Here is a 72,089-nt window from a genome sequence, read left to right as displayed (position 1 = left end):
ACACTATGAACGTCACAAGTGAACAAATCCATAAACGGATTTATGATCTATTCTTCTTGGGTCCATTCTGATGTACTGTCAGTCTAGTCAATCACATTTATGTCTCTATCTTCTGGGAGTCATCCATTCTGATGCCTAAGAAAAGACATCTCCCTAATTGGACTTGATAGACGACATATGAGTCTTTCAGCCGGTTTTCCCATTCTGATTAGACTAAGGACATGTTTAGATCGTCTACTAATATAAGTTTTCTTTCTATATTATGATCCGACCACGTAATATAACTTAGTATTAGTTTAAATGTTGAGTCAATATTTGCTTCTATTTTGCATTGCATGCTAAAACCACATGAGGACTTTATAAAAAGTATATTAAGGTAATCTATAAATTATTTTATTAACTAATATGTTTGAAAAAATTACAAGTTTACAAACGAATATACACACTTAGGGCTTCAGATCCAATACCACTTGTCCTAGTGAAGTAGATGAGTCATCTTCCAAATTTCTATGCTCGCTACGTGTTTCTCAAAACTCCTAGCTTATGACTACACCTACGATTTTGTCTACTACTGCCTCTCTTATGATATGATACTTTCTATCAATATATTTTGTTCTCTTGTGGATTCTGGTTTCCTTGGTATTAGTTATTGCCACATTGTCATCACAGTACAGCTTGATAGCTTTTTCAATACATGGAATTACTTCAAGATCCATAAGAAACTTTTGAAACCATGTTGTTTCTTTTGTAGTGCAAAAGCAACCACATATTCGACCTCCATAGTGGAGTCAACAGTACAACTCTACTTTACACTTCACCACCAATGGACCTGTCGCCTAAGACAAAAACATAGCCCAATGTCGATTTCCTCAAATCCCGACACATTTGGAAATAAAAATCAGTATATCCAATAAGAGTAATATCTCCTCCGTAATACACAAGCATATAATCCCTCATTATTTGTAAATACTTGAGTATATGGTTAATTGCTTGTCAATGCCTTGGTCCTAGATTTGACTGATATCGACTCACCAGCCCCACTAAGAAACAAATATTTGGACATGTGCATAACATAGCATAGATGAGACTTCCTACCGCAGAAGCATAAGGAACCTTTCTTATGTTTTTTCCTTCTTCTAATGTCTTAAGACAATCCTCCAAAGAAAGCAGAAATCCTTATACAGAAGGTTGATTTCCCTTTTTCAAATTAGTCATTGTATTGTTGGAAAAAATGCAATTCAAAAAAGGTTTTCTTGCACAATGAATTTTTTTTGAAAATCAAGCCGAATTGTGATTTTTTATAGTAATAAAAAATTCAATATTCTTGTATCAAGAACTGTTTCGAGTTTGGGCTTGAATAAATTCGAATTAAATACAAAATCAGAAATTATTTACTTTACGTTTAGTGGGAAAACAAAAATCCCTCATTAATAGAAATCTATAGAATTTTTATTCTAGAAATTAAAATTTATACTTAAAAATAATTTCTTACTATTTTCGAGCAAAATAACAATATCTTAAAGTTGTGTGTTTAAACCTATTAGTGCCATCTATTTATAGAAAGAAGAAGTGAAACCCTTGTTGAATTAGCAGAATTCTATTTTAATAGAAAAACAAAATCCAAATCCAACTAGGAGAGAGGGGGCGACAATCCCAGTTAAATATACTAGGGTTTCTTGTCCCATGTATTAACATGAAGGGTTTTTGGGCTTTGGGCGTCTCCCGTATCGGGTCTAATTATAAGTGTTTCCTAAACTTTTAATCGAACACTTTATAATTCAATCCAACCCAATACTTGTTTTTCTATTTTTCAAAATAAATATCATAAATGAATTTAAATAAATAAATTTTCAAATTAAATAATTTTTTCAACCTGATTCTAATTCTGTTAAAATAATGATAACTTTACCATAAAAGAATCTATATAAGAAAATATATTTAATATTTATACATTTAACAGATTTATTATGAAAAATTAATTTAATTCTATTTTCAAACTTAAATTAATTAATTAAATAATAATTCGAAAAGTCATAAATTAATTTTTCAATTTATTTCCATTCAATGAGAAAACTACATTCATTTCAAATGTTTCCTATTTCTCTAATTTAACCATTTCTATCCATTTTTGTTCATTAGATTCAACATGCAATCATTTTTGGTTTCAACAATCTAGCTTAGGGATCGATTGGACATAAGTGATTAATGCCTCAATGATTTATAATTAAGTTTCAGCTTGTCGCCTATTAATTATAAACTCATTTAGTTATGAAGTCATTCCACTATAGTATCGTGACTAAGCTCTACTTAATGACATAACATTACGAAAACAACTTGATCAATGCTCGTCTGATAACCTTATCATAAGTGCGTTAACCTCATAGAATATCCTTAATATTTTTGGGATAAATCCGCTCTCCTAATATAATCCTATTTTATTTCATGGTAACCACTACATCTTCCTTTATTAAAGTCAATTACTATCAAATAGTAATCAATTGATTCATCACAAAGACAAACGATCCATAGCCACATTTACTTTTCATCTATAATGAAATGCCAATAAGAGGATATCATTTACCAATGTCTTATGTTATGAATTCCACTATTATGAATGATGCTACATATTGTAGAAGTCGTATACCTAATACACCAACTTTTAGTACCTTATCTATTTGAACTCAGGCTTTTACTTACATCAATGTGTACGAGTCATGCACACATAGTCCATCATCTACTCAGGATTAAGGTATGCTACACTTTAAATGTCACAAGTGAATAAATCCATAAATAGATATAGGATCTATTCCTTTTTAGTCCAATCTGATGTACTATCAGTCCAATTAATTACATCTATGTTTTTTATTTTCTGGGAGTCATCCACTCTGATACCCAAGACAAGGCATCTCCCCAATTGAAGTTGATAGGCGACATATTAGTCTTTTAATCGGTTTGCTCATTTTCGATTAGACTAAGGACATGTTTAGGTTTGTCTACTAATTTAAGTTATCTTTCCGTATTACAATCTGACCACGTAATACTGCTTAGTATTAGTTTAAATGTTAGATAACTAGTGAGCCAATAATTTTTTCTATTTTGCTTTGCATACAAAAACCACATGAGGACATCATACAAAGTATATTAATATAGTTCATGAATTATTTTATTAACCAATTTTTTCAAAAAAATTACAAGTCTACAAACGAATATACTACATTTAGGACACTAGATCCAACATGCATAACGTTTCAATATCTTGTCCATGTATGAAGCTTGCGATAATGCTATTGCTTTGTTCTTTCAATCCCTTAGGATTTGAATTCTTCGATCAAAATTAGCTTTTCCCAAGCTCTTTATGTTAAACTGTTAGGTTAACCACAGTTTAACCAATGACAATGTCCAACATTATTCCTATTAAGTAGAATGTTATCGACATATAGAATGAGAAAGCCTACCTTTCAATCCCTAATATTTTTATAACAAAAGGTTCATCTACATTTTTCTCAAATCCAAAATTCTTGATCGCTTAATCAAATCTTTGATTTTATGATCGAGATGCTTACTTAAGTCTATATATGGAACTAAGCAGTTTGCAAACTTTATGTTCATTTCTTTTAGCTATATATTAGGTGGGTTGCATCATATAGATGCTTTCTTCAAGATAGCCATTCAAAAATTGTCACACTGGTTTTCCTTAAGCTCAAAATTTAGGAATAATTAGGGGTTAAATTGAAAGAAGCCATAAGTTGGTGGTTTCTACTGAAAAATCAGGAAAATTTTAGTGGCTGATTTGGACATAGTTGGGTTCCAGTTCTAGTCTGGTTGGATTAAGACCAACTGGTTCCTTTGTGGGAGACAAAATGATTACCAATGTACAGTTTTGATAGGGTTGATAATCGTGCGTGAAGGGCTATAAATAGTAGGGAAATGAATTCCTGATGTGAATTCTTTTCAACCCTATTTTGTTCTCTTTGGCATCTTCTTCTATTTCTCTAAAGAAGAAAAAGATAAGAGAGCTTTGCATGGAGTAATATTCTTGTAGATTGAGTCAAGAGGATAGATAAACAAAGGGACTGGTAAGGTTCTAAATCTTTCGGTGTTCGTAAATTTGAGAAAATAAAGTTAAGAATTTTCAGAACCTTGAAGGGGTGCTGCATGCTTCTAGAAATAGAGTTTTTCAACTGGAGTGTTGAGTTCAACTTATGAATTTATTTTAATGCTTAGCTTCCAAGAGAATAGAAGCTCTAGTTTTCGAAAAAGCTAAGTTGAGGAGGCAAATAAGCATTAGATGATTTTCTATACTCCATTCCTGGGATGTTGTGTGGCCGTTATGAATTTGTGTTGAGTTCAGAGAGAGTTCTATAATTATGTATTATCTCTGTTTATTGAGAATGTTATGTATAAGATTGTGTAGTTATATGAGTATCCGTAAATGTATTCTGATATGCATAAAATGGTTATGATTCTATGCCTAAAAAGTAGTATACTCCATGATAATATTTTTACAAAATGCATGTATTGCATGTTTATAACGGTGGAGTATAGAGGGAAAGAAGTTAGGATTTGGCATTATGAAGGGTTGGGCGGATGGTTTGAGAAATGGAGTTTCCTTTTATCACAATCCAAAATTTTTGGGTGCAAACCGTGATGTGCAAAGCTTTAGGCCTCGCGGAGAGGGCACTATGATGTTCAAGCATTAAGGTTAGAAGTGAGATAGCATGGATGGGTTGTAATAGGGTATAACGTGTAAGACCATAGCTTGGCCATGGCAATATAAAGAGTCTGCTAGGCCATTAAACATAAGGTATGATGTATAAGACTATAGTTCGACTATGACAACATAGAGAGTCTGCTAGGATATTAAACATATGGTATGATGTGTAAGACCATAGCCCAACTATGACAGCATATAGAATCCACCTTGAAAATAAAAATGGAGTAGTCCGCCAAGACGGTAAACATGAGATAGTCCACTGGGGTAGAAAAAATAGGGTAGTCTACCAGGACGGTAATCATAGAAAATCACACAAACGAGGAAAAAAGGTTAGAGGAAAAATGCAAGTGTTGATAAGTGATAGCTAGCCAACGGGTTTGAGGAATCCGTTGAAAAAGTCAAAAGTAATAGTGATAGGACAAGTCTGCCAAAACGGGTAAACATAGAAGCTGGTAGGGCATATGGTGGTAACCTAACAAGAGTTAAATATGAGAATGATGTGACAGTAATGCCTTGTATATAGGCAAACGAAAGAGGATTATCCAAGGATCGCAAATAATGATGTAATATCCTGAATTAGGGCTTAATCGAAATAGTGGTTTCGTGACCAAAAATCCGAGATAGAAATAATTATTTTACAATGCTTTTGATGTTTATGATATGATTGCATGATTGTGTGAAAATTTCGTGATGAAATTCTATGCCTAAAGTGCTTAAATTGAAAGTATGGACTAAATCGAATAAGTTGCAAAACTTGCATTCTAGAAGTTTTTAGTATGAAATTGTTTTGGAATATTAATGAGGAGGTATTAAATAGCAATTTGACCAATTTTAAGTTCATGGACAAAATTAGGACATGGAAGGAATTTTTGGAAAGTTTAGTAGTAAGGGTATTTTGGTCATTTAGTTATTAAAATGAATTAAAAACAAAATTAAAAGCCAATTTTTGTCCATCTTCTTCATTAGGCCGAAATTTCAAGGGTTCTCCATAGCTAGGGTTTGTTTCAAGCTTCCAAGCTCCATAGTAAGTGATTCCAAGCCCCGTTTTTAATGTTCTTTACGTTTTTGGAATCTCGGAAGCTCGATTAAGCTTATGCTAGCAATAATTCAACCTAGGGTTTATATTTGGAAAAATACCCATAGGTGAAATTTGTGTATTTTGATGTTTTATGATAGAATATGGGGTTTTAAATTATGTTAGACAACTTGTGCTACTCGGTTTTTAGTGAAAATGAGTAAAAAGGCTTAATCGGCAAAAATACCTAATAGTCACAAGTATATGTTAGAGAGAGAATTTGATGTTTCCATAGAAGGGAAAAGTGATCAGCATGTTATAAAACATAAGAATAAGGAATAAAGTTTAATTCTCGAGCCTAGGGGCAAAAGTGTAATTATGCAAAAGTTTAGGGGCAAAAGTGTATTTTTTTAAAGTTCGTATTAAATGCTGTTTTGATAAATGTATGTATTAAATAAGATTAATTTGGTATTATAGATCAAGAAAAACGAGATTCAAATCGTGATCGAGGAAAAGAAAAGATTGTGGACTAAATTGCAAAATCTTTATATTTTGGTCCAAGGTAAGTTCATGTGTAAATAATGTAGCATAATTGTTATTTTTAAGTTATTGATGTTAATTATATGATATGCTGATTTTTTTTATCATGAAATATTATGCTTTGTGGTTAATGTTGAGTAATATGCAAATTATGTTTACTACTTGATAAATATGAATTGCTACCGAGTATCGGTTCCGATATTCCATGGAAGATGGCAATGTGAGATCGAGGAAAAATCCCGTTTGAACCTTAGGAATAGATTAGGATACAAGTGACATGTCACTAGGATGGTTGAGCATCTGAACTCGTTGAGTTGAGTCCGAGTTCACCTATGGATGCGAATGTCCGAACTCGTTGAGTTGAGTCCGAGTTCGTGAGATGTAACTAGGCATCCGAACTCGTTGAGTTGAGTCCGAGTTCACTTATGGATGCGAACGCCCGAGCTCGTTGAGTTGAGCCCGAGTTCACTTAGGGGCGGGTTACATGATTTCTTGATTACATATGAGGCACTTATGTGCAAATTATCCGTGTATCCGAGTTGTATTCTGATGTGTTCAACGGGTGAAATTTCTAGTTTAATGGAAGAGCACTTAAGATATAAGTGACGTTTTGGGTAAGTGTTGTGAAATGGACACTTTGGACAGGTATGTTCTTAACCCTCGGGTTGAAAATAGATACAACAACGATAAGGTGGTAAGATGATGAATGATGTTTAAAGATGTGATATATGTTTTGGTGGTACCATGCTAAAGTTGTTTGGTATATTTGTATTGTTATGTTACTTGTTATTTACATATGAACTTACTAAGCATTTATGCTTACTCCTTCCTTTTCATTCACTGCAGTTTTGAACAAGCCAGCTCGGGAATCGGGACGGGTCGAAGGTTCGATCACACTATCCAAAGGACTTTCATCTGGGTAAATGGCTTGTAAAACTTAAGTATGGCATGTATAGCAATATACTTATTTTGTGTAAATAATTTTATGATATGGCCATGTTTGGTTGAGAAAATGTTTGATATTGATAAGTTATGGTGATGGCTAATTTAGATCATGTTTGATATTATGGAAGTTTAATAGGTTATCTAGTTCATAAAAATTCATGGAAAGATGAAACTTGCCTTAAAACAGAATATTGCTGCAGCAATGACATGAATTTGAAAAATCACTAAAACTATTATAAATGGAACTAAATGATGAGTAAGTTATGAAATTGAAGCTTAATGAGTCTATTTTCATGTGGATTGAACAAAACAGGCATATAAATTATATTTTATGAGATATTTAAACTTTTGTGAAACAGGGCCAGAGTGATTTCTGGATCCCCTATTCTGACTTTAAAAATTCATAATAAATTTTACAAAAATAATTATAAGTTTTTATTTATATGTACAGGTTCTTTATTGAGTCTAGTTTTAAGATAAACAAACCTCATAGTCATTTAATTTCTGTATAGAGAAATATCTGATTCGTAATACACAGAGGTCAGAGCAGTCGAACTCTGAAACAGGGGAGACTTTAACTAATAAACTGTACTAATTGGCTCAACCAAAAATTCTAGAAAAAAATTAGTAAATAGATATATGAGTCTAGATTTAGGGAAAATTTACGGATCTAGATTTCAAGTTTCATAACTCGAGATATGATTTTTCTTGTAACTGTGACGCGGGTAGTTAGAAAGCTGTGAATGTAGAAATAAATGATTTGAAGTTCTTAATTTGATAAATATTGTTCGGTAACCCCTCAAGCTCGACTCCGGTGATGGTCTCGGGTGTGGGGGCGTTACAAATGATCTACCATTAAGAACCGTTGAAAAGTGCTTAAAGAAACTTTATATGTACAGGGAGGTCTTGGAAGAGTAACGAGAAATTCACTCCCAGTATAAGGCTTCGTTAAAATCGTAGTTTATACGAGAGGGCTCAATCGTATGTACTCCAGATAGTCTAATCTGTAAAGAGGGGTTAGTTGGAACTTATTGATAGAAAGATGTACTAATATAGATTATCCAAGTGACAGTTATGCCTATCAAGACTATTCCTCTTTGAGGAAAATCTACTGCAAGTATACTCGCCATAGAGTTAGTTCTATAGGGAACCATCATATAAGAGAGATCGTAAACTCAAATGGTCGCTTGGATAATAGTTTGCTAGATACTTTAGGCCAAAACAATCCATTGTAGACAAACATGTTACACCTTAAAAGCAAGGTATCGCAAATAGGGCGGATTATAATGGAGTAATCCAAACAACATTTCAACCCGAGTGTAGGGTAGGAGTAGAAAAGATGAAATAAGGTTAAGTCTACCAGTATGGCATGAGTTTTTTTACTAGTGGCCTTAGGAGTGGAATGTCAGTAAATATGCCAGAACTATTATGAGATAAGAGAATCAGCTAAATGATATCATGTAATGAGAGTTATATTAAGGATAAAGAGTACAATCAGACTTGCATTCGAGGATGACGATATGGGCAACAACTCTCCAAGTTTCAAAATTATGGGTTTACGAGTCAAGATAAAGGTAAGTGGTTGTTCATGACTAGAAATATGTGGAAAGAAGGGAAGAAGGTAAAATGTGCAAGGTAAAATTAAGAATCCTGAAGTATAACGAAAAATCTTGAAATTTCCAAACCATTCGACTAGTCATAAGCTCAACTAGGTAATGCTCGTTTAGCGATTTATCCACTAATAAAGAAATACAAAAGTCGTATCGGAGTTCGCTACTCTAGATAAAGTACGAATTACTAAGTAAAACTTGGAGTTTTAGCGTGTTTGTTTTTATTTTTAGTTAATACCTCAGTAAGATTGTGGCTTAGTTATATATATTAGCAAAGAAACTCACTAAGTTCTTTTGAACTTACATGATTTTTGGCCTATATTTACAAAACTTGTTCGGTGAATAAAGAACTTGAGGAGGGGCCAAGCCAAACTTTGTAAAATCAATCAACATCGTTAGTAAGATGTCATGCACATAAATAGGTACCTTCAGAGGCTTCACCTTGGGGTTAGATATGTTATAATTATGTAGTTTTCTTAGAATTTGATTTTTCAAGGTAATCAAAATCCGTTTGGTTTAAGGTTCCTATTGTAAGAAATATTAGTAATAAAGTAATAAAATTTTTTGGCAATTTTTTTATTAATGTTTGATGTTAAACCAAATCGGTTCAATTGTAATACTCCACACTCAGACTCAGCGATCAGGTCGGGTAAGGGCATTGCAAGAATATCATCAATTTTCCAATTCTTGTAATCGAGAGCTGCTACAATGGATAACAATATACAGATTGACTTTAGCATGGAAACTGGAGCGAATGTGTCTTCGTAATTGATACCTTATTTCTGAGTATAAGCTTTTGCTATAAGTTTAGACTTGTAAGTTTCCACTTTTTCATCCGTATTTTTTTCTTCTTGTAAGGCCACTTACACCCTATGCGTTTTATCCATTCTGGTAAGTCTACAAGTTCCCATACTACGTGGGAATCCATAGAATCTATCTCAGCTTCCATAGTTATTTCTTAGCGCTTGGAATTAACACTTTGCATTGCTTCATCATATGTGAGTGGGTCATCATCTTCCTATTTAAAACACTTTCGCCAATTGGAATCATGCCTGTGAGAGACCCTCTCACTTGACAAAATACCCAATGCAATTGACCATTTGTAGGTATACTATTAGTAGTTGGTTATGGAACTATTTCTATAGGGCTTTGTGTATTTCCCAAAAGTTCATTAAGTACTTCTTTATTCGAGGTTTAAAGTCATTCATGCCATTTTTCTCAAGAAAAGTAGCATGAGTTGAAACTAACACAATTTACTCTTTCGGGTTATAAAACAAACCACCTTTTTTTCCTTTTGGATATCCCACAAACATGCACAATTCTATTCATGAATCCAACTTCCTTGCATCTTTATTCAATATGTAGGTCGGACATCCCCAAATCCTTAAATATTTATATTTGGCTTCCTACCATGCCATAATTCATATGGAGTTTTAAATGCTGCCTTTGTTGGTACATTATTCAGAATATAGCAAGTCGTTTGCAATACATATCCCCAAAATGATATTAACAGTTTCGAATAATTTAACATCGAATGAACCATGTCTAACAACATCAGTTTCTTCTCTTTACCACGTTATTTTGTTGTAAAGTGTCTAGTGAGTTAAATAGCATAGAATCCTATTCTTCATTAGATACCCTAAGAAGTCATCTGATAAGTATTCCCCGCCTCGAGCAAATCGAAGTGACTTTATGGGTAAACCTAGTTGCTTCTCCACTTTCGCACGAAACTCTTTGAATTTATCAAAGGCTACGCTCTTGTGGTGCATTAGGTACACATACTCATATCTAGAATAATCATCAATAAGTATTACATAATACCTATAACCATCTATTGCACTAACGTTCATGGGGCCACATATGTTACTGTGCACAATTTGTAAGGGTTTCATGGTCCTTTTCCCGTTTGCATTAAAAGATCACTTAGTTATCTTACCTTTCAAGCAAGATCCATATAGTGGAAGATTAAATACTTTAAGAGAACTTAAAGTGTCATCTTTCACAAGCCTAGTGATTCTTTCTTGGTTAATATGACCAAGTCTCAAATGCCAAAGGTACAACTCATTAGAATGAGAAATTTTAAGTCTTTTATTCGAAATTTCAATTTCAAACAGTGTGTACATATTTGGTTTGATAAAATAGAGATTATTTGACATCAACTATTAAAGATAAGTTTACAATTTCTAAATATTACAATACTATCATTAAAAGTTAAGGTCAAACCATTTTTATATAAACAAGCAATAGAAATCAAGTTTCTTTTAAAACTTGTTACATAGAAAACGTCTTTCAAAATAGTCTTCCTAAAATTATCAAAATAAATATGTACATCTCTCATTCCTTCAGTTACCACAATTGTCCTATTTCTGATCCGTAAAGATAGACAGATAGACTTTTATCTTTAAGATCTTTCATTTCCTTGAACCCTTGTAGAAAAACACACATATGATTAGCGACTCTAGAATCAATGACCTAGTGCTCTATTGAATCTTCCACTAAGCAAGCTTCTATCATAAAGAGTTCAATACCCTTACCTTTAGTGGCAAAGTAATCCTTCCACTCTTTGCAGTTTGCCTTGAAGTGTCATTTCTTGTTATTGAAGAAACAATTAGACTTAGATAAGTCTTTAAACTTCTTAGTTATCTTCTTTTCCACTCAAGGTGGCCCAAATAACTTAGTCTTGTTTCTCTTAGGGTATTTTCCCTTCCCTTTAGAGGAAGAAGCAATAACTAAGTTAGCTTCTGCTTTTTGGACCGATTGACTGCCAATCAACATTAACTCATAGGATTGTAATTCCTTCATGAGCTGTATTAGTGTCAGATTCTTGTTCCCAAGGTTTCACGTGACAAAGTATAAGCCTGCAACTTTAGACAAGCTTTTTAACACCATCTCTATTTCTGTGTTCTGGTCTAGATTGACCTCATATCCATAGTGTCGGTGACAAAGTATGCCATAAGAGTGATCATATGGTTTTTGACCGGAGTGTTGGGCTTTTCTGGGCTCTCATCAAATCAGTAATAATCGACTGTCCAGCCAAGACATCTTGGTGATCTACCATAATTTGATATGGAAAATTAGGCTTTCCTGATATACTTAAGGAGCTTATTCTCAAGAAAAGTAGCATCTTTTTCATAGTTTTTTTTTATAATTTTTAGATTTCAAGTTAATAAGTGTAAATGCCTCGTTTTTACTCATTTTGAGACCCAATTTGGCTAATAGTGCCATTGGGGGCCCAAACATGTGGTTGAGTGATATAAGGATGCGTTGGAGGTTAAAAACGACACCAAAGGAAAGGGTATCACAATATCCAAACATTGGAATCATGATACCTCCAACAGACTTGAAAATTAGAAATCACCTTTCAGTGGTATCACAATATCCACAAAGAAAAAAAAGCCACAAAGATAAAGAAAAAAAATACTATTGTTTCTTCTATTTGTTGTAGTGTAAGCCAATGTTTTCCCAACTTATTTTTAAATTAATTGTATGCCCTCCTTTGTGTTTGATGGAGATTTGACAATTAGATTAATTGGGCTTGATTTAGATAAAGTCATTTAAGGTTTTTATTTATTTATTTTTTGTTCAAGTTTTTCAAGTTTGGCTCTTCTTGCGTTTAAGTTGAAGCTTAAAATACTACACAAAAATAAAACAGATTGCAAAATAATATCATCGATCTTCTTTAAGCGGAGGAGTATATAATATCGATACCCAATAAAACCCAATCATAATTTTAAGTTTCATTTACTCAAGCCCATTAGTAAATAACAAAACATGAGGGTTAAAAGATCAATCAAATCTCTCGTTTAGGTGAAAACATATAAAAGGTTTAAATTTTCTTATAATTGTTTTGTAAGAAGTATCGGGTTTGTTTTTTCATTGATTTAGATACACTAGTATGGTTTTAATTAAATCTAATTTCTAATATATGAATAATTTTATGATTTGTATGAATATACAATAATAATAAGAGAAAATTTGTCATAGAGAAAATTGTTATTTGTAGTTAGTGGGGTTTAAGGTATATTTTGTACTGATCTACCTATTTTTGTATGATTATTACAAAAAATTAGCACAAAAATGTCGACTTTTTTAATTAGGCCTTTGGGCATTTTTTATTTTAGGAAATAGGTCATTTTTAGGAGAGAGAAGGGGAAAGCGCATCCAACTGGGCGTGCTTTCCCTTTATCTCTCTTAAAAGCCCTAGCTATTTTTAATTTTTTTAGGGTTAGGGTTTACGGTTTGGTATGTATTCTAGGATTTAGGGTTTTTGACTAAAATCGTAGAAGTTTATAGGTAGATCTAGGGGGTTAGGGATGTGATAATGCGCCTCAGAACACATACATTTCATATGTCATGGAGGGATAGGATCATAACCTTAGAAACCCATCGTGGGGAAATATGGTTTCAAGGTAATAATGCTTGATACGATCAGGGGTCGAAGTCTAAGTGAAGGTTCCATTCAGCGGTCGTGATCTAGTCACGAGTTCGAGTATAACCAAAAGGTCAGGTGACGGTCGTTAAGCGATTTGGAGTTCAAACTTTTTGGATACCCGTAAATGATGCCTTATATATACCATACATAAGATTGATTCCATATTCATACAAAAAAAACTCTTGGGACTTCTAGTGTAATCAACGTAAATTTTTTCTTTATTCCAAGCAACTGATATCTTTGACCTTTTATTCTTATCAGAAGGTTGACATCGAGGTGGACACAAGAGGGTTCTCAGGTGGAGAGTGGATGTTCTGGCACAGTAAAGGTCAAACTCGGGTCGGCGCGACAACAATTATAGTTATTAATGGCTTGTTTTATAAATAAAAATGTCATTGCCTTGAAAGGAGCATCACTTTTACTACACCACAATAGTCGCTCCCCGCCTGAAAGTCCTCTTGCGTCCATGACGGTGATAGCCTATGAATAAGAAGAAAGGTTAAAGGTACTGGTTTCTTGGAAATAGAGAAAAAAATTACACCGATTATAGCGGGAAGTGCTAGAGTTTTTCCGTATGAATATGCCCTCAAACTTCTGTATGGTATTTATAAGGCATCATTTTTTAGTATCTAAAAAGTGATGCTCATGTTCGTGTAACGACCGTCAACTGGTTCCCCCATTATACCCTGATCCATTATCGCATAACGGCAGTGAGACCTCCTTGTAGACTTCCCACCTATGATTGTAGAAAGCAAAATCAACTCGAACTTGACTTCCCTAAGATAGGCTTTGGAGGTAATGATCTTCAATTTGCATGATATATGAAACATGTGTGGCTCGAAGCGATATCGTATCTCCCCCAACTTAAGAATACCTCAAACATTAAAGAAATATTTTTAGTGACGAAAATTGTTAACGCCTAAAAATGATTTAATGAGTAGAGGTGGAGAGTGTGTGGTAGAAGATGTTTGAGGGCTAATGAAGCTTGGTGTGTGTGACCCTTTTTATAGGCATAGTGAAGAGTCTATTTGAAAAAAAGAAAAATTTCTTTTGTTGAAAACGCATTACAGAAGTGAAGAATATTTTTGAAATGTGGTTAAAGCAGCTGAAAATTTCAAAGTGTCAGACTTTTAATTTTGGGCAGAAGAAATTTTGTTAAAGAAATTTTGAAAGCGTTAGACTCAAAAATACACGTTGCTGGGTGCGCTTTCTCTAACTAAATTTTCTTTCTTATCGAGGGTATAAGTAGCTTTTCAGGATAATTGTAACACCCTTAACCTGTATCCTTCACCGGAATAGGGTTATAGAGTATTACTGAAATTTATAGAATAAATACAGATAAATCAGAACAAAATACTATTCATTTCCAATTTCAACCATATTGACCTTTAAATGAGCCCCCGAGGCCTAATATGAACATTAGGAATTGAATCAGGACTAAACCAGAGTCCCTGAGAAATTTTTGTGATATTATAAAAAAAATTTATGAACAATACCCACACGTCCATGTGGTATAGGGACATGCCTGTGTGAACAGATCGTGTGGCTACACACGTCCATGTCCCGAACCCGTGTAACTCTCTGACTTATAATGCATGAAGAAATTGAAGTCACACGCCTGTGTGCTAGGCCGTGTGGTTAATTTAATTTTTATAGTTTAAGTGCAGTTTTCACACGGCCAAATCATATGGCTGTGTCTAAGACTGTGTCACTCACACAGCTGAGACACACGCTCGTGTCTCTGCCCGTATGCTCAATCCTGAGCATTCTATTTTACAAATTTAAGATGCAGGAGACACACAGCCAAATCACATGCCCATATGTGTGACACACGGCTTAGACACATGCCCATGTGTCTATTTGTGTGGACGAAAATATGCCATTTTAAGGCTACTTTTCTCACCCTTTACTCAATCAACCTGCATATGATACTTTCACATGTCAAAATACTCCAATCAATCAGCCAACACAAATCTTAATACAAGTTTTAGACCTATGTGTTTTCACATAATTCACTTGAATAAACTTACCATATAATTTCATTTATTGACTACTTTTAGATTCTATTCAACATATATATATACTAATATATATGTGTAAGAGCCATTAAAAACCACATTACAAATTCACTTTCTTTTTATTCAATTCTATACATGCCATATAAACCAAAAGTTGTATCATAAAATTCTACCGGTAAAATCTAGATAGTGTGCTCCGACGTGTTGATCCGATCCACCCAACTCACGTCAATCTACACAAAACATTAACACACAGAAGTAAGCTTATGAAAGCTTAGTAAGCTCATAGGCTCAAAACATAAAACTTACCAAATTACAATAACAATTCAAATAACAATTTTCACTAAAGTTCCCTGTCACACACAATCTCAAATGATGAATCACTACAGCAAAACAGGCTTTTAGCGGCGTTTTTTTGGGCCTATAACGGCGCTTATAAGCGCCGTTAAAACTATTTGCGGCGCTTTTACAAACGCCGAAAAAAACACTGTTAAAGACAACGCCGCTAGCATTTTGTGACGTTTATGAAAAAAACGCCGCTAAAAGTCATGATCTTTAACAGTGCTTTCTCCACAAACGTCGCTAAAAATCATAACCTTTTAAAAAATTATTTTATTTTAATTAAATAATACTTATTTCTATTTTAAATATTATATTATGTTTAATTTTTAAATTTTGAAATTTAAACTATATACTTTTAAGGATAAATAAAAAATATTAATTAAATTAAATTTTCCATTAAAATTTAAACTTCAAAACTAAATATAAAAATTAATGAATTTAAATTTAATACATAAACATTGATTCAATATGTAATTTAATACATAAAAAATAACACACACAAACACATAAAGTATTACAATTTCTAAAACAAAATTCATCCTCGTGAGAAAAGAATGTCAATTCATCATCACCTCTCATTAATCAAAGGAAAAAGATCAAAAAAAAGAAGAAACAATATACAACAGAGGGCTGGTTCAAGCTTATGTGAAGCCAAAGTATTGCAATGCCTACATATAACTTAGAGAAGTCCTTTAATGCTTTCAATTCAACCGCCAGAGAATCCAAAACACCGGAACAGAAAGCCAAAGTATGCACCTGTAAGCCAAAGTCAGGCCAATAAGAAAATCACTTATACGACCCTCAAAGCCACATATGTCAAAGCACATTATCTGATCTCTTTGAATTATGATATGAAAAGATAAATTTTTAATAATGCCACCATAATGCAAGAATTAGAATTTGTTTCGACAAAAGTCATTGATCATGTTATTAATCATGTGCCTTTACATGTACAGGCGTTGCATCTAAAACCTACATAGTTTAAATAAAAAATATCACCAAATCCATGGCCTATCCTCAAACAATCTATTATTTAGATATGTAAACAAGTCAAACAGAAAGCAGCTCATGGCAAAGCATTTTCCTGAGTTCAATTTTATCTTTATTTCTTCCCTGAGTTCAATTTTAAACCTCAAAATATCTAAATATATTGATGCTCAGAATGCTTAATATTGCGAACAACTAACACAATAGTCTAATACTGTTTTATCTACTATGAAAAAAATACTAAATTGTAAGTTACATAGAGAACAATTTCAATTATTTTCCCTTCAGAAAGCACCAAAAGAGTTGAACAACCTGCCTAAATTTCATCTGTTAAGGTGGAAAACCTCAGTTACACAAAAGCCTCTCTCAGCCTTTTTGAAATAAATAACCAGCAACTACTATGAATCTTATAGCAAAAATATATATAAGAACAAGTATCTTACCTCTGCAATAAAAGGCTATAATTTGCTCAATTGCTTGTTCAACCATTTTGCCTAAAAGGACAACATAGTGTAAGACAGTAAGCAACTACACTGCATAAAATCTTAACACCAAAATGGAAACACCTTTTCTATACCTAACACATGCAAATGTATCTAGTCTTTGAGATGCATATTTTATGCCTTGTCGCATAATGCTCTGACCTAAACAAGATAACACAAAAACAGAGTTACAACCAATTATAACCCAGATGAAACAGGGAAGAAAAACGAGGACTTCCATTGATCAACCTGAGAACAAAACAATACAAGTAAAACGTAGAAAAGTCTTGCAGCGAACACACAAAAGTTCTCGTGCAAATACACCAAGTTCTTTCGAAATCAACTACATCAAATAAATCAAAAGAATATATAAATGTTTTAAATGGAAGAGAGAAAAAAGCTGATTTTTTTTCATTAATTATAACTAAAAGTTCACAATGCGATCGAAACTAATGCTATTGGAATAATATCTTAAAACAAATTCAATTCAAAATCGTTTTGGTATTCATTTCATAGCCAAATATAGCCTAATCTATTAAAATAATTATACAATTAAATTAAGTGCTCAAAATTTCCATACTTTCTTGAGAAACAAACAGATCGTGAAAAAAAAAAGTACCTGCTGCTCCGAAAATGGCGTACATTGCATCAGCTGCGAGATCTGTTCATCGAGATCGAGGCCTGACTCTGTTGGTGCACCCATTTTTGATAATTAAGTAGCAAGAATAGAAATGATAAAGAAAGGGAGAGACCATTAAGGCTGGTGGTACAAATTTAGCACAAAGGCCGAAAAGGTCAAATAGGAATCCAGAATATCTTTTATCCCTCGAAACCAAATAATGAAATTACATGACAAATGCCTTACTGGTATTTTAACTATAATTAGTACAATTTTTATATTAATGGATTAAAAGTTTAAAGTTGTGATTAAATAGATTGCCAGGTTTAATATGTTCATTTTCTCTACAGCAAAAGTTTCAAATTAGTAATTATAATTTTGAGTGTTTAAAAATTTGTATAATCTATCAGATTTCTTAATTCAAAATTATCAATCAGATTCAATATATTGAATTAATAAATTATTTGTGTGATGACTGTAGCCTTTTTTAAGATAATTTATTCTATTTTCACATATTTTAAAAGTCATGAGTATTACCTTATAGTATTTTATTTGGCCACTATTTTTATTTTTTTAATTAAATAGAGAAGTGTTTATTAATTACACATATGCATATTTTACAATAAAAAGATAATATGTCAGACTCTCCACTTGTTATCATTTTAATATTTACTAATTGTTTAACTAAATACATTATGATAATCAATGGGTAAAAAATGATTTTATTAAATTATTATAATTTCATGAAAAAATTAATACTAAAAAATGTAATATAATAAAATTTTCTATTCAAGTGATGGAAATTAACTAATTAGATCTGCTATTAACTAATTAGATCAAGTGATGGGTGATAAAGTGATTCGAATATATTTTTGTATTGATGAGATATATTACCTAATTAGATCTTCTATTCAAGTGATGGAAACTAACCTCGCGATCAAAACGACCTTGCCTGAGAAGTGCAGGATCTAACAAATCTCTACGATTTGTAGCAGTCGAAAATATAACACCTTTGCCAGTATCAAACCCATCAAGCTCTATTAGTAGCTGATTCAAAGTAGTTTCCCGCTCGAGTGGCTGCATTATACAGGTGGTCTGTTGTTTCCTTGAAAATCCCCTGACGTCTGATCAGATAGAAAGAAAGAGAGAAAATCATTTACATATGATCTTAAAGACAGCTATGTTTTTCTCCTCCCCACTAAATTCATCTATAGTTATCTTCCTACTCATAATTGCAATGATAATTGGCCTGTAAAAGGTACCGAATGTAGCTCATTCTCAGTGTCTTATAAAATACCATAAAAGATAACCAAGGCAACTATATTTCCATTTCCAATCACTTGATTTAAATCAGATGCAAAATATTAATGCTTAGATGCAAACTATATCTGCTAAAGCATTCACCTTCAGATGTCAACAAATGGTGTGGTTTCAACAAATTCTTGCATTAGAAAAAGAAGGGATAGGAGTAGCAATAAGATTATCATACCTAGTTGCTAAAGCATCAATTTCATCAATGAATATAACTGATGGTTTATTTAAATGCAAAAGATAAAAATTTCTCAACAAATTACACAAAGTACATAGCACAACCAAGTATCTGTAAATAAAATAAAAGGAATCTGTACTTATAACATAAAAAAAATAACACAGAAAATACAACAAGCTGATTATAGGTGGCCCAACCATCTGCAACATTTTATCTGTTCCTTAATTATTATCATATGCCCAACAATTAACAGCTACATGCTGCCTTAGCAATCAAATATAAGAAACTTATAGCATTATCACCTTGGCTCTCTTAAACAGATCCCTGATACGAGCAGAACCAACACCGACTAAAACTTCCACAAATTCTTTGTATTAAGTTACTAATTCTTTGTATAATAAAATTAGAGGTGATCTAAAAGGCATAGAAAAACAAATGTAAAATTTCTTTGTATTAAGTTACTTAGTGCCATATTCCAATAAATACATCCATCCATGACAAAGAAACAGGAAACTGACCTGTAAAGGAAGCATTGCTCAGTCCTGCATTAATTAAAGATAGAACCATAAAATTAGCTTAATTCTGCTGGGCAAAATTGCCAAAGATCACATGTAATTCCTGTTTTAAGTAAAGTCGAAGCCTTAAGGGCTGGTACAAGTTACTAATATCACATGTAATTCCAGTTCATGGCTGTTATAATGGTATTGTACAAGTCAAAAAATAACTTTGCTCATGTAATGATGAAAATGCCCCATACAAGAGCTCATATGACTATTACAATACAGATATACAGAGAAAGAGCAAGTTCTACCTTTTAAGTAAAGAAAATGAAAATGTCAAATCATACTTGTAATTAAACTAATTTTCTACCTTTTATAATCTATTAGTAATCCTTTTTTAATGCGAAGATAGGAAAAAAAATTCACTACCACATTTCTTCTGTTGGATCCCTTTTTCTTTATACAAACCAACAAAAATAACTCAAATCAGATAGAGGGAAAAAGAAATATTCAGAAGACATGTAACCTTGGGCAATCAAATGAACTACCGAGGAAACGACACAACTCATACACGACGGTTAACAATTCTACAATTGATTGTAGAAACAACCAAATATAAATCCTAAATCCAGAGGTGAAAGAATGAGTATTGAAACAAGAGTGACGTAAAAAAAATTAAGTAGAATCAACCTGGACCTCTTGGCAATAAATTAGTGGTCTCATTTACATAATCCAAGTGCGGATATTTATGACCCCATGCATTGCATTGCTCACCAAATGTCACACACACACAAAAAAAAGGGTTATGACTAACACATACACTGACCTCCTTATACCCTTTTGTTGATCAATGGGAAAAACTATAAGGCAAATTGAGATACAATGCATTTCAACAGCGAATGCGACTTTCTAAGGCCCCATTTCGTTGGTCAAATCCAAATCCACCAACTCTTGGTTTTTTTGTCTTTTTCTTTCGTTTTTCAGTATAGAAATTCATTCACGTGTTTTATTTTATGGTATTCCCTATATAACTGCACTGCGTTTCATTTGCATGCGCCCCCTCTAATCTATACATATATCCTCTTCATGTGTGAGCGGAAAACTACGAAAACCAGTAATGTCACCTTTCCAAAGCTGGCTGTTTGACTACTAATGGGGGTTGAGGGGAACTGATGGTAACCCCTTGGCGTGCTGACTCTCCATTTCAAGCAGCATCAATGACTTCTGTCTTTGATACCTGTTCCTCTTCGCAGCAAGTGTTGCAAACAACACCAACAAACAATTTTATCACACGCAATCACAGCATCAGTCAGTTTGCTGTTGAAACAAAAGCAGATTAAACCAAACAAACAAGCAACTGAAGTGTAGCCATGTTACATCAAACTCGTACAAGGAATCAAACTTACGCTCTCTATTGCTAATTAGAGAAACCAAACAAAATCAATATAGTTAAAAAAATCCAGCATTCTAAAGCAACCGCCTAATTTTGAACCCAATTAATTCACAACATATCGTTCTTCGGTTTTAATTCTTTTAAATGAATAAAACAAGCAACGAAAACAACACTAAGAAGCTAATTGTAAAGATCTGCTTAAACTAATTATCCACTGAATTAATATCACTTCAAACAATCACTAAAAGTTAAATCTCGTGTTCTGTTTCTCCAGCGAAAGAAAGAGCAAAACAAAACAGTAGCAACCTCAACTGAAATTAGTATATTTAACCGCAGTCAACTGAATTCAATGGAACTTCAAGAATTTCTCAGATTCATTAAGCTTTTCCAAGCTCTTTTCCGCTTCTTCCATTTCCTTAGAAACAAACAAACAAAACCCTAGAAAGAGAGATAGAAAAATGGAAGAAATGTGGATCTGAACTTACCTCTGAAACAATGTTAGGCATTATTTTTTTCGTTTAGACGTAAAAAACAAGTTGAAATTTCTTCCTTTGTGAGACTGATGACTTCGTCTGAGGAATAAAGCAAAAAATAAGCTTCTTGAAACTACCAAAACTGGTAGCAAATAGGAAGGCTTTGGAGTTACGAGATCGAGGCTATTGTATTGCAGTCCTTCCATGAAATGCCAATAGACACAACCCCACCTTCAACGCCGCCGTCTGGTTCACTGCCATCTCTTCTATCTCATAGTCTAACTGGAAATCAAATCAAGACTGCTGCTGGAGAGTTTCTTGATTGAAAAGAGAAATAGAGGGGTGAGATTGGGATTGTTTTGAGGATATTAGGGGAAAAAATTCGGGGTTTCATAGGGGGAAATTTGGGAATAAAACCGCGCCTTCCTGAGATGATTTTTTGTGGCGTTTTTTATAAAAATGCATGTTAATCTTTTACGGCGTTTTTTTTATAAAAATGCCCCAACAAATCATTTTATTTTAAATAAAATCATACCGTTTTTTCTACTAAAAGTTTTTAATTTTATCTATTAAAAATTATTAGTTAAATAATTTTATAAAATATTTATTATTACTATTTTTTATAAATTGGTTTTTATAAATAAAAAATCAAGTACTCTGAAAATAAATATTGTGTATTTTAATAAGAAAATAAATAATTAAATGGTTGTAATTAATTATTAAGTTAAAATTATCTAATGTAAGCAATCAATCTCTCACATATCAAATTTTTATTAAAGATTGAGATGTTAATCATAATTTTATATTATTCTTTTTCGATCTAATCTCCATTTCATTAGAGATATTTCTTCTTAACTAAAATATAACTATTTTGCTAAAATTCGATGTGGAATGATTTTAGTTTTTGTATTTCATTTTTATTTGTTATTCTGGTCCTATCCAAAATAAATAGTTACCTATCCATATTAATGATCTGTTACTTTTTTTATTTATTTATCAATTTTTTTAAATCTAATATTTAAATATATCAAATGGTTTAGATTAAATATTTTTAAATATAAAAGTATTAATTGATTGAAAAAAATTTCATCATTTAACAAATCTTAAGTAAACCTTCAGTCCTAAACCATTTAATATATATAAAATTTATCTATTATCTCTTAAATAATTGAAACTATAATCATAATTTTAATATATTAAAATTAATATTATCTTTTTTACAACTATATAAGAAATTATTTAATATATAAATTAAAAAACACTAATTAATCTAAACCCTAAATCCCTAACCCCTAAACCTTAAACCATAAAACATAAACCATTAACCTTTAACCCTAAACCTTAAACACCAACCCCCTAAAATTTAAACCCTAACCTTTAACCCATAAACCATAAACTATAATCCTTAAACTCATAATCCATAAACCTTACAATAGTAACTTATAAACATTAAACCCTTAACCATATATCGTAAACCCTAAACTATAATGATAATTAATTTAATATTTTAAAATTAATACTAAAACCCTAAACTATAATGATAATTAATTTAATATTTTAAAATTAATACTATCTCTTTTACAATTATATAAGAAAATATTTAACATATAAATTAAAAACAATTAGTCATATACCAAAAATCTTTAAAATTATTTTAAATAATAGTATTTTAATTTTTTTCATTTTTGTGGCGTTTTTCAAAAAACGATGCTAAAGATCGAGTATTAAAAAGCGCCGCTAAAGGTGTACTATAGCTCCGTTTCTTAAAAAAGTGCCGCTAATACTCGATCTTTAGCAGTGTTTTTAAAAAGCGCTGCTAAACCACTAAAATCTCAATACAAAATGATGGCGTTTTACAAAATTAATTTGCAGCGTTTTTTTTAAAACGCCGCTAAAGATCAAGCATTAGCGGCGTTTTCTAAAAAGCACCGCTAAAGGTGTACATATAGCGGCGTTTTTAAAAAAGTGCCGCTAATAGTCGATCTTTAGCGGCGTTTTTAAAAAGCGCCGCTAAAGCCACCAAAGGCTCAATACAAAACGACAGCGTTGTGTTAATTTTTTTACGGCGTTTTTTGAAAAACGCCGCTAAATATCAAGCATTAGCGGCGTTTTCTAAAAAGCGCCGCTAAAGGTGTACGTATAGCGTCGTTTTCTAAAAAGCGCCGCTAATGCTCATTCTTTAGTGGCGTTTTTTATTCAAACGCCGCTAAAAACCTATTTTCTGTAGTGAATTCACTTAATTGAGCTCAATATCAACATCTAATTAAATCCAAACACTTAAATTTAATTAACACTTATCAATACTTGTCAAATTAGGGAACGTCTTATGGAATTGAGTACGTCGTTAACTTGATGCCACATTCCGCTTTGGTCTTGCACACATTTTACCATGGCTTTGTCATGATCACACACTTTATCACGTTGTCATAGCTTAGCTGTGGTCTTACACTTGCACACATTCTACCATGGCTTTTCCATGATCACACACTTTATCACATTGCCATAGCTTAGCTATGGTATTACACTAGCACACATATATAACTGCCATAGTTCAATCATAGTCTTACGTTCACTTTCACAGTGCCGTAGCCCCGCTATGGTCTCACATTTCACACTTTTCCATGGTTTAACCATGGTCTTATCCGTCAATTCATCACTGATCACTAAATGAACGTACTCAATCCTGCGATTCCCTTAATTTGAACTTTCTATTCAATTTTCACATCGTTACGATTATCATAATTCAATAGAAAAAACACCAATTATAAATTTTGTATCATTCACAAAATTCACAATTGAACATAAAAATTCAGCCATATGAACTTACCTGGGCCAATTTGTAGAAGTTATAGGAAATCAGGGACTAATTGGTAATTTTCTATTTTCTACGTTTATCTTCAAATTCTCGATCTATAATGTAAAATTTTCTATTCATTAGCATCTAATTCAATCCTAATTCAATCCTAATTTACTTTACAATTTATGCCATTCAATTTTTAAAATTACACTTTTACCCTAAATTTTATAATTTTTACAATTTAGTCTCTGCTTAATTTACCTATCAATTGAGCTAATTTTTCTCAATTAACACTTTATGTAATTATTTTAGGCTACTATACAGCCTTTGATACATAAAATTTCAACACCAAACTCTAATTCATAACTTTTTCACGATTAGGTCTTAAAAATTATTTTCTATTAAAATTACTTAATAAAATCATCATATAATGAAATTAAAGTTCAAATCCATGATAATTTATCATAAAAATACAAAATTCATCCATGGAAACTTTCAAAATCACCCATAGAATCAAAAACTAATGAATTCAATAGGTAGACCTAATTGTAAAAGTCACAAAAAATGAAAAATTACAAAGAAAAAGCAATAATTGAACTTACATGATGAAAAATATGAAAACCCAGCTCAAACCCTCTTCAATGGCTATTTTTGACAGAAAATTCATGAAGACAATGTCTAGAAACTATTAAAATAACATTTGGCCATATAAACTTTATTTTAATTCCAATTTTGTCCCCAATCACATAAATATCTTTGATTTTTTTCACGTTATGCCATCTCATCCATTTAAGATGGTATATTTTCCCTTTTAGTCCTCCTTTATTTTCTATTAGACTATTTAATCACTTTAGCAAGTTTTACACCTTTTTCAATTTAGTCCTTTTTAATTAATTAATCATCAAAACATTAAAATTTTCTAACAAAACTTTAATACTAACTCAATGACACTCCATAAATATTTCTAAAATATTTATGGTTCAGTTTATAAATTCAAGGTCTCGATACCTCGTTTTTTACCCAATTTATCTAATAATTTTTTTAAATCACAAAATTCACTAATTCAAAAATTCTTCTAATACCACACTTGACTCGTAAATATTAATTTATTAAATTTTCAAGCTCACTCGTCGGATTTAGTGATCTCGAATCACTGTTTCCGACACTATTAAAAATTAGGTTGTTACAATACCCGAAGGTTCGAATAGAGTATGCGCCTTACATCAACGACGTTTACCGACTAGAACGAATTCATAGTGTGTGAAGTATTAAATTCTCAGTTGTTCCAGATGAAACTATGTGGTTGTCGGTATTTAATGCGTTGTACGAGTTGGCACCGAACAAGGAGTTGTGTCGCATCTCAAAAGGTCACCCGAATTCCACAAAGATGAGGAACAACATGGATTTTCGAGAAAGGAACAATCAACAGAGATTATACGGGTACTGTAGAAACTCAGGGCATGCAAAGACAACATGTTTTATGTATAAGGATACATTGGGGCCTCAGTGTCAATAGGATTATTTTGTTCTAAATAATATTGCGGATGCAGTGCTTTCTTTATTTAGGAAATTGAAATTTGTTATGTATTGTTAACTTACGCATGACTCATGTTACAAAGAAACGAAGACAAATGTAATGTTCAAATGAAACAGTGTATTCAAATGAAACAGTGTATGGATTTATTTACTTTTGTATATATTTTCATCGTAATATTAAAAACAACAAAAATACATCAACCATGTTATTAGGGAGAATGCGTACTGCAAGACAGTGGACGACGGTTGCGTGGAGGATTTCTACATACAACGGGAGGTGTATTCGAAGGTACGAGCCTGTAGACTTTATCTTCAGTGTCATCCTCACTAGGACTCCCACCTATCAATGCCCTCTAGCCTTCTTCTTCGGGTTCGCTAGTGTCATCCTTATCCTCCGTGGTATGTTATTGTAGGTCCTAGCCTTCGATCTTGTATTCGACACTCTAGTGAGCAATGGTTGCACCAATGACCCACCTTGGCAAAATAGTGATATGGACAGTGTTTGGGTCATTATAAACACGTAACCATAAGGTGCCCCAAATCTCAAGTACGTAGACATTGCCTCAGGTATCGACATTGGTATCGAGTGTTATATGGGCATCTGCATTGGTGTCGAGTATTGCATTGGCGTCAACATCATCATCGGTGGCAGTGCATGGTCAAGCATCTAGCTTGATAGAGGGGTGAAATATGCGATGGACATCGGTATAGGGAAATATGTTTTTGTGGGAGTAGAAGAACCAACCACTTACAGAAGTGGTCCGTAGTGCTGTGGTGCTTATGAAAAAATAGGGGGTTAGTGTAATGAATCGGAATAAGTGGAGTGAACTGACCCATATATTGCATAGACACAGGCAGTGTTTCTTCTATCGGGGCCAATGACGATCCCGTCGTGCGACCGCATCCCCTCCTATGCTGCTGCTGTGGCATTCATCGTTGCCTCTTACGCCAAATATGCCTTCTCATCTCCTCCGGGGATAGCAGATACGACTTACCAACAAGTACAAAGCACGACAAGTGCTCGACATCTGCCACTGTGTACGCTAAGAAAAATGGTTCGCGGATGGGTAAGGATTGCATCCTATGCTCTTAAGCCTCAATGTGCTCCGTGTGCCGCTACGACCAATTGTTGTCGTTCTTCCCATGCATGTCCACCTTGTGCAGCTCCTTTAGGTCTTACAGTGGTGGAAAAATACGTTTCCTCCACCTGAACTACCGTAACATTCGGTCTGATTCGTGCATTTCCATTATCGTGTACACTACTAATGGCATATTGGTGTCCCACATCTCCCGATTTTCCAACACTTTGGATGGGATGTAAGAAATTGTTGTCGGTGTACGACATCCATTCAAACTGAAAACCAAAATTGTAAATATCATTATGTACGGATTGTTTTTTACGAATCATTATGTAATTAATATAGGTTCAAAGGAATAAGTAACTAACCTCTACTTCCGAGCGTTATCTAACAACAACCTAAAATTTTCCAATTCTTCGGGCAATCCCACGTAACTCAGCCCATGGTTCCACCTGTGCAAGTGATATGTTAGTTGAAATGTATAATAAATAAAAAAATTTACTGTACAAACTACGTATTTACTATTAAATGATGTTTACCTCATCACCAACGGGAACATGTATGGGTTGGTCACTTTGGTACGTAGAAACGGTAGTCCCCATTAAGCCTACGACTATAACAAGAGCAGACAACTATCGGTCAACATTTTATTCGATATCATGGCTCGACACATCTCCTAGTATAACATGGATAAGACGGCCAATTCCCAACTTAGTTTTCCACATTCATTGAAGTGCACTAGATGTAGTAGCCAACTTACGTGCACCAAATTTTGAGATTTGTCTAGCATTAAAATGCCTTGATTAACGTATTGTACTATGACCTCCTTCGTTTGATCTTGAGGGAGCTTGTCGAAATTATTCTACAACTAGTTGATTGATATCCGACGACCTTCAAACTTATACAGGACCTTCCCTAACACTGCTCAACAGAGGTCCATTATACCCGGAACGACCGTTGATCCCATGATGACTAGCCCATCCACTGGCAAACTAAGCTGTAGCATTACGTACTCGAGTGTGATTGTACAATCGCTGTATGAAAGGTGGAAAGTATGTGTTTTATGCCTCTATCTTTCTACCAATGCAGTGATTAGTTTAAGATCGAGTTTGTAGCCCCCGATCATGCAAGACACATGCAAGAATCCAACCTGTTGCAAGTGACCACGAATTTCAAGGATCGCTAGCTTTCCCATATTATGAATAAAGCCCTTTAGAACACGATCATCTGCCTATTTACACAATAAAAAAATCAAATTAAAAAAATTAATTAAATTTAACATAATTGGAAATAACAAAATTTAAAATTTTGTCTTACTATTACTGCTTGGGCAGCAGAAATATACTTGTTGTCGAAGCGGATTAGAGATGTGGTTTTTCTTGAGAAGTTGATTTGAAACAAGATAATTAAAAAATATTAATATTTTTAAAAGAAACTATCAAAAAATTTAAAACAAGAAAGTTGAGAGAAGGATGTGAATAAAAAAAAAGAATTAGAGGGTATTTATAAGATAAAAAATATTTTACTGTTAGGGGCTTAAATTTTTTTACCTTTGACACAATAACATTCAAAAAGATATTATTTTTATTATTAATATTTTTCTGTCTTTTGACATATTTTCTTTGTCTGTCTTTTGACACGGTTCATTTTTTCTTCTTTTTTACTTTTGTTGAGACTGGTATTGTTTTTTCCTTGCTTCTATGTTGGTGTTTACTGTGGTACAATTTATGGAAGACGAGTTAGCCAACTTGAGTATATTCGATGAGGAGGAGGAGGCATTACAAGAGAAAGCAGCGGTAATCGAGCAAAGTTTTCAGTTCAGTCTAGTGGGGCATTGCTTAACAGACAGTATGGTCTATTTCCCTACTCTACGTAACACTATGGCTGACCTCTAGCATCCCATTGGAGGGATTTGCATAACGGATCTTGGGAATAAATGCTACATTTTTCAATTATTCAATGAGGTTGATGTCCAAAGGGTGATTGCTGGCACGCCATGGTTCTTCAACAGTCATTTGCTATTACTGCACCGAATCCAAAAAGGAGAAAATCCGTCAGTGTTATTGTTAAACTTCTCAGAGTTCTGGGTTCAAATTCACGAATTACCTACAGGGCTAATGTCTGAATCAATAGCTAGGCAATTTGGTGACTTTTTGGGGAAGTTTCTCGATTATGATACTTCCATTTCGTTTTCAGGCAATAAAACTTATATGCGTATCCGTGTTCGTCTGGATGTTACGGCGCCGTTGAAGCGCAAAAATAAGATTCAAGTGGGTGGAGCTTTAATTGTTTATGCTCGTTTTAAATATAAAAAAGTTAAGTCTATTTTGTTTCATTTGTGGTAAGTTGGGGCATGATGAGAGCTACTGTCCATTTCGGTTGAGAATTGAACCTCAAAAATTATTTTCGAATGGGATTTATCTCTACATGCGGTGCCACGACAGCGGAGTACGGTGGTGAGTAGGTGGTTGCGTGAAGCTGATGGTTCGCAATGCCAAGTTGAAAATATGGGAAGTCCCAATCACAGCAATAGTATTAATTGAGAGATGAATTCTGGCCGTAATTTTGGGAGAGATTTTGGGGATAAAATGTCAAATCCCAATTTAATTCCATTAGGATCCAATCAACAGTATTCTATTAATGGAAATAATAATGGTAGCAGCTTGGGCAAAAGTATTTCGTTTGTTGATAGGCTGGAAAATGGGCCTATAAAAATGGTTGTGGAGGAGGAAAATGATTCATTAACAGCTGTGGAAGGGAAGAAATGGCAGAGGCTTGTGATTAGTCCGAATGATCCTTTGGGCTTTAATGTGGAATATGGCACCATCGATTTAATGGCTAGTTCTGGTGGACAGAGCAGTCAATCACAATAAAAATAATAAGCTGGAACGTTCGTGGCTTGGGGAGGCCCCGAACTATTAATAGGCTCAAGAACAAGTTGAGAGCCATTAATCCCAGAATTTTGTTTCTCATGGAAACAAAATTAAGTTCTAAACGGATGGAATTGGTCAGATTAAAGTGCGAGTTTGAGAATGGGATTGATATTGAGGTGGTGGGCTCAAAAGGAGGACTCTCTTTGGGATGGAAAGGGAATTCTTTGGTTAGTCTTAGAAGTTTTTCTTCTTCTCATAATGATGTTGATATTCATGATCATAAACGTGAAGAGGTTTGGCATTTAACGAGCTTCTATGGGGATCCGGACGGTCGATTTAGATGTACTTCATGGGATCTACTTAGACAACTTTGTATTGATCCGTCTATTCTATGGGTTGTCTTGGGGGATTCGAACAAGATTACAAACTCTTATGAGAAATGAGGTGGCTGTCTTAGATCAGAACGTCAGATGAATGCTTTCCGTACGACGTTGGAAGATTGCAGTCTCAGTGACTTGGGCTTTGTTGGTCGGTGGTTTACTTGAGAGAGAGGGAAGTTTTCAAACACAAATATACGAGAATGATTAGATCGTGGAGTTGCTACGTTGAGTTGGATTAATATTTTCCCAAGTTATCAGATTGAACATTTGAATCATTCCTTTTCTGATTATTGTCCTATTTTTTTGGACACAATGAAAAAGAGTTGGAAGGATCAGTGTAGCTTTGATAAGGTGTTTCGATTTGAGGCCAAGTGGTGCTTGGATAGTTCCTTTGAAGAAATGGTTCGAAGCTCCTGGAATGATATTTCAGGAAGCGTTCCAAATAAGCTTGAGAGTTTAGGCTCTTTGTTTCAGCGTTGGAGTAGCTCTAGATTTAATGAGGAAAGGAAAAACCGAGTGGATTTAGAAGATAGGTTGAAGTTCCTCTTTAATCAAGAACCCTCTGATGAGATTTTAGGGGAAATTACAGAAGTCCAATTGGGACTTAATCTGAAGGCTGATAAGGAATAATTATTTTGGGAGCAGCGAGCTCGTGTTAATTGGTGTCGAAACCATCTTTTTATTTAAAATATTTTGAGTTTAATAAAAATGAGGAATCGAACTTTTTTTAAAATAAAACGTGGAGTCGCCACCGATCTTTTGTTTTGGTGTGATCGGATCACCTAAGGATTTGGTTATTTTAATAAAACATTTTTGGTTTACTAAAACACCGATTAGGGTCTACGAAAATTTTAGAAAACGGGCTCGGGAGTCGGTTACGTATGAGGAAGGGTTAGCATCCTCACTACACCCAAAATTGGTACCAAATTGATTAAATACTGTCCTTAAGTCTAAAATTAAAAATGTTTTTGAAATGTGGTTCTTTTTTAATAACGTTTGAATAACCCGAGTGGGTTGCCAAAAACTTCTTGTTTCGACGTCCGAAAGTCTATAGTTTGAAATTAACAAAAGGATGCCCAGCTATTTGGTCCAATAAAAAAAAACCGAAATCCAGCACAGTAGGACACGATTACTCGAATTTTCGAACATCGAACATTGCCTCACCTTAGAAAATATGAGTGAAATTCCGAAGGGATCTTTGATTGTTTTGAGCAAATGAAAAAGCGCAACCCAACATGATAGGCCTCGATTCTCAAATCGCCAAACATCGGACATCGCCTTCGTTTTGAAAGGTTTTTAATAATCATGAATGAAAACCTAAAGGAATATTCAATTGTTTTGGACAAACGAGAAATCACAACCCAGCACGATAGGGCATGATTCCCGAATTGTCAAACACCGAGTATTACCTTCATTTTAAAGGATTTTTAGAAGATCTGAGTGAAATTTTGAAGGGATATTTGATTATTTTAAACAAATGGGAAATTGCTACCCAACACGTTAGGGCACGATTCCACGAATTGCCAAATATCGCATATCGCCTTCGTTTTAGGGATTTTAAAAGACATGAGTGAAATTTCGAAGTGATATTCGATTAGTTTGAGCAAATGCGAAATTGCAACCCAACACATTAGGGCACTATTCCGCGAATTGCCAAACATCAAATCTCGACTTCGTTTTGAAGAATTTTTGAATGAATGATTATAAAGCTAGCTTAAGACTTATTAATTCGATTTGAAATAAGACGAAATTAATCATAAAATTTGGGTTTTATAGAACCACATTTCAAAAATCAAGTGAAACGATGATATGGGGTAAAAGGCACATATGATGGCACGATGTTTGATGAATAAGAATATTAATCGACTAGTAGAATAAGCAATTAAATATAATTAATCTAAAAATTATAACCTAATTACGATCACGTATGAATAATAATTAACAATTTAATAAGTTGGATACCATGCAAGGAATGTATATATATATGAAACAACCAATAAAGTACATGCAAAACAAAATGGAATTTAGAGGTCGAAGTGGCATAAGATTAACAAACTCATGCTATATAAGTTGACAAGTTTGAATAAAAACTAGGAACATACATAACTATTGAAATAGATATTAGAAAATGGAAGTTTGAATTAAATTGTACGTAAAATATTTTAAACACAAATACATTTAAAAGTTGACAAAGTACATGAAAATTTAAATAGTATATAATACAAAAGGATAATGAAGATATACGGCAAAACATGATACACAAAGTATATTCATAAAACATATGTACATATAGATAGCTTTGAAAATAATCATTAGATTAATAACAATATATAAAAAACTTTAAGTTAGTCTAAAAAGTATATACTTACCTTTATATCAAAGGTTTAAATAAGGGACTATATAAAACACAAAGTAATATAATGTAAAGAAATATTCAAAAAAAACAATAATTTTAAAATCACAAAAATGAGGTTACTAAAATTATTTCATATACACATAAAGAAAATATTTGATAAATCAAAAAGCAAGAAGTGTTTTGAATAAAAATCTATTAAAGTAAATAGCGTATGTATATATATATGTAAAAGCAAATGCATGTAAAATGACATGAAAATAATGATATGTATAGGACTAGATTAATTCTATTATAGATTATATACATAATAGACTTAAAGCATACTTATATAAGGAGGACTAGATGTATATAATACATGGATTTAGTAATATATATATATAGATTAAATATGAGTATCAATAAACATGTACATATGTACGATAATAATTTACGTAGGATTACATAACAAAATATAAGAATAAATTCAAAAAAGTCCATATGTATAAAATAATATAGGTTAACAATATATATATGAAATAAAAAAATTAATTTTGATGTAAAATATATGTATATACAATAGTGTATAAAAACATTACAAAGATGATTTAGAAAAACGAAATCGAACCTTTAAACTTACAAAATAAGAAAATATTGGATGTGTCTAAGAAATGATAACAAGCCATGAAGAGAAATAATAAAGAGAAGAAACTTAATTAAAAAAGAATTAAAAATAAGAGATGTAATTTGAAAATAAAGCAGTAACTATAAAAGGACGGATATGCTACACGCGCAAATGCGTAGGGACCCAAGATGGAAATAATCCATCCCCCGAAACGCAGTGTTTAAGCGTGGATCAAATTGCAACAAGGCACAAATCGCAATCCAAATCAAAAAAAAAAAACAAGGCGCATGAGGCGCGAGTGGAGGCTCGCGAGAATACGGAGGACCCAGGGCGCAAATTTCCCATTTCGAATGAGAAGGTGTGGATCCGGGTTGCCATTTGGGTTGACGCGCGGACCCCCAATATTCCAGACGGTGCTGTTTCGGGTTGTTTAAAAGGGGGCCTTAAAGCCAAACACTCAGCCAAAGCAAATAAAAAAAGAACCTTAAGGTTCTTGCGCCGCTCAGCCACCATTTCCTCCTCACAAATGATGAATGGCGATCCGAGGGTGTCCCTCTGCCTTCTTATTTCGATCCTAGCACCATGGTCTGTAAATTTCATCCTCGAAACCTCCTTAAACTTCGATGCCGGCGAAGATGAGGGATTCCGGTGGCTCTTACACGAAGGTAAGTTTTCGTTTTGAATTCATTCTACTCAGAAAACACATGCAAAGCCAAGAAAGATGAAACAAAATTGAGAGAAAGAACGTATGAGCGCTCAAAATCACCTTTTTGCTAATTTTTGTATTGTATATCTGCGTATATTGCCTCTGTTTTTTTCTTTGCGTATGTTCGTATCCTTTTCGTCACCCTTACAAAGATTAAAAATTCTGGCTTTATAGCCGAAAAGAAAGAGAACAAAAAATAATAAAATGAAAAAAAACAAAATACAATATGCGTTCTTTGTTTGTATTTGCTGCTGTGTTTGCCTCATTCGTTTACAGGTACAGAGTACGGGGCATGGGCGTGGCGCCAGGAGGCTAGGGCGTATGGAGCTGTCGACATGGCTGTTGGAGGCGTGAAGGCTGAGTTCAGCTACGGCGCGAGAGAAAAAGAACCCTAGGGTTCTGAGGTTGTAATTTTCTGGGACTATCGGGCCTGTATTTGGGTCTTGGGTCATTAGGGTTAATTGGGTTTGGTTAGTCATTGGGTCAAAGCCTGTAAATGGACTGTTTTAAGTTTTGGTCTTGTATTTGGATTTAATATTGGACTATTATTATTATTGGGTCATTATTATTTTTTTGGTTCGTTTGTAATGGGCCGGGTGAATTTGGCCCACTACAGCTGCCCCTCTTTGCTCATTGTCGTGGAACGAGAATAGAGCAAATACTATAAATAGGCCAATTTTGCCAAGGCCTACTGAGCTTCGACTTCTTGGTGCTTCTTTTCTTCAAGTAGCTTCAATATGCTCCACTGCAAGTTCAGGGAGACATGGTTCGTGTGTTTTTATCCTGCTCTACTGCAACTTCAGAGAGATAAGGATTGTGACTTTGATTTTGCTCCACTGCAACTTCAGGGAGACAAAATCTTGCAATCTTCGGCCTGTTGCCCTACTACTTAGGGGGTTAAGGCTCGTTTTCTTCGATCTGCTCCACTGGAGACGAGATCTGCAATCGTCAGCCTACTCCACTACAACTTTAGGGAGCTAGGTTGGTGGCTTAAATCTGCTTCGCTGCATTCTCAGGAAGCCTAGATTCACTGTCTTTGATCTACTCCACTGCAACTTCAGGGAAACGAGATCTAAAATTTCAGCCTACTCCGCTACAACTTTAGGGAGCTAGGTTGGTGGCTTAAATCTGCTTCACTGCAACTTTAGGAAGCCAAGATTCATCGTCTTCGATCTGCTTCACTGCAACTTCAGGGAGATAAGATTTAAAATTTCAGCCTACTCCATTACAACTTTAGGGAGCTAGGATGGTGGCTTAAATCTGCTTCACTGCAACTTCAAGAAGCCAAGATTCACCGTCTTTGATCTGCTTCACTGCAACTTTAGGGAAACAGGATCTGTAGGATTCACCAATATTGCTACACCGTCTTCTAAAGACATGATTTTTAGAATTGGTTTCCTATATCTGTGTATGCCAAATAATTAGGATGCTATGATCCAGGTGAATCAGATGTCCCTAACTAGATGTGGTGTTTTTGTCAAATAATTAGAATGCTATGATTGAAATGAATCAGGTGCTCCTAACTAAATGAATGATTATGAATGTAGAAATGTCATGAGAGTGATTCCTTTTTAAACGCTTAAGGTGTCATTGCTCATAATTCATTCAGGTTCTATCATTGATGTGCTATCACTCCCTCTTGCTTAGCCGTTATCTTCGATAGAAAATTTGAAGAAATAGTCACAATTAGGACTCTTCTTTTTTGAATGCTTCCACCTTTGAACCTGGTTAGTCCTGACTAGTGGCCCTGTTTCAGGTTCTTGTACTATTTAGAGACTTTCCAGAGTAATGTGCATAACATCTTTTGTGTGAATATTACATGTCCAAAAATTGTGATTTCAACAAAAATGCTCGAAAGAGATTATCATAATGGACAAATGAAATTTTATTAAGCAAAATTTGATGTGAATACATAGGATAATGAGTCTGATAAGGTGTAAAATACAAATGAGAAAAGAGGTGCCCCAGATATCGCAGCACGAGTTTCACTATTCCAATTTCTCAAAGGCTCCTTCGAACCAAATGTGTATTCAGGAGATTCTGCGTATTTTGTTGATGCTCCAAGGTGTACTGTTCTTCTGTTTTGTTGATTTTGGAAGGACAAGACTACCATATGCCCCATATTCAAAATTTGAGCTGCCCGTTTTCGGGTTTTCAACTCAAAAGCCCCTTTGGTTCCAAAGTGCACTTTGCGGGTTTTCACCTTGGCCTTTCCGTTTTTTTTTTCAGATTTCAGAGCGTCCTTTTTTAGGTTTTCACTCCGGCCTCTCTTTCTTCAGGTAAAATACTTATTGACTAAATCCAAATTTACAGGATTGGGCAAGTTTCTACCGTCCATCTCGACTAGAATCAATGCTCCTCCAGAGAAAGCTTTCTTCACCACGTAAGGCCCTTCCCAATTAGGCATCCATTTCCCTCGAAAATCCTTCTGTATGGGAAGAATATTTTTCAAAACCAGGTCTCCTTCCTGGAATTCTCTAGGGCGAACCTTTTTGTCATAAGCCCGCATCATTCGCCTTTGGTACATCTGACCATGACGGATAGCTCTTAGCCTCTTTTCCTCAATTAGGTTCAATTGATCATATCGAGACTGGATCCACTCGGCTTCTTCCAACTGTAACTCCGACAACACTCGAAGAGACGGGATCTCGACTTCAATCGGCAACACCGCTTCCATTCTGTAGACCAAAGAGAAAGGGGTTGCCCCGGTTGAGGTTCTAACTGACGTTCTATAAGCAAAGAAGGCAAACGGTAACTTCTCATGCCAATCTCTGTAGGTCTCGGTCATCTTCCCTACAATCTTCTTAATATTTTTATTGGCTGCTTTCACTGCCCCATTCATTTTCGGGTGATATGGTGATGAGTTGTGGTGTTTGATTTTGAATTGACTGCAGACTTCCGCTATCGTATTATATTGTTCAGGTTTAATGCATTGTCAGATATGATCCTCTCCAACATTCCGTATTGACATATGATCTCTTTTTTCAGGAACTTACTCACTGCTGACTTTGTGGCACTAGCTTACGAAGCGGCTTCTACCCATTTGGTGAAGTAGTCGATAACCACAAAGATGAACCGATGCCTATTGGAAGCTTTCGGTGATATTAGCCCAATCACATCCATGCCCCACATAGAGAATGGCCATGGAGAAACCATGACATGCAGCGGTAAAGGACGCACATGAATTTTGTCTCCGTAGATTTGGCACTTATGGCATCTTTTAGCTTAATTGACACAGTCTCCTTCCATGGTGGACCAATAGTACCTGAATCTCATAATTTGCTTGGCCATTGTAAAGCCATTAACGTGTGTCCCACAGACGCCTTCATGGACTTCTTCCAAGATTTTCTTAGCCTCTACAGTGTCTACACATCTTAGTAGCACTTGATCCTTTCTTCTTTTGTATAGGATATCCCCATCTAAGACATAGTCGATGGCCAATCTTCTTAGCGTTCTTTTGTCATTCTCACTTTCCTGGTCTGGGTACTCACGATTCTTCACGTATTGCAATATATCGTGATACCAAGGGTGATCATCTCTCTCTTCATCTTCTTCAATATTGTAACAGTGGCCCGGAATTTCATAAATGCTCATCTGAATGGGTTTGGCATCTTCTTGTTTGTTCACATTGATCATGGAGGCTAAGGTAGCCAAGCATCAGCCATCTGATTTTCGTCTCGTGGAAGGTAGTGGAAGGTAATGTCATCAAACTCTTTAACCAATTCAAGGACCAATTTTCGATAGTCGATCAACTTGGGGTCTCTGGTCTCCCATTCTCCCTTGAGTTGATAAATCACTAGCCCAGAATCCCCATACACCTCTAGTATTTTAATCTTGTGTTCTATGGCTGCGCGGATACTCATGATGCACGCTTCGTATTCCGCCATGTTATTCGTACAATCAAAATCCAATTTACTAGTTAATGGATAATGATCTCCGTTTAGGGATACCAAGATGCCCCGATTCCATTGCCCACAGCATTTGACGCCCCATTGAAGTTCAATTTCCAAGGAAGTTCTTCTAGAGCACCCTCTTCAGTGGTAGCAACACACATTAGGTCTTCATTCGGAAAGTCGAAGTTCAAAAGCTCGTAGTCTTCCAAAGCTCTACTGGCCAGAAAATCTGCTATTGCACTTTCTTTTACTGCTTTCTGGTTCACATAGACTATGTCGAATTCAGAAAGCAAAATCTGCCATCGGGCTATCCTTCCATTCAAGGCTGTTGACTCCATCATGTACTTTAAAGGGTCCAATTTTGATATGAGCCAAGTGGTGTGATACAACATATACTGCCTCAGCCTTCAGGTTGTCCAAATTAGGGCACAACACAACTTCTCTATCGGTGGGTACCTTGTCTCACATTCCGTGAACTTTTTACTAAGATAGTAAATAGCCTTCTCTTTCCTTCCTGACTCATCATGTTGACCCAATATGCATCCCATGGAATTCTCAAATACTGCCAAATACAGTATCAATGGCTTATCAGAGTTAGGTGGCATTAGCACCGAAGCCTTGGATAAGTACTGTTTGACCTTGTCGAAGGCCCTTTGGCATTCTTCATCCCATTCACCTAGGTTATGTTTCTTGAGGAGGCGAAAGATAGGGTCACATTTCTCACTCAGTTGTGAAATAAACCGAGCAATGTAATTTAACCTTCCTAGAAAGCCTCAAACGTCCTTCTGGGTACATGGCGGAGATAGCTCTTGTACGGCTTTGACTTTGTCTGGATCAATCTCAATCCCTTTCTCGCTAACCACGAATCTGAGCAACTTTTCAGACTTGGCCGACGGTACATTTGGTGGGGTTGAGTTTTAGTTGGAATTTTCTCAATCTCAAGAACAATTTCCTCAGGACTTGTATGTGCTCCTTCTCTGTTTGAGACTTAGCGATCATATCATCGACATAAACCTCGATTTCTTTATGCATCAGGTCTTGAAAAAGGGTTACCATGGCTCTTTGATAAGTTGCCTCCGCATTCTTCAGTCCAAACGGCATCACCTTGTAGCAGAACGTGCCTCACACGGTTACAAATGTGGTCTTCTCCATATCTTCAGGATGCATCTTGATCTGGTTATATCCAGAGAAACCGTCCATGAATGAAAACAGTGAATGTCCTGCCGTATTGTCCACTAGGGTGTCGATATGAGGCAGTGGGAAATTGTCTTTCGGACTGGCTTTATTCAAATCTCTGTAGTCCACACACATTCGCACTTTTCCATCTTTCTTAGGGATGGGGACGATGTTGGCTACCCAATCTGGGTATTTTACCACCTTCAGTAATCCGACGTCGAACTGCTTTCGAACCTCTTCTTTTATTTTTAGCAAGACATCGGGCCTCATTTTTCGGAGTTTTTGCTGAACTGACTTACATTTTTCCTTTATGAAGAGTCGGTGTACTATGATATCAGTGTCCAACCCGGGCATATCTTGGTATGACCATGTGAAGACATCTTTGAATTCTTGAAGTAATTCAATGAGGTCTCACTTCATCTCCGTAGTGATACATGTTCCGATCTTCACCTCTTGTCCTTCTCCTAAGCTCACAATTTCAACTGATTCTTTGTGAGGTAGGATTTGTTTCTCATCTTGTTCTACCATCCTCAACAAATCAGGAGATAGGTTACAGCTTTGGTCATCTTCAAAATCTTGAGAATCCTCCATACACACATCTCGCTCGAAAAGAAATTCTGAGTCGCTAGCAATGTCACTCGTATCATTAATATTTGAGAACCTGTTATGAGGATAAAGGCGGATATAAAGAATCAAAAGAATTTGAAACTTTTATTTGCGTGGTATGATTATGGATGACGAATGAAAGAATATTTAGAAGAATGTTTCAAGAATAAAAGAATCTGAAAGTAATCATTTGTATGGTTATGAATGAAATTGAAAGGATGAGAGAACATTTGCTCAAAAATGATAATAACCGTGCATTTTATTGAAATAACGTTTTTAAACATCGGCCTATTTCACAAAAGATTCTTATTACTCCTAGGCCTAGAGCAATAGGTGTGTTTTGGACATTACTTTGAATTCGTTCTAAAAACTACAGGAATCTCTTCCGTAGCCCAGTTGTCTAGAACACTTCCAGGTGTGTAGGGGCAAATGCCCGACAAATTTTCTCTTCCAGTCTCCTCTTCGTACATGACGTTGATGTTCAAGCTTTTCAGCCTTTCTTCTATAGATCCCGTCATCGGCGTGTCTCTCTTGGGATGAATGATTCCCCCGGACACAAATGTTTTCAATATATGGGGGAATATCATTGGTTCCCACTTGATTTCCTCCCCCGTTAATCGAGCTCTCCTTTTTTCTTGCTTCTTTTCCAGCTCCCTTCTCATTTGCTTCGCATCTGGCTTAAATCCTAAGCCGAAGCGGTTTCTCTCGTCTTTCAGCATTGGCGTTTCAATCCTTCCTTATAGATGTCTCCCAAGTCCCCTTCCGGGTAGGGCCTCTTTTCTAATCGTCAACTGGAGGCTCATCCTTGTGGTTTTGGACAATTTCAGCATCAGAATTTTGCTTCCCTCAGCGATGAACGTCGTATTAAAAAATTCCAAAGATTGAAATGAGCATTCTATTGCTTCGTCATCTGTCTCCAAGTAGGGTGCATTATTGCTCACAGTTGCAATAATATCCTCATCAGCCTTGATCGTTATCAACCTCCCCTCCGATACTAGCTTTAATTTTTTATGCAACGATGAAGGCACTGCCCAGCTGAATGTATCCAGGGCCTCCCCAGTAAGCAATTATATGAGGGCTTGATATCCATTACTAGGAAATCCACTTCATATGTGTTTGGCATGATCTGAAGAGGTACTTCGATTCTGCCCATCACCTTCCTCTCCGTGCCATCTAATGCCTTCATGATGTTCTGGCACTCCTTCATGTGAGAGCTGTCTATAGGTAACCTATTTAACGTGGTCAATGGCAGGACGTTCAAAGCCGTCCCATTGTCAATCAGTACGCCTGGCAGCGTATACCCTTTACAGCGTGTGGTGATATACAAAGCTTTAGTCGACCCCATGCCCCCGGGTGGTATCTCATCATCATTGAAAAAGATATAGTTATCGGCACTGATATTGCTAACCAAGCAGTCCAACTTGTTAACGGAGATATTATTGGCAACGTATGTTTCATTCAAGACATTCATCAGTGCGCTACGATGAACTTCCGAGCTTAGAAGTAAGGCCAGCACCGAGATACGGGTTGGTTGTTTACGTAGCTATTCTACCACACTGTATTCGCTATGCTTTAGGAATTTTAAAAACTCCTTGGCCTCCTCTTCGTTAACTGGCTCGTTAACAGGTTTGGTTGATTTTCCCCTCATTTCCTTGACCACCTAGGCTTTTCCTTTTGTGGGCTGTGTCTCATCATTCGCTGTATCGTAACGTCTCCCGCTACATGTATAAGAACCCCTATCTTGGTCCCCTCTTGAAGCGTCAACCGGGCCCTCCTTTCCCGGTATCGTCACACTGCACTCATAATTTCATGGGACCTTTTTGTTGTCTTTGTAGGGGAAGACTGCAGGTCTTTGGATTATGACCCTCGGTGGCATTTGCACTCCAGCTTCATTATTTTTGGGTCTTGAAATGATCACCACGGGATAGTTAGATGTTTGATTCTGTGCCATCGATTCTCCCTCCGATGCGCATATATCTCCCTCTACGGGGTTTTTGGCTTCTTCATAAAACTCAATTTCTTTATTGTTCATCATGTTTTGCACTAAGGCTTTGAACTCCACGCAATCTTGGATTTCATGCCCCACCTCGTCGTGAAACTCACAGTAGTTTCTCTTCTTCGGATTCTTCCCTCGAATCCAACATGATCAATCCTCTCTTGGCCATCTCCTTCCATACCCGCCTCAACGGGGTCTTGACTTCTGTCACCTCATACTTGGTCTTCTTGTTCCTACCTTCACTTATCCCATTCACTCCTTGGTCGGTATGATTGGGGAGTGGGTTTCCTGCTACATTGGGTGTGGCTGGGTCATCAAATCTCACGATCCCCACCTTAATGAATCTTTCGACTACTTTCTTGAACGCAGTGCAATTTTCAATTGAGTGCCTGGTAATTTTCGCATGGTATTGACATTGGGCGTTTGTGTCATACCATTTGGGATACAGGGGCTGCAGTGGCTCCAGGTAGAAAAGGGGACACCATATGAGCGTTGAACAGGTTCTGGTACAACTCCCTATACGTCATGGGTATAGGGGTGAATTGTGGCCTTTCTGTGTTCTTCCTTGCATTGGATTCTTGTCTTACAGAGCTTTGTTGATTGGTGGTCACCGTTTTGGGTTGATTTACGGTAAATGACTTGGACTGCCTCTTGTTGAATGCGCTCGTGTTGTTCACTTCATTGTCTCTTTTCCTCGGGGCTGACTTCCTAGCACTCTCTCCCGATTCTATTTTGCCGCTCTTTATAGTATTTTCGAGCATTTCCCTCGTCATCATTATGTCGGAGAAGCTCTTGGTGGCGCTCCCCAACATATGAGTGATAAAAGAGGCCTTCAAGGTGTTTATAAAGAGCATTATCGTCTCCTTTTCTAGAAGTGGCGGCTGAACTTGTATGGCCACCTCTCTTCATCTTTGTGCATACTGTCTGAAGCTTTCATTCGATTTCTTCTTCATGTTCTGGAGAGTGATTCTGTCAGAGGTCATGTCCGTCACATGATTGTATTGCTTCATAACGGCCTGAGCCAGGTCCTTCCACGAGTTAATTTTAGAGCGGTTTAATTGGTTGTACCACTTAGACGCCGCCCCGACCAGACTATCTTGAAAGTAGTGGATTAATAGCTGGTCATTATTAACATATCCCGTCATTCGCCTGCAGAACATAGTGATGTGGGCTTCAGGGCAGCTTGCTCCATTGTATTTCTCGAACTCGGGCATTTTGAATTTGGGAGGAAAAACTAAATCTGGGACCAAACTCAGGTCCTTGGCATCAATCCCTTGATGATGATCCGCGCTCTCCATGGCTTTGAATTTCTCCTCAAGCCATCTACACCGTTCTTCCAATTGTTTTTTCAAATCCATCCTCGCATTTTCTTCTTCATCAACTTCATCTAAATTGGAAACGGGCAGATAGTTCGGGTTGTTGACAAAGTTAGAGCCTGAGACGATTTGGAAATTCATCAGTACTGAAGCTCTGGCCTGAACCTACTGGGGCATGATCGTGACAGATGGTTTTGGTAGATTAATCTCGGGCTTCATCGGTACATGCGTCGGAGTGAAGCCAGGGGGTGTTGAGGATTTTCACTAGTTTCCTCGACTTTGTCCATGGGGCCCTTTCCCTTATCTGTTCCTCCCAACAGCAATTGAGATAACTGACTCATCATTTCCCTCTGGGACTCCATCATTTGCTCTTTCATCTCTCGCTGGATTTTGGCTAGCTGCTCTTGCATCTGAGACTGCATTTGTTCTTGCATGTCCTTTTGTATTTGCTCCAATTTCTCGAGTCTCTTATCCATTGATTTTTTTCTTGTATCATAGGGGTGCGTGGTTGGTTGGTTTTCATTGGTTTCCAGGTTATTAAAATAATTTTTAATTAATTAATTAGAAAACTCTTATGGCCTTTAATGCATAATGGTATGATGTAATGCAAATGCATGAATGCAAATGAGGCATCAATTTTGATTCAATTGCCCTTAGAAAATTTCACTTGAAAATAAAATCTTTTACATAAAGTTGAGTTATAAATAAAATTTCGCTCTAACACTCAAAGTCCTAATTTTTCTAAGCAACAAGGCCAACTCTTGTCCACGATCCGACTCCAACTCATACTTCACGCTCAGTGTGTTCGCCTGAACCGCTAAATTTTGCAAGTAGTCAGCTACCTCCCGAATCTGGGTTTTGACTTCCCCCATAAGGTAATCTCTGTTTCTGACTTGGTCTTGTGCATGGTGAAGCTGCTTTTTCCAACGATCCTCGTTTACCTTGAAAAACTGGATCCGCATCTCACAGTTTTGCAGTGACGTCTCTAACTCTTCTATTTTTCCTTTCATTTCTTCTATCTTGCTCAAGCTTGCCCTCAATTCCATTGCGGTGTTGCGGTTTCGGTATTGATGCAGAGACTTCTCGAGTTCTGCCACTCTAGCCCTTAATTCCCCTCGCTCATTTCTGCTTTCCGACAGACTTTTCTCTAAATCTTCGTTTCATGCCTGAACTTCTCAAAATTTTCTTTCCCATCGATCGGTATTAGCCTTTTCTTCTCAAATTTCATGGCGCCATTGTTCAGAAATCTTACCTAAACCCGTAGTTCTCATAGATAGGCACAGCTTCTTGTAGTCCGTCTTCAAGCTGTCTAGATCCTCTTCGGACTTAGTTTTTCCTTTTCTCCACTTCTTAGCCTCTGACCTCTGAACGTCAGCGTCTAACCTTAAGTGCATCTTCTCTTCCTCTAATTGTTCGATCTTCTTCCCAATCTCTGAACTCTTCTTCTCGAAATCTTGCCTTATAATTTTCAATTCTGATGGGGCGACTTGTAATTGTTCCCCGATAGGTCGAGCATTCTCCAAGCTTGGCTTAGGAATATTATCATTAATCCTCTTCTTAAACCACTTGCTGTACTCGGGCGTTACCATGGAACCGACAGCTAACCTCTTCATCCAACAAGTTTGCTTCCAAGCATCCGATAACTCTCGAACTCTCTTCTTATAATGAGCACCCTTAAAAGATAATTCACTCTGAGCAAGTCCGTAGGTCGTGGGTACAAACTGCCTCGACTTATATTGCCTCAAGGCTATCAACGGAGTATACCCGGTAGCTCCCTAAATTCCTAACAATGGCACCCAATCGAAGTTACCACATCAGTACATGATCTCATCAGGAACCATCCAATAAGCTCTCCACTCGATATCCCCTTCCTTGAGGTTCTGAAGAATGTCCATCCACTTCTCTTCCGAGATATCCTCTCTCCTCTGTATAGCTTCATCTTCTTTCAACGGGGAATAACCCTCGGAAAAGACTCAATAGGAAACTTTGTCTACCTTCCGAAAGTGCCCGTGAAACCATGCCATCAACAACTGTGCACATCCAATAAACCGCCCCTCGTCTGCCTTCCGACATGAGCTCAAAGATCTGAACGTTTCTGCCAATATCGCTGATACCGGTGTGATTCCCTTTTGAAGACGATCGAACAAGTCAATGACCGCTTCGTCCACGTGCCTCAGAGCATTAGGAAAAATCACTAATCCGTAGATGCTTAAGGCAAATATATCGACCCTCTTTTTTCATCTGGATGCGTCAAGATCAAATCTCGCAAATTCTCCCAAGGGATATATTTGTTATCTCTTTTTTGCTGAATCCGAGCAGTGACCCAAGGCTCGCTCATCCTAGAAATGCTCATCAGTTTCTTCACGAACGTCTGACTACTAAAAACCCGGGCATAAGTTTTCCGGACCTGAATTTTGAGACACCTGAGCAAAGTAGTGTATTCCTCCATAGTAGGTACCAAATCCACTTCTCCAAAAGTGAAACACTTGTACGCAGAATTCCAAAACTGCACCAAGGCTCGGAACAAATACTTATCCACTCTAATGTCTAGCAGGTAGGATATGTCACCATAGCTTTGGTAAAACAACTACTTGATTCCTTCATCCCAACTAGCCCAAATGTCTCTCAACTCTTGCAGTTCATTCTGTACGACATTGACGCGAGTGAAATCCAGCAGCTCCGATAAATACCCTTCTGCCTAGTTATCCTCTCTATCTGATTGTAGCCTCTCCGACCATGCACGAACGGCCGCATTATCCTCGAATTTACTAAGAAATTCATTCTCCATGTCAAACTTTCTAACTTAGTAATTGAATACGAATTAACACCTCCTTTAGTATGCAATGTCATGCAAAAAAGACAATCAAAACAAAACACCGGTTAGTATCAAATAATAGCGATAAAATGAAAGCACATAAACGATAATTATAACGCATATATGGGTAAGTACTAGGGCTCGACGCGGCTCCACCCAAGGATAGCTCCTAAGGTTCACTATATGTGGTTTAGTTCTAGGGATAAGGTACCTGAACCAGCAGATTCCTCAATCCTCACCCATTATAGGCTCATATAGATCGAGTTCAGTTCGGGGGGATACATTTCCCTATGACCATGCAGAGATGAAAATCTCGCGAAGTCATAGGTACGGATGTACCCCGGAGGCAATCCACTAGCCCATGCGGATGTGAAAACCTTACGAAAGCGTAGTTTCTTACTCTCACTTAGAAGGTGTGACCACAGTGGTCATGCAATGAAATGCAGTACTATTCTACAAGACCCGCACCAAAACAATCATACAATCAAATGTAATCGAAAGATACATGAATTTTTTTTTAAATAAATTTTCGATCTTTGACAAAAGAATAGTAAATAATCGATTTTATGGCTAGACTCTCTCCGATCCCCAGTGGAGTCGCCAAGCTGTCGAAACCATCTTTTTATTTAAAATATTTTGAGTTTAATAAAAATGGGGAATCGAACTTTTTTGAAAATAAAACGTGGAGTCACCACCGATCTTTTGTTTTGGTGTGATCGGATCACCTAAGGATTTGGTTATTCTAATAAAACATTTTCGGTTTACTAAAACACAGATTAGGGTCTACAAAAATTTTAGAAAACGGGCTCGGGAGTCGGTTACATATGAGGAAGGGTTAGCACCCTCACTACGCCCAAAATTGGTACCAAATCGATTAAATACTGTCCTTATGTCTAAAATTAACAACGTTTTTGAAATGTGGTTCTTTTTTAATAACGTTTGAATAACCCGAGTGGGTTGCCAAAAATCTTCTTGTTTCGACGTCCGAAAGTCTATAATTTGAAATTAACAAAAGGATGCCCAGCTATTTGGTCCAATAAAAAAAACTGAAACCCAGCACAGTGGGGCACGATTCCTCGAATTTCCGAACATCGAACATTGCCTCACCTTAGAAAATATGAGTGAAATTCCGAAGGGATCTTTGATTGTTTAGAGCAAATGAAAAAGCGCAACCCAGCACGATAGGCCTCGATTCTCAAATCGCCAAATATCGAACATCGCCTTCGTTTTCAAAGATTTTTAATAATCATGAATGAAAACCTAAAGGAATATTCAATTGTTTTGGACAAACGAGAAATCACAACCCAGCACGAAAGGGCATGATTCCCGAATTGTCAAACACCGAGTATTACCTTCGTTTTAAAGGATTTTCAGAAGATTTGAGTAAAATTTTGAAGGGATATTTGATTATTTTAAACAAATGGGAAATTGCTACCCAACACGTTGGGGCACGATTCCATGAATTGCCAAATATCGCATATCGCATTCGTTTTAGGGATTTTAAAAGACATGAGTGAAATTTTGAAGTGGTATTCGATTATTTTGAGCAAATGCGAAATTGCAACCCAACACGTTAGGGCACGATTCCGCGAATTGCCAAACATCAAATATCGTCTTCGTTTTGAAGAATTTTTGAATGAATGATTATAAAGCTAGCTTAAGACTTATTAATTCGATTTGAAATAAGACGAAATTAATCATAAAATTTGGGTGTTATAGAACCACATTTGAAAAATCAAGTGAAACGATGATATGGTGTAAAAGGCACATATGATGGCACGATGTTTGATGAATAAGAATATTAATCGACTAGCAGAATAAGCAATTAAATATAATTAATCTAAAAATTATAACCTAATTACAATCACATATGAATAATAATTAACAATTTAATAAGCTGGATACCATGCAAGGAATGTATATATATATATGAAACAACCAATAAAGTACATGCAAAACAAAATGGAATTTAAAGGTCGAAGTGGTATAAGATTAACAAACTCATGCTATATAAGTTGACAAGTTTGAATAAAAACTAGGAACATACATAACTATTGAAATAGATATTAGAAAATGGAAGTTTAAATTAAATTGTACGTAAAATATTTTAAACACAAATACATTTAGAAGTTGACAAAGTACATGAAAATTTAAATAGTATATAATACAAAAGGATAATGAAGATATAGGGCAAAACATGATACACAAAGTATATTCATAAAACATATATACATATAGATAGCTTTGAAAATAATCATTAGATTAATAACAATATATAAAAAACTTTAAGTTAGTCTAAAAAGTATATACTTACCTTTATATCAAAGGTTTAAATAAGGGACTATATAAAACACAAAGTAATATAATGTAAAGAAATATTCAAAAAAAACAATAATTTTAAAATCACAAAAATGAGGTTACCAAAATTATTTCATATACACATAAAGAAAATACTTGATAAATCATAAAGCAAGAAGTGTTTTGAATAAAAATCTATTAAAATAAATAGCGTATGTATATATATATTTAAAAGCAAATACATGTAAAATGACATGAAAATAATGATATGTATAGGACTAGATTAATTCTATTATAGATTATATACATAATAGACTTAAAGCATACTTATATAAGGAGGACTAGATGTATATAATACATGGATTTAGTAATATATATATATAGATTAAATATGAGTATCAATAAACATGTACATATGTACGATAATAATTTACGTAGGATTACATAACAAAATATAAGAATAAATTCAAAAAAGTCCATATGTATAAAATAATATAGGTTAACAATATATTTATATGAAATAAAAAAATTAATTTTGATGTAAAATATATGTATATACAATAGTGTATAAAAACATTACAAAGATGATTTAGAAAAACGAAATCGAACCATTAAACTTACAAAATAAGAAAATATTGGATGTGTCTAAGAAATGATAATAAGCCATGAAGAGAAATAATAAAGAGAAGAGACTTAATTAAAAAAGAATTAAAAATAAGAGATGTAATTTGAAAATAAAGCAGTAACTATAAAAGGACGGATATGCTACACGCGCAAATGCGTAGGGACCCAAGATGGAAATAATCCATCCCCCGAAACGCAGTGTTTAAGCGTGGATCAAATTGCAACAAGGCACAAATCGCAAGTCCAAATCAACAAAAAAAAACAAGGCGCATAAGGCGTGATTGGAGGCTCGCGCGAATACGGAGGACCCAAGGCGCAAATTTCCCATTTCGAATGAGTAGGCGCGGATCCGGGTTGCCATTTGGGTTGACGCGCGGACCCCTAATATTCCAGAAGGTGCCGTTTCGGGTTGTTTAAAAGGGGGCCTTAAAGCCAAACACTCGGCCAAAGCAAATAAAAAAAGAACCCTAACAGCACGTTTGGTTCGCTGTATTGGATTAGAGGTGTATTGGATTAGAGGTGTAATGGAATAGAGGTGTAATGGAAAAGCTGTGTAATAGCAAATCAACTGTTTGGTTGAATGTAATGGAATAGAGGCGTAATAGTAATCCTGTGTTTGGTTGAGTGTAATAGAGGTGTAATAGCATAATGAAAAAACTAAAATGACTAGAATACCCTTAGCAGAAATTTGTTTTGGTAAATGATTATTGTTATTGTTATTTAAATTTTAATAAGATTATTATTATCAATAATAAATAATTTAATCATATTTAAACATAATTATTATTAAATATATTTTAATTAAAATATATAATTTAATAAAATTCTTAATAATTAGCATAAATTTGTTTTGGTAAATTATTATTGTTATTGTTATTTAAATTTTAATAAGATTAATATCAATAATAAATAATTTAATCATATTTAAACATAATTATTATTAAATATATTATAATTAAAATATATAATTTAATATGAATTTACTCAAATCATAATATATGATACTGTAAAATATAAATTAACATAATTATTATTAAATATATTATAATTAAAATATATAATTTAATAAAATTCTTAATAAATAAAATTCTTCTATGAATTTACTCAAATCATAATATATGATACTATAAAAGAAAATTTCAAATAATTAATATTAAATATGATTTAATTAAATATATGATTTAATAAAATTTAAAATTATTATAACTAATATGATTATAGTTTATGAATTTGTATAATTTAAAATAATAATTATTACATATAATTTAATAATAATATATAATTTCATAAAATTCTTGATAATAAAAATTTTCTTATATGAATTTATACAATTTAAAATAATTAATATTAAATATAATTATATAGTGATATATAATTTCATAAAATTCTTAATAATAAAATGTTATTATATGAATTTACTAAAATCAATATATAACTTGAGAATTATATTATGCATAAACATAATTAACTTATATTAAGAAAAGGTTAGATGAAAATGAAATTGTACATTAAAATCCATATGTTATATAGTTTTACAACATCAAAAAGTTTGAACATTGATATTTAATGGTAAGAAAGAAATCTCCTAACCCATTCCAATCGGGCAACTGAAGGTAAACTAAAGAAAACGATCATTTGAGTTGGATGGTCGGGAATTTTACTCAATGCATCATATCGCTGATCGTCGGTTAAACCTTCAATTGACCATAAGGCTGAATATAAATTTGAAGCTCTCTCTTCCATATGTTGTTCTGACTTCTGCTGAACTACCACCTCGGAGGCAAAACTCCTACTGATTTGATCGCCAACGGCCTGGATTTTCTCCTCGAACAAAGTGGCAGCCTCATTAAATGAAGAAAACACATTATCACGAGCATCAGATTTCTTCTTTCTCTTGTTTGAAGATGAGGAACCCCCTTGGTCTCGATCTCCTCGCGGATCCGTACCAGAAACATCCATGTCATCTAAAGAGACGTCAGCTTCGCAGTCATAGAATGTGTTTCTCTCTTCATTCATATCTGTAGTACGTTCATCATCAGCATGTATTTCTTCAAGAACATCAGCAGCTGTATGAGCATCTCTCCCAGTTGCTCGATCTCTTGCGTATATGGTAGTAAGCTGGTCATAGTAAGGGAAAGTACGAAATCTGAATTGGGCGGCTTCTTTGTGACTCTAAAAAAATGAGGAAATCATATTAGTCGTAAGTTTGGTAAATATAATATAATAAAGACTTGAAATAATCTTACCTTTAAATAGGACTCCCAAACCGCATCTTCAGCACAAATTTAGAACACACGAAGCAAAAAATTATCTACTAAATGATATCGTTGCAACTTTAATTTCATTTCTTTATCAATCACCCAAATAATAATGAAAGAGTATATTTAATTACTGATGATTAGTTTAATTAAGGTTTTCTTATTTCAAAATAAGTAAAATGAAGAATGAGAATTTGGTTTAATAATGAAATTGAAGTTTTATAACTTTTATAACATTTTAAATGGTAATTTCATTTTGTAAAAATATATATAACTTTGAAGAGGACTTATTTTTTACAAGAATTGTTACTTATCTGTCTAGTATCAAGTTTAAAATACATGTTTAGCATTTTTTCATCAAAAAATTATTATTAAAATTTCAAAATTCTATAGAATTTATTAATTTAACAGCCAAATTTGACTTTTTAAGTAAAATTTGTATAATTTTATTTATCATATTATATATACATTAATTTTAAAAACTTCCTTACACTTTCACAATTATAATTTATGTATTATAGGGAAATCATATTATGAATGAGGAATATTTTATGTATAATGTAATTGACTTAAAATCTAAGATAGAATTAGACAATAATAAATTTCAGTCCATTTATCCATTTTTATAATTAAGATAACATTATTTCCATTATAGGGGAAAAATAATGTTTGAATCAATTAACATTTGTTTTAAATAACATGTATTGCGTGCATAAAAGGTTAATTATAATCCATGAGCTTTTAATTTCTTCAAAAACTTATATTAAATTTTAATATATTATGTATAATTGAGGTAAAATTAATTGAGGTAAAATTTGAAAGTTGGTATTTGTTAGATTATAACTAAACTCATTATAATTTGGACATTTAAATATATTGATTAGTTAATTAAAATCACCCAAATTAATTGACCTAAAATGATATCGTATAAATATATTGATTAGTTACTTAAAGCATGTTCAAAGTTTGATCATTGAAAATTTTTTTTATTGATGATTAGTTTAGTTAAGGTTTTCTAATTTTAAAATAAATAAAATGAAGAATGAAGATTTAGTTTAATAATGAAATTGAAGTTTTAAAACTAGATAATAACATTTTAAATGGTAATATAATTTCATAAAAAATATATAACTTTTATCTCATTTACATGTACAAATTTATCTCATAAAAGATTTGTAGGCATAATGCTCTTTAAAAAAAATGTTACCTAATAGTAAAAACATATAACTTGGCTGATAAATTCAAAAAGAACAATGGTCATGCAACAATAATCATAACCATACAAACAAAAGCTTTAATGAGCATTACAAACATACAAACAAAACCATATTCATTTGGGAAACAACAGAACCTGCTACATCAATACTAACCTGTAATGCTCAAATCTGGGACGACTGCGATGTGGAAGTGTTGGAAAAATGTTACCTGTAATGAGAAAAGTGCTCGGATCAACCTTTTTTTTTTTGGGGAAAATATTTATGCTATAGCTAAATATAGTATATCAAAGCACAGAACAACCATACACCAATCATCATCCATGAGCCATATTTTAAATATGATATCGATCAAAACAGTATCTAGATAGTTTATTAAATCCCCTTGCCTACCAATCATCAATACTTACAATTATGCAACAATCACCTTTTAAGTACTTAAATGGACCGTTAACTTTCTAAAGTAGTCTTACCTTCTGCTCTATTCCAGGAACTTTGAGAACTTTCTTATTAACCTCTCTCTTACTGCAAAAACATAAGAAAAATAAAACATTTAGCCACTGGTTATAGGCTTATAGCAGATACTGATAAGCAGGAACACAAAAAGAGGGAACTATGAAACTATTAAGTCCAATTGCATAGCTTTCAAAGGATTCACTGGATTTTCTTTGTTCTGTATGATACCAGGCGACAAACCATTAAACCCAATTCCAAGTTCAATAACCTACACTGAACTGCCTCCTCATTTCCCTCATTATTTGTAATTAGTTCTCACCTCCCTTTTCTTCCTAATAAAAGGCCGAACCAGCAAGTGTCCTCTTTTCATTACAATATGAGAAGACTAGATAATAATTTTTCTTTTGTTTTTCAAGAATGCTGGAAGCAGTCATGGCACAACCATAAAACCAACCATATTAAGTAAATTCAGTGCCTAACATCCTACATGTAGTAAGTTGCACTCAGTTAATACATAACAAACCACTGGCCTCTAATTCCCCCACATTCATCCCCATTAGCAAACAACACAATGCAGGCATATGTATCATCAACCGAGCAAAAAGATTCAAACTAACTTCAAAAGTGATTTGATGCTCATAATTTATCCATCAAACCTAATTTCAAAAGGAGACAACAACAATTGATAAGCTAATTTAGCCAATGATTTGGCTGAAGAATGTAGGAGAAACATCATTTGCTTTAGATATGCAATCATCAAACATGACCAAAAATTTCTAGTTCATAGCATGAGCAATAGCATGCAATTATCTAGATTCTAGAGGTTCATAGTTAAGACAAAGCTTAGCATCGAACAAAGTAATCATCATTTGATGTTCCTTGGCCAGTATCCAAGAGATAATTAAAAGAGAAAGAAGCAACATTGTTAAACATTAAAAAAGGGAATGGCTGTTAGGATAGGAGCAAGTGTCCTCTTTTCATTACAATAATTCTTCCTAATAAAGAACCAAGCCCCCATACTGTACAGAAAAAATAAAACAAAATCTGCAAACAGTTTCCTGTTTATTCTTTCTCCAACTCATAGCAAAGAATAACAAAAAATGGAAAGGGAGTGTCTTTTGTAAGCTTTCTTAATTTAAATGAAGTCCGCAAGGCAAAATTTCACTGTATATATGTATATAATATTTATAATGAGCAGAATTTCACTGTATATTTAAAAAGTCATCCAATACTTGATGGCATCTACAAGATGTAAATTTGCAGAATTTATTAGTATGATACAAGTGTTACCTTTTTATCATGATCCAATGCCAAGGCCTCATTATCATAACTTTTTGATCAGTGAACACACAAAAACTTCATTTCAATCAAAATCACTTCAATGTATTACTATTATTTTGGATTATGCAAATACTCAGAAATACATGTCATTTCATATTATACCAAAGTTTTGAGTACCTGAGAATCTTCCCAGTTTGTTATATATCAGACTATGACCCCTTTTTTTTATAAAAAAATAAATAATTTCAGATAGATAATTGACAAAGCAGAGAAAGTCTAACATGAGGGACAAGAACCTGTTAGATTAGCCAAGGTGACTGCCTGGCACCCTCACAAAGAGCTTCTGGTTCTTTTCCATGGTTGATACAGAGATTTTGAACCTCTTTGAAAGATGCAGGCAAGTCATCATTGGCTACCAAGCACGACTCTTTTCATCATGTAAGACCTCTCTCCTTCTCAGTTTTTATGCACACCAATGGTGAACACAATTCTTGGTATTTATATATTTTTAAAAGCAAACTCTAGTTGACATTGTTAATGGCTATGTCACTGTCCATATAAATGGAATATATTCTGGTAGTCTTGAATGGAGAATTCTTGCACAAGGAAAATGTTATTTTGATGAATTTTATTAATAAAAATAGGATCAAACATCTATGATATCAAATGAAAAGCCACATCTTTTGATGAAATCATTGACTCTTTTTTTTTTCTTTTAATTGGTGACAGAAAATAGGGGTTGATAGTGGACAAGTTGAGCAATCATCAATTAGCTTTACAAAATGAAAATCCCAGACCAATATCTCTGCCTTTCCATTTTTGGTCTACCCTTTTAATTGAATCCCTATTGGAATATATTCTTCTTTCCTTTTAAGTAAAGTTGAAAATTATGCAGAGGCAACAATGGAAGTAAAAGAGAAAATTGCAGATTACAAATGTTCAGTTGCCATCTTTTTCTTTCTTTGGTCTAATATTCGTTTTATGCTTCGTTCTTTTTCTAATATAACCTCGTTCGATAACTAAAACAACTGAAGAATAAAAGATTCATAACCATGAAATCAGCATTAAACTACTGAAGAGTAAAAAGCCACAAGCGCAATTATACAATAATTCCAATGAAAGCAGCTTTAAAAGCAGTGCATCCATATACACAATAATCTCGATGAAATAAGCAACAATGAATAAAATAAAATAGCAATTTCAGCAGAAATTAACTTGTAGGAACTAAAACAGGTAACACTTAAGGTGACGATTAAGCTTAAAAAAGTAAAGAGAAAAGCATGCAGAGAGGTTATCTACAATTGGGAAAAACATTGAGATACATGTACTACAATTGGCAGATTATTTTAGGTCAGAATTAAAACTCACCTGATATTGGATGCTACGTGATGACCCGAAAAACGCTTCACTCTTTTTTCAATGGATTAAGCTATCAGGAATTTCCAATTTTGTGAATATATTGAAGAGAAAAAGAGAGTTTTGGTGTGCGGCGTAGATAGGGTTGGGAGGAAATGGGGAAGGGAAATTAGACGCCGAGACGAGAAGAAACGATGACAACAGAATAATCAACGGAAGCAGTGGGAAATGGGAGGAGAAAATGATTAGGACGGAAGAGGAGAGGGTCGGGTAGGGAGGGAGGGTAAAACAGAGAGATGGGGAGGGAGGCCGGAAGTAATAGCTAATACAGCGATTTGGAAAGGGATTGGAAAACACGGGAATTTGGGGATTAGGGGCGTAACCGATTACGCGCGTAATACCTATTACAGCGAACCAAACGCCGGAATAGGGGCGTAATGTAATACGCACGTAATCGGGGCGTAATGGATTGGGTAATACGACGAACCAAACACAGTGTAAGGTTCTTGCTCCGCTCAGCCACCATTTCCTCCTCACAAATGATGAATGGTGATCCGAGGGTGTCCCTTTGCCTTCTTATTTCGATCCTAGCACCATGGTCTGTCAATTTCAACCTCGAAACCTCCTTAAACTTCGATGCCGGCGAAGATGAGGGATTCCGGTGGCTCTTACATGAAGGTAAGTTTTCGTTTTGACTTCATTCTACTCAAAAAACACATGCAAAGCCAAGAAAGATGAAACAAAATTGAGAGAAAGAACGTATGAGCACTCAAAATCACCTTTTTGCTAATTTTTGTATTGTATATCTGCGTATATTGCCTTTGTTTTTTTTCTTTGCGTATGTTCGTATCCTTTTCGTCACCCTTACAAAGATTAAAAATTCTGGCTTTATAGCCGAGAAGAAAGAGAACAAAAAATAATAAAATGAAAAAAAACAAAATACAATATGCGTTCTTTGTTTGTATTTGCTGCTGTGTTTGCCTCATTCGTTTACAGGTACAGAGTACAGGGCATGGGCGTGGCGCCAGGAGGCTAGGGTGTACAGAGCTGTCGACGTGGCTGTTGGAGGTGTGAAGGCTGAGTTCGGCTGTGGCGCGAGAGAAAAAGAACCCTAGAGTTCTGAGGTTGTAATTTTTTGGGCCTATCGGGCTTGTATTTGGATCTTGGGTCATTGGGGTTAATTGGGTTTGGTTAGTCATTGGGTCAAAGCCTGTAAATGGATTGTTTTAAGTTTTGGTCTTGTATTTGGATTTAATATTGGACTATTATTATTATTGGGTCATTATTATTTTTGTGGTTCGTTTGTAATGGGCCGGGCAAATTTGGCCCACTACAATTGGCTTAAAAATGGAGATAAAAATATTAGCTATTTTTATAAAATAGCTATTCAACGCCAGTTTCGTGGCCGAATTGTAAAGTTAGATGATGGGAATGGTAGGAGGATTTCTTCGACTGAGGAATTATTACATCTTGCTTTCGAGATAGGTTTTGACGAACATGTTCTTGGACTTGTGAAGAATAGAGTTTTTGGAAGTATGAATGATTCCCTTCGCAAACTATTTACCGAATAGGAGATTAGTTCGGCAGTCAAGATGATGGCACCTTTGAAAGCCCCCGGGGTAGATGGGTTTCCCGCAATATTTTTCCAAAGGTACTGGCACATAATTGGGCCTGATATCTCTTCCTATTGTTTATCTATTCTGAATGGCAAAAATAAAATTGGTGATATTAATAAGACACATATTGTTCTGATCCCTAAGGTTGAGAAGCCAAAAAATTTGTCACAATTTAGACCCATAAGTCTCTGTAATGTTATTTAAAAAATTATCGCGAAAATTTTGGTGAATCGAATGAGTAATGTTTTGGGATGTTGTATCAATGAAGCCAAAGGGGCTTTTATCCCAAGAAGGCTTATCTCAGATAATGTGCTCATTGCTTATGAGGTCCTTCATTCTCTTAAGATGAAGAAAAGTGGCAAGAAAGGGAATTTTGCGCTTAAACTCGATAAAAGTAAAGCGTATGATCGGGTTGAATGAGATTTTTTAGCGGGAATGATAACTAAACTGGGTTTTCATGCTGATTGGATAGTACTGATTATGAGATGTGTTTGTTCCATATCATATTCGGTGAATCTTAATGGGTCAAATAGAGAGTGGTTTTTGCCTTCAAAAGGCAGACAGAGAGACCCTCTCAGTCCTTATCTTTTTCTCATCTGTGCTGAGGGATTTTCTACTCTTATCAAAGAAGCAAATCAGAATGGGTTGATGAGGGGTGTGACAATTGGTAGGGAACGTTTTTCAATAAATTATTTGTTTTTTGTAGATGATTGTATTCTTTTTGGAGACGCTCCTTATGAGGGAGCTCGCGTGGTTTGAGATGTCATTCGAGAGTATGAAATGGTTTCAAGGCAGCGTGTGAATTTTGACAAGTCCTTAATTTACTTTGGGACTAATGTAGACTCAATTACAAGGGAGAATATTACTAGCCTTTTAGGGGTTCGGGTAGCTTCAAGCCTAGAAAAGTACTTAGGTTTGCCTATGATGGTGGGTCGAAAAAAAACTTTGGCTTTCTCCCATTTTATTAACAGATTCAGAACATGAGTAGAAGGTTGGAGCTTGCACTATCTTTCAATTGGGGGGAAGGAGGACTTCATTAAGTCGGTATTACAAGCCATTCCGCTCTACGTTATGCAGTGTTTTCTTATGCCAAAATTATTTTGTCGTAAGCTTGAATGTATTATGAACAAGTTTTGGTGGACTAATAACAAGCTCGCGAAGGGTATATATTGGAGTTCATGGGAATTTTTATATAGAACGAAATGTGACGGTGGGGTGGGTTTTAAAAATATGTTTCTGTTTAATAAGGCTCCGCTAGCAAAACAGGTTTGGCGTATTTTATCGTAGTCGAATTGTCTTTTAGTCAAAGTTTTAAAAGCTCAGTATTATCCATCATCAGACTTATTATCAGCGAAAGTTGGGTCTTACCCTTCGTTTACCTAGAGAAGCATTTGCGGTGCTCAGGAGCTGATGGCAGAAGGGCTGGTGTGGCGAGTTGGTAGTGGTGATCGAATCAACATATGGAATGACCCTTGGTTGCCTGGAAAAGAGAGCAATAGAATATCAGTTCAGAAGATTTTGCCTAATTGGAGCACTGTAAATCAGTTAATTAAGTCTGAGACTAATACTTGGGATAAGGAGCTGATCCATAATTTGGTTGATGAAGCCATTACAAAGCGTATCCTATCTATTCCTATTTTTGGTGCTAATGTAGAAAACATGTTGGTTTGGAAATACGAAGGATTGGGGGAATATACAATGAAAAGTGGGTATCGGGCTCTATCTACAGAGTTGCTACATATTCATACATACACATCCTCTAACTGTGTTGACTATAGGGGTTTTTACAAATCTCTATGGAGTTTGAACATTCTTGGGAAAATTAAAATTCACATTTGGAGGCTTATTAACGGTCTGTTACCTCATTTCTGTAATTTGGCGCGGAGGTCTTTATCTACTGATGTTGTCTGTCCTTTGTGTAAGGTAGATCTGGAGGATTCCGGTCATTTGTTGTGGAATTGTGAATTACTAAAATCTGTATGGGCCTCACTTCAAATCCAGTTGTAAGATTTCAGAGAGTTGTCAAGTTATAAGCATCGTTTTATTCGAAATTCTTCTAATGCGAGTGACCAACAGAAGCAAATACTGGTAATCTCTATTTGGAGTCTCTGGTTTAGAAGAAATAAGCTAGTTCATGAAGGGGTTAAGCCATCCTTGCAGGAATTGGTAGGGTTCATTCAAGGTTATGGTAGTGATTTGAGCATAAATCAAGAGATTTCTAGTCCTTCCCCTAGATCTATGGCTAAAGAGGTCTGGAGACCCCCTGTTGCTGGAGTTTTCAAACTAAATTTTGATGCGGCTTTTCAACATGATTTACAACTTGCTGTTATAGCCGTTATTGCCAGAGACTCGGAAGGTGAAATAGTTGGGGCAGAAACTTATCTGTTTTTGAATGTGAGTGACGCTTGCTTGGCGGAGGCAAGGGCATGTGAAAGGGTGTTACTGTTTACAGTGGAGAGGGGTTACTGGCGCTTGTTTATAGAGGGGGACTCTTTAACAGTTATCAAGATCATTCAAAAAAAGAAAAAAGACAAGTTAGTTATTCGGCCAATAACACATCAAATTAATCTTCTGAATGAAAGCTTTGATGCTATTACTTACACATTTGTGCCCCGACTGGTGAAGAGGACGACACACACGCTGGCGATGGAAGGACGGCGAAGACAGATTTTCGGTGTCTAGGCAGATGGAGTACCAGTCGCTGTGAAGGAAATGACGCGGATGGATCGTCAGAGGCATCATGATTCGCTTTAACTCGGCTTTGAAGATGGTGTTGACTCACCGATTCTCCAGCAATGGATTCAAAGCTTCATTCTCTCCTCTTCCTTATCTCAGGATCTTTTCAATAGGAGAAGAGAATCGTCTGTTTGGCTGATATTTGAATCGTTTCTTTTTTGGCTTAAGGTGTTTTCTTTTGATGTTGGTTTTGGTAGGTTCTAGGAATGCTTATTTTTTTACAGCAGTTTTTGACTTTATTTATTTCTCTGTCCTTTCATATTGCTGTATGATGGTGACGTTTCAGTGTTAATTTTTCCTTGAGCCGTGTTTAATAAATATCAGTTAGTTTTGTTGACAAAAAAAAGCTATTATTTTTTACTGTTGGTGGAAAGCGCTCTAGTTGGCCGTACTTTTATTTTCTCTCTTCTAAAATCAGCTTATTTCTAAAAAAAAATAACCGGCTTAATTAAAAGAAAATGGACATATTTGTCCAATTTTGCTGACTATTACGAATTTTTGAATTTTTTTAGTTTATTTTCTATCAAGAAAAATAAAAGAAAATTTTTTTGTAAGTAAAGACAATAACTTTTTTATTTTTACTATGGAGTACGTATGCTGTTTGGAAAACAACAGAATGGGTAAATTACAACAATTTATGGGTTTTATATTAAAATAATTAAGATATAAGTTTATATATAGTTCAAAACCTTATGATTCTAATGAATTAATTGGAACTAAAATTTTATTATTGTAAATATAAACTATACAAATAATCATTTAACAATTAAAAATTTTATTTTAGGTAACAATATTACATAATTCAGTCATTTTGGTCACTTTATTTAAATTGTAAATTATAAACTGATGTAACAGTTAAAAAATTGGTTCAATAACAAATCTAACTCTCAACTTTTACATATTATATTAATTTGATCTTAATTCTAAAAAAAATCAAAAAACATATAAAAATGCATAAATATTTTCAAAAATATATAATAATAAATTTAATTTTTATATTAATATTAATATTAAATAAAAATAATTATATTAACATTAAATAAAATAAAAAAATAAACCCTCCCATAACTCGTCCCTCTCCTTCTCCACTTCCCCCACCCCACCCCCACCCCCACCCCCGTCCCTCTCCCTCTCCCTCTCCCTTTCCCCCACCCCCTCCACCAAGATTTTGTAATGTCTAATAATGTAACTACAAACCAAGAAAAAGAAGTGGAGTTGTAATGAAAGCTATACCGGTTTTGATGTATATCCTTTTCCAAATTTCAGTAATAATTAAACATACACAAGAGTAAATAGGAAATACAAATCCCGAGTTTATAGTTCAAGCAAAGTTAACAAGATCCATAACAAGAATGTTGGAGTAGGGAGAAATGCCACATTGCTAAAAGTACGCTGGTATTGAGAGTTGCAGGCAAGCATTGCCCGTATGAAGCCCTGTAGATCAGCAACCACGACTTGAGGAAATTGAAGCAATAAACCCTCCTACTTTATCCGTATATAAACCATCGTAATAAGACTGATTAACACATTGCAAAAACCAAAAATTAAATTTATCCTACCTTGCATTCTAATTGCCTGGCTTACCATAAGACTAGTTTGGGCATTAAGGCCTTATTTGCCTAAGAGATACTCAACTTTCACTTTCTCGAATTCTCAGCTTTTGTTGGGAGCATATTATTTGCCAATATTACAAACATCTCCACCCCCAACCCCCACCTCCTTATAAAACAGGCCTAATTGTCTCACATTAAATGAGATTAAGGTGAAGAGGGAGAGAAAGAGGGACGCTGAAGAGGGGAGGGAGAAGGGATGAGGGTGGGGCTGGGGGAGGATTTTTTATTTTATTTATATTATCAATACAAAATTTAAATTTATTATTATATTTTTTTGAAAATATTTATGGATTTTTATATTTTTTAGAATAAGGATAAAATTGAGAACATTTGTAAATTTTGAGGGTAATCTTTTAAAAATTATCACTAAATCGACATAATATATAAAAATTGAGAGCCAAATTTATTATTATACTGATTTTTTTAACTACCACATCAGCTTGCTGTTAGTAACCAAATTGACCGAACTATGTAATGTGAGTACTTAAATTACAAACTTTTTATTTTGGATACCTAAAATGAAAATTTTTATAGTTAGATGAATATTTGTACAATTTATTCTTGCTGGGTGTTCAATCGGTTAACCGACCCGAAATAATATTAACCGAATTAACCGACCTTTCAAAATTTCTAACCGTTAACCGAACCGAAATTTTTTCAAAAAAATTAACAGAATCGAAAATTTTTCGGTTAATTCGGTCGGTTAACCGAATTAACCGAAAAGTATATGTTTTTTAATTTTTGGTTAAAATAAGTATAAAATTAACCGAATTAACCGAATTACCCGAATTACCCAAATTAATTGAATTAACCGAATTAACCGAATTATTTGTATAAAATTATATGTTTTTTATTTTTATTTTTAGTTTTAGATTTTTATTTTTATTTATTAAATTATTTATAATTTTTATGATTGGGTTGGGTACTTGAGTTAATATATATTAGATTGAGTATTTGGGTTTATGTTGGATTGGGTTTGAGTGAATAGTGGGCTATTTATATATTATAATTTTATTTATTAATTTTTTCAGTTAAACCGAAAAAATTTAATTAACCGACCAGTTTCGAACCGAATTAACCGTTAACCAAAAACTCAAAAAAAATTTAACCGACCCTCAATCGAATTAATTCAGTTAACCGACCAATTAACTGAATTCAGTCGGTTAACCGAATTTTGCACATCCCTAACTGTAATTGAAGATATTACACTTTTAGTAAACATTATTCAAGTTGCCTTAGAGTACACTAAGGATATTTTTAGGATTTTGCTAAAAATTAACTCAAAGTGAGTTAATGATTCAAGATTTATATTTAGGGGTGATATTAGTTTAGTTCAGTTGAATTTTTTGGAATTTTGGAATTATCTATACGATTTAGTTATCAACTTTTTATATTAATTTTTTATTTTGAATTTTTAAACTTGTTTTGATCAAATGTACTTTTTATAAATTTTTATTATTATTTAGAAAAGCTTCCAAGTTTTTTTTTATAAATACTTGAAAAAATAATAATTTTTCGAGTAAATAAAAAATAATTAATAATTTTTATACGGCATTTTTAAATATATATTTATATAGAAATTGTAAGTAATTTTGACTATTTTAAATATATAATATTTATTTTTATTTTATAAAATTTAAAACTAATCTTAAATTAAATAAAAATAAAAATTAATTCGATTTCGAACAAACACCTTTAACACATATCGACTTTCAATTTTTCTTGCTAACCCTATTTATATAGATGAAAGTTAATTAAGTCAAATTTCTGAATCTTCAAATGCGCCCCTTTTAAATTAGAATAGTTGGTTCAAATGCACCCTCTTTGGCGACAGCTTCACCTTATTAGTCAAGACTAGAAATTGCAAGATGACCAATGATAATGAATCATGAGCAACATCTAACAATTTAAACTTATTACGTGCTGGCTATTTCAAACTTTTTATTTCTTGCTTCAGGACAGCAACCTACTCAGCAAGATCCATAGCTTCTAGCTGGTAACCATCTGCTCTACGCTTCAAGTGGGTTTGAAGCACACTTTGATTACATTGCTTGTGGGGAGGGTCTATTGTTGAAGCAAAGCTTTTGTCAGGTGTAGAGGGTTTACTGGTTGGGCTGAGACCTTCTGCTGCTCCCTGTGGATTTGCAGAAGTTGTTCCAATTGCTTTTGTGTTTTGTCGAACGCCATTAGAGAGGAATTGGAATTGTGAAGCACACTGCGAATGAGGATCAGGTTGCTACGAAGTTGACAACATCTTGCTTATTGGGGATGATGGTGGGAACACTTACGATAAACTGTTTACATCCGGTGTATCGGACGTGACAAGCAGAATGCTCGATCTTGGAATCACAGGATTGAGTGTAGGTAAAGATGAAAGTCCTTTAACTTAGTGGTAACACATGCTGGGCTGATATGGAGGTGTTGATCTGCAGTGATGGTGCTATACCCGTCACGAGGTCGCACCTAACTAGTGAAGGATGCTAGTGGAATTTCAGAATGAATGTATTGTGGACTAATACGGGTAGTGTAAGAGATTTTAGAGCTTCCAACTATGGTTGGTTTAGGAGGTGTATTGGTTGCTATGTAACAATGAGTGAATGCAAGATAGTGGTTTGAAAGGATGTTCCTGGTTCAAAAGTTGAGTATCAGTGATGGTTTGAGTTGGTTTGTTGGCCAAAGAATCCATGGCTTTCAGACAAGGAAGGGTTCCATAAACGTCATAAATTGTTGATGTCATTTTTAGTGAGATAGGTTCTGGCTTGAAGATGGCTGGATGGCTCTGCAAAAGGGAAGGGAAGAATCAAATGGCACTGGAGTTTTACCGAGCACCCTTCAACGCTTAAGGCCCCGTTCGGCTTTGATTTTTAGATAGGCTTTTAGAATAAAAAGTGTTTTTATATTAAAAGCATTAAAGAACATACTGTAAAAGTAGAAACTTTTTCAACTTAAGAAAAGTAATTTTTCTTAGATGAAAAAGTAAAAATTTGGTGCTTTTTTTCAGCCAAAAGTATTTTTGGGCTGATATTACTTTTTTAACCTTATTTGTTCTTCTTCCAAATAGACGTTAGAACCCATTTTTTTCCCATTTTTTCTTTTTTCTGAACCTTAATTTTCCTCTGGTTCTTCTTCTTCTCCACAGGTGAGTCTCTCTTTTCTTCTTCTTCCCTTTAAATGTTTATTATGCTTTAGTATTTAGTTATTTTCTGATTGTTTGATTTTATGAAATAATTATGAAATAAAAAAAATACTTTCACATTTTTTTCAGCTTTTCTCTTTTGCTTGTACCCTTGGTTCTTAGACTTGACAAAGTAAATCCCAGGTTTGTGAGCTTATTATGTTTCTTCATTTCATTCTTTCCTGTTTGATAGACTTCCTCTTTAAGTATTATTGCAATAATGTCCACAAGTTACCTTCGCATTGGGGTTTTCTTTTCTACGGGAGAAACTAAAAGGTCCTCCTTTTTTAAGTCCACTCTCTGCTCTGTACTTGCTCTTAACTTCCATTTTCGTTGAGAAAAAAGAAATTAAGGAAACTTGTGTTAGTAATGGCGTCACTTAAAGAACACATTGATGCGATTAGAAAAACAAAGTACTTAATCGAAGGAGAACCCAACCTTAATAGTGAGAAGATAGGATTTTCTTACTCCTATTCACTGCAGCAAAATTGACTTTTAACGGCGGTTTTTTAAGGTCTTTAGCGGCGCTTGTAAAAGTGCCGCAAAAAACGCCGCTATAGATGGCGCCACTAAAGCTTGCGACGTTTTTTCAAATAAACGCCGTTAAAGATCACGACCTTTAGCGGCGCTTTTTCCACAAACGCCGCTAAAGATCATGACCTTTAGCGGCGCTTTTCTCAAAAACGCCGCTAAAAGTCATGAAATTCAGAAAAAAGATATTACGAAATATTATAAAGGTCATGAAAAATATGAAAAAATTAAAATTCATTATCAAATTAAATTTTCTATTAAAGCTTTAACTTTAAAACTAAATACAAAAATTAATGAATTTAAATTTAGAATTTAAAATAATAAATTAATAACACAATTAAAATCCAAAAGTTAGAACTCAAGTTATCTTAAATATTAAAATAAAAATAAAAATAAAAATTTAGAATCAAAACTAAAATAAATAATAAAAATTAGATTAAATATAAAGATATCAATAAAATAAGATATTATAATAAAGTTCCTTAAATGAAATAAGGGCTTAATTCCCATGTGAAATATCAGCATTGATTATTTAAATTGATTAACTAAGTCAAAATTGCAATTTGTGTTTTTCTTCTTTCAACTCAAATAAAAATAAAATGTTGAAACAAAACAATTAAATAAAAAATTAGAATAATTAGTTGACACGAGATTATTATTAAGTATATGCAAATATGCAAGTAGACGATTACAAAATAGGGTGTAGCTTTTGATCAACTAATTAGTTGATCCTACTGCAGGTTCTATCTATAATCTGCTTAACTAACATATAAATATAAGACACTCTAATACTTTTTTGCACATAAAATATCTAAAAGTCACACCTGAATTCGGATTCATAGCACATACGGTGTCAACTGCATGTTATCATCCTTATTCGCTGCTGCAATGCCTCCCACAAGCATTCGTAGAGGTTGGAGCTAGTCATTATGTGCCTCTTGCAAATTGTTCTTGGACCGCAATCTAGTGTAGTTGGTTTTTCCTGTTCCATTTGCCACCAGTCAAAACATAAAAGAGCTATTCATGATTTTGCATATGCTGTTTTACTAGAATCATAATTAACAAATGTACATGTGATGTATCTATCAAAAGTGTGAAGAACTATACCTCTGTTAACATATCAATATATACTTCATTCAGCAGCCAGAATGGGCTAGAATGTGAAAGAAAGGATGTATAAGTTACTTTCTTGTGGTTTCCCACTAACCTTTGGAAATCCATCAATTGGACTTGCTATCGGAATTGTTCTCTGTAGGGTGCTGGTCCATATCCAGATAACAACAAAATCACAAAAAATAAATAATGCGTATACATATTCTGCACCGTAAAGCTTGATAAAGTTTCAGTAATGTATGCCTATTTCAAGTACGGAGGCTACAAAATATATAACATCTAAAGAAATAGTATCCCATAACATCTATACAATTTGATTTACTCAAACCAGGATGCCAATTGATAAAAAAAAAAACGGATGATACCAAAATGTAGATCTTTGACATATACTCAACTGATCTGCACTTTGCATGCATTTTCTTTTTCTTTTTTTTTTTCTTTTTTGAATTTAGATTAATAAACTACCAAATGACACTATCTCAAGCAAAAGAAATAATAGCCAACAGGCGATAACTCCACTTTTCAAGTACATAAAGCAGGCTTCCAAATGTAAAGAAGGACCAGGACATGGAACGGGGAAGGAATGTAAAATTGATGCAATTGAATTCTGAAAGAAGTGATTAACTTTGCTTGGTATAAATGTAAACAAATAAGTATTGACCAAGGTGAAGCTTACAGAAGCAGTCCTTTCAGATTCCAGTCGCTTCTCAACAAAGTTTGCGAGTTTCTTCATATAAATTTCTCCGGTATCACTGTTGCAACAGGAAAAGAAATTTCCTGGTAAGTTAAAACTGGATACTGGCATATGCTAATCTAGCAAGCACAATGAAATCAGAACAATAATATCAAATATAAGAGGATCTCTCTCCTGACAGGAAATTAAACAAATATTGATTACATAAGTCTTCTGATAAAAGTATATCATGAAGAAAAGAAAGATGAAAACAAATTGCAACCACCTGTTATATAATGCCATCAAAATAATAGAAAAAAAAAGTATATCATAATATGAAAATTGTAAATGTAAACATTTAAATCAAATATCACTCCAGAAATGGTAGATGCTAAGATTTCATTGAAGGTTCAGATGCCTTCCTAGAGAAAAAAAAAGGCACTTCTGAGATGAGTAATCGTCACAAAAGATACATATAGAATAATTAATGTAACAGGTGTAGAATCTGAATGTTACAAGTCTTAAGCTTCCTTCCATATCTTGCAACATAACGCAGAAAAAAGTGCAGTTCCTAATGTTGTCAGATATAATTTCACCCAGACTTGATATGTTAATCATGATTTAAGCCATATCAAGAAGAAAAAAGAATACTTAAGAGACTCCAAATTTTTAAAAGCTCCAATTTATAAAAAGAGTTGTCGTTCCTTCAACCAATAAAAGTTTTGCATCAAATATAACAAACACAAGGAACTGAGAAAAGGGACTTAATAAGTAGACTTTATAATGTGATATAATTGAAGCTCATTTCTTATTGTACACCATACCAAGAAGAAGACGATTCGTCCAGGAAGATAGCCACTGATGTTGTTAACCTGAATCCAGTTAAAACATGCAAAATCTTAGATCATATTGCAAAGCCATTAAATCATCTAAGAAGTTGAGAAAGAGAAGGGGTAAACATTTAAGAATTAATACTTTAAGGAAATAAGAAACAAAAGATATGATAGAAAAAGCTTTAAGAACAACAAAGCCATTATAATGACAACTTTCTCCATATATTGCAGAAACTACTTTTAACTAAAAGTACAACAATACAGACTAGTTACACCATGTTATGGCCACAATGAACATTGATCCTACATGCATATGCATGAAGCACAAAAGCCATATAAAAGAAGGAGATTTGAACTTAACTTGTATTTGTCCACCATGCCCACTAGCCATATCAATCATTTTGATGTAAGACCCTTCATCAACTGGTTCATAAACCTAGTAACAATAAGCACAAAGGTACACCTTAGAATGGTAATCTGCATCCGAAGCAAACATGTTAACGAAGAACTACAAAAGCAATTCAGGAACTACCTTTTCGTAATTAGCTAACCGGGTTGTAAAGTCTTGTGATCCAACTTCGAAATCTGGCCCGCAAAACTAGATTGATAAGCAAGTCTAGAACTTTTCATCTGAGCAAGAAGTAAAAGGTTATTGATAATAGCCTTACTCTTCTGCATAGTCAGGACTTTGTTGAATTTTAAGGCAAATATTTCTTTCAATAATCTTTTCATCATTGCATATTGTTTCTAGAAAAATAATCTACAATCAAAAGCAAAGATAAACGTATTAGAAAATCAAAACTAGATATATTTCATTCTGGCTTAATTTATTATATCATTAAGCAATACGTCACATGTACATTTGTTAATCATGATTCTAGTAAAACAGCATATGCAAAATCATGAATAGCACCCAATATGTGTCCCCTATTAGGTCCAAAATACAAATCAACACAAAATTCCAACAGGAAATATATTATTATTAACCATTCTTCCACTGCTCTCTATTTTACATATTTCCAGTCAAACAAAGATTTAGCCCAGAAGAAAAAAAGGGGAAAGACTGATGACTTACATAGTAATCTCTAGATCGACCTCTGAACTCTTGAGCGAACAAATCCACTATTGTTTTACCTTCCCATCGTTTATTAACCTGTGCCAAATCAACAATTAAAATCGCAATTTTTTATTAGATAAGCAGAATTAGGGTTTAATTAGGGGTTTTAAAAAACTTGCTAACAACTGAAATCAGGAAAAAGAAAGAAAACTAACATGAGAGACGAACTCAAAGTAGTAAGGTCGTACATGGCGCTTCCCATTTAATTTACCGTTGTGAAAAATATAATCTCATTTCTGAGCAGGATGAGCAGGCGACGGCGACGCAGCAGAGAGGTTAGTCGAGGGCGATGCAGCAGGTGGTCCGGTCGGCGTCTTCGGTGGCAAATGGGTTGGGAACTTGGGGATGAAAATTTAGGGATTAAAGGAGAAGAGATGGAATGAGGGAAATTTTGTTAAGGGGAAAAAGAACAGCTATCGGGAGCGAATAAATTGGATGAAACTAAAACGACGAAGTTTTGGTTAAAAAAATTTGACAGTTGTGGCGTTTTTAAAAAAAACGCCGCTAAAGGTGATCTATTGCGGCGTTTTTATGCTAGCGCCGCTAACTTCTTAAAATTATTGTAAAAATCAATTAAACCCATTCAAATTAAAATAAAATTTTATTAATAAATTACTGTTGCACATTACATATATAATAACAAAATTAGTTTATATAATTTTATAAAATCATATTTATTATTTTCATATAAAAATATTATTTTGATAAAAAATAAAAAAAGATCTTTTTATCATTAATAACATTATGTGATATAAAGTTAATCATGGAAATTATGCGTATATACTAAAATAATTAAATATTATGAAAATTTTATTAGTACAAGCATTATTGTTTTAAGTATGGTCCGCATTAGTTGTTTAGATTTTTATATAAATGGCATACTGGTTATTACATCAAATTTTATTAATTTTGTTACATAAAAATTCAATGAGTGTGCCATATTCTAGTATGATTATTTTACTTTACGAATTCAAAACATCCATTGTTTCGAATCGACTTTTAAATAAAATTAATTGTAATTTTATAATTTATATCAATTTGAGTGCAATAATTGTTTGTCTATATAAATTAAATATTAAAAATATTTTTAGTTGAATCATATAAATAGAAAGAAAAATTTATAATTATAGTTATTTTTTTATTAAGTTGGTGTTATGGTTTAATCAAGTATATTAATTCAGTTATGAAATTATTAATTTACCCTCTCACATATAAATTAAGTTATAAGAATGTATTTATTTATATATATATAATAAAAATTCGAAACACAATTAACTTTATGATTATAACCAAAATAACAATTAAATTTTATATAAAATTTTAACAAATATACGAGTTAAATAATATCTTTTCGCATAGGAGTGTTAAATCTTAAAAAAGAAAAAGTAATTCTCTTAACATACTTTAACAAATTGAATACTAAACCATTTAATCTGTAAAAGCTAAAATATGAGATAAGTATTTGTACTTTTCGTAAAATTAAAATTTAGTCATTATATTTCTATTCTTAAGAATTTAATTCCTCTATGTTTCAAATTTTTGAATTTAAGTTTAATTTAACATTAGCAGCGTTTATAACCTAGCGCCACTAAAAATGCACAAATTGCGGCGTTTAGGGTTTTAGGAGTTATAGTTTAGTGTTTAGGGCTTGTTAGGGTTTAGGGGTTTACTATTTTAGGGGTTATAGATTAATATTTTATTTTTTTCTTTGGGGTTTAGGATTTTAGGTGTTATATAACTTTTAGTGGCGTTTTACTAAAAGCGCCGCTAATGCTCTGGTCTTTAGCGGCGTTTTACGAAAAGCGCCGCTAATGCTCTAGTTTTTAGCGGCGTTTTACCAAAAGCGCCGCTAATGCTCTGGTCTTTAGCGGCGTTTTACCAGAAGCGCCGCTAATGCTCTGGTCTTTAGCGGCATTTTAACAAAAAACGCCGCTATTGCTCTGTGTTTTACAATTTTTGCGGCGTTTTTTGATAAAACGCCGCTAAAAACGCCGTTAAAGCCCTATTTTCCTGTAGTGATTTGGTGCTAAATAATCAACTGGCATGTTCCTAAAATTCTTAGGTAACAACATTGGATAAATTCTACGTCAGTTTATCATAGCATGGTTGTTGTCTCCTATTCCTGAGTTCTGATTAGAGTGCATTGATTTAGTGAAATTTAATGAAGGAATCAAGAATAGATTACTAAAATTCTATTTTCAGTCCCTCTACTCCTTCAATCCTTTTCCTTTTAATTCCATAAATTAATTCTCGTCTTATCTACAAGTTACATTTTAATTAATAATACTGCTAATTAAGTTCTCTTAAATTTAAATAGTTGGTTATTACTTCCTTTCTTTTTTTCTTTTTGTAAAAAAAATTAGATAAGTAGATGGATTAAATTATTGGAATTAAAAGAAAAAGGATTAACTTCAAAAGTCCTAAGAGTACAGGGACTGAATGGGTGATTAAACCTATAACTCTTAGCTTACTTAGGTTCATCCTATGTGCGTGATTACCCTGGTATTAGCTTGTATATGTTTTAGCATTAAACAGCCTCTCTATGTTTTATTAGTATGCTTGTTTTGCCATTGAAGTTGCATGGTTTAATGGTTTATGATCTGGTCTGTAAGATCCATTTAACTTTCCAGATGTGGTAAATTAAGAGTAAATACCAAGTTATATGGAGAATATTTTTATCTTTAGTTGTGAGAAAAAGTTGATGCAACCATATAACTAGTGAACATGATGTTAAAGATTATCAGCCTTATGGCATAACGTGCACTATAAAATCCTAATAACTCAATCAGTTTCATTCAATATTGACTTTTTAATTGTGTTTGATGCTATTATTAGTTGTGTTCTCTTTCTTGGTTATTATTCCGGTCTTGGAAAGTTGATATTTTGATTGAGAAAAAAAATCTTAGGATCTTATCTTGATTTTGATACACATGTAAAAAAATATACTTATGTGACATTTGATTTTCTTGATTGCTTTACTAGCTGAAACGAATCTGTTCGTATACACAATAGATGAGTACTTCGGCGGTTGAAGTTAGTGGTGAAAAAGTCAAAGCAATGTGGGATAAGAGATTGACAAAAATATTTTGTGATATTTGTATTGAAGAGATATTGAAAGGCAATAGGCCTAGTACTCATTTCACAAAAGATGGATAGTTGAAAATAATGACCAACTTTGAGAAAGAAACGGGCAAGGGTTTTTCACAAATACAACTTAAAAATAGGTGGGATGCCCTAAAAAAAGAATGGAAAGCTTGGAAGAAACTTAAAGGCGAAGATACTGGTCTAGGGTGGAATCCTATAAAAAGAACCGTTGATGCATCGAATGATTGGTAGGAGAGCAGGCTAAAGGTACATTAATAATTCTGAATATTTTTGTTTTCTTCTTATTTATGAGGTTATTGATAATTACTGTTATTAAACTATCATTTTATATGTAGGTTGTGCCTGAAGCTAAAAAATTTAGAACATCGGGCATTGATCCTGAATTCGAAGGGAAGTTGGAC

The 72,089-nt window shown here is 34.2% G+C and overlaps 1 protein-coding gene and 2 long non-coding RNA genes across 14 annotated transcripts; all 3 read right to left on the bottom strand.

The window, feature by feature from the left end:
• Positions 1-16,049: 16,049 nt before the first annotated feature.
• Positions 16,050-22,024, bottom strand: LOC107887387 (uncharacterized). Of its 6 annotated transcripts, XR_005915072.1 has the most exons (9): positions 21,733-21,997; positions 21,572-21,658; positions 20,818-21,010; positions 19,712-19,735; positions 18,635-18,828; positions 17,705-17,772; positions 17,181-17,247; positions 17,047-17,097; positions 16,050-16,372 (listed from the first exon to the last, which is right to left on the bottom strand). It is a non-coding gene; the product is annotated as an uncharacterized lncRNA (long non-coding RNA). The 6 variants fall into 6 exon arrangements; XR_005915073.1 differs by having other exon boundaries at positions 20,818-20,930; positions 21,572-22,024; XR_005915070.1 differs by having other exon boundaries at positions 21,572-22,022.
• A 28,037-nt stretch (positions 22,025-50,061) lies between these two features.
• Positions 50,062-59,742, bottom strand: LOC107887386 (uncharacterized). Of its 2 annotated transcripts, XR_005915064.1 has the most exons (6): positions 59,394-59,742; positions 58,654-59,283; positions 58,161-58,272; positions 52,557-52,608; positions 52,240-52,294; positions 50,062-50,783 (listed from the first exon to the last, which is right to left on the bottom strand). It is a non-coding gene; the product is annotated as an uncharacterized lncRNA (long non-coding RNA). The 2 variants fall into 2 exon arrangements; XR_005915059.1 differs by lacking the exon at positions 50,062-50,783 and having other exon boundaries at positions 52,081-52,294.
• Positions 59,743-65,475: 5,733 nt separating this feature from the next.
• Positions 65,476-69,015, bottom strand: LOC107887385 (uncharacterized). Of its 6 annotated transcripts, none has more exons than XR_001681162.2 (9): positions 68,739-69,011; positions 68,542-68,619; positions 68,135-68,226; positions 67,999-68,051; positions 67,828-67,902; positions 67,458-67,505; positions 66,637-66,712; positions 65,955-66,106; positions 65,476-65,829 (listed from the first exon to the last, which is right to left on the bottom strand). XR_001681162.2 is itself a non-coding variant. In XM_016811600.2 (7 exons), the coding sequence occupies exons 4-7, from the start codon at positions 67,842-67,844 to the stop codon at positions 65,701-65,703; spliced, it is 270 nt and encodes an 89-aa protein (XP_016667089.1). In that variant the 5' UTR covers positions 67,845-67,902; positions 67,999-68,096; positions 68,542-68,619; positions 68,739-69,012; the 3' UTR covers positions 65,476-65,700. The 6 variants fall into 6 exon arrangements, 1 of the variants encoding a protein (XP_016667089.1); XR_005915057.1 differs by having other exon boundaries at positions 66,055-66,106; XR_001681161.2 differs by lacking the exon at positions 68,135-68,226 and having other exon boundaries at positions 67,999-68,096; positions 68,739-69,015.
• Between the last annotated feature and the right edge of the window lie 3,074 nt (positions 69,016-72,089).

The sequence above is a fragment of the Gossypium hirsutum genome, chromosome A03, assembly GCF_007990345.1.
Source record: "Gossypium hirsutum isolate 1008001.06 chromosome A03, Gossypium_hirsutum_v2.1, whole genome shotgun sequence".
Lineage (NCBI taxonomy): Eukaryota > Viridiplantae > Streptophyta > Magnoliopsida > Malvales > Malvaceae > Gossypium > Gossypium hirsutum.
Note: the sequence above shows the minus strand (reverse complement) of the source record. Positions and strands in the feature narration are given on the sequence as shown.

Coding starts and splice junctions, on each gene's coding strand:
- LOC107887385 (XM_016811600.2), bottom strand. Junction 66,713..67,457: donor GACGAATCGTCTTCTTCTTG/GTATGGTGTACA, acceptor CTGTTGCAACAG/TGATACCGGAGAAATTTATA. Junction 65,830..66,636: donor AATCTGAAAGGACTGCTTCT/GTAAGCTTCACC, acceptor CAAATGGAACAG/GAAAAACCAACTACACTAGA.